This window comes from Bubalus bubalis, chromosome 14 (genome assembly GCF_019923935.1).
Source record: "Bubalus bubalis isolate 160015118507 breed Murrah chromosome 14, NDDB_SH_1, whole genome shotgun sequence".
Taxonomy (NCBI): domain Eukaryota; kingdom Metazoa; phylum Chordata; class Mammalia; order Artiodactyla; family Bovidae; genus Bubalus; species Bubalus bubalis.
This window is the reverse complement of record NC_059170.1, coordinates 79263932-79336020: the sequence shown is the minus strand read 5'-3', so window position 1 is coordinate 79336020 and position 72089 is coordinate 79263932. Positions and strand designations below refer to the sequence as shown.

General features: G+C 39.7%; 2 long non-coding RNA genes across 3 annotated transcripts; one reads left to right on the top strand and one right to left on the bottom strand.

Annotated features, from left to right (window-relative positions):
• Positions 1–20092: 20092 nt before the first annotated feature.
• LOC123329296 lies at positions 20093–21788 on the bottom strand. The gene is made up of 3 exons (XR_006544714.1): positions 21673–21788; positions 21182–21361; positions 20093–20233 (listed from the first exon to the last, which is right to left on the bottom strand). It is a non-coding gene; the product is annotated as an uncharacterized LOC123329296 (long non-coding RNA).
• Positions 21789–23405: 1617 nt separating this feature from the next.
• On the top strand, positions 23406–42433 carry LOC112578876. 2 transcript variants are annotated; one of them, XR_003103334.3, is made up of 4 exons: positions 23406–24279; positions 41263–41368; positions 41740–41903; positions 42094–42433. It is a non-coding gene; the product is annotated as an uncharacterized LOC112578876 (long non-coding RNA). The 2 variants fall into 2 exon arrangements; XR_006544713.2 differs by lacking the exon at positions 41740–41903.
• The last annotated feature ends 29656 nt before the right edge of the window (positions 42434–72089 follow it).

Here is a 72089-nt window from a genome sequence, read left to right as displayed (position 1 = left end):
ATTATTAGACATACTAGTGGGTGTAAAGACATATCACAGTTTGGTTTAAATATCTTTATATGTACCTACTATCATTTGTGTATCTTCTTTGGAGAAATGTCTATTCAAGTCCTCTGCTCATATTTAAGTTGGGTTCTGTTTTTATTGTTGCATTATATGAGCTCTTTATTCTTTACTCTGGATGTTCATCCCTTATCAGATATATGACTTGCAAGTATTTTCTATCATTCTGTGAATTGTCTTTTCATTTTCTTGATAATGTCCTTTGAAGTACAAAAGTTTTAAATTTTCATGAAGTTCAATTTGTTTGTATATTTTTGGTTGCTTATGCTTTTGGGGTCATGTGTATGAAACTGCTGTCTAATACAAGGGCATGAGGATTTACACTATTTCCTTCTAAGAGTTTTCTAGCTTTAAATCTTCTATTTACATCTTTGATTCATTTTGAGGACATTTTTTACTTATGGTGTGAGATTGGAGTATAATTTTATTCTTGTTCATTGGATATTCAGTTGATCCAGCATCATTTGTTAAAAAGACTATTATTTTCACCCATTGAATTGTCTTGGCACTCTTTTTGGAATCAACTGATCATCAATATATGGGTGGTAGACAAGAAAAGGACAGCTGCTGCTGCTAAGTCACTTCAGTCATATCTGACTCTTGACTCCTCTGTCCATGGACTTCTCTAGAATACTGGTAGCCGTTTCCTCCTCCAGGGGATCTTCCTGACCCAGAGATCAAACTGTGTCTCCTGCATTGGCAGGCAGATTCTTTACTGCTGAGCCAGTAGCTGTTTTTCTCGGCCGGTGTTCATTCTCCAGGAGCTGTGTACCAGCTGTCTGCCTCACACAGTGACCCTGGCTGTTGTTTCTGGGTGGGCACAGGCCACATTTCCCTGAAGAGACTGAATTCAGACTGAATTCTGTCTGTCCAGACCAGAGCTCAAAAGCTAGCCCTGTCAGCCCTTACTCTGTTCTCTCTGTTTTCACTTACCTTCTCTTTTGATCTTCATGCATAGTTTGTTAGCTGGTATTTGTTTTGACTGATGAAAAAGATTATCTATCTGTGTATCTATCTGTCTACCATTTTATGAATGCATGAGGGGTGTTTTCCTTTGTGTGCTTCTTTTTGTGTTTTGACCAGAAATACATAATGTTTATAAATATTCCATAGGTTCTGTCAGGTATTTATTGTCAAAATAATGCTGTGAAACATCTACAAATCTGCAGTTACATGTAATAATAGCATATATTGCTCATAGTCCAGGGATGGTTGGCTAGAACATTCTTATGATTTTGGCGAGGATTATTTGATGATCTGGAAGTTGGCTGGCTGTTGGCTAATTTAGGCTAGCCTCAGCTAGGGTAACTGGGACTTTCAACCTCCAGTCAGCTAGCCCAGGCATTTTCTCATGGGGATGGCAGAAACAGAGAAGGCAGAAACACGATTTCAGTCCTCTGCTATTTCTGTTAAGATACTTTTGGCTAAAATAAATTGCATGTCTATGCCTGTGCTGTCCATGTTGGGAGGGCACTGATGGTCACATGGAAAAGGGCAAATGTATGGATGGGTATGTGAAGAATTGGGGCTGTCTTTGCAATACATTTACTACAGGAGTTTCAAAAGAGTGTGTTTTATGACTCCATAAAGTATAGAGTGAATGGAATAGGAGAAGTTAGGGTGAGAAATAGAGAAAATAAGACTGGTAGAGTCTTAACCTGTCAAAGCCGCTTACTCTATGTACTGCTCTCTTTGTACATTTGGAAATTTTCCATGACAAAATTTAAAATATGCATGGCCTGTATTTCTAAGTATAAAGGTCTCTGTCTGCATCCATTATACCAAAGCTATTGTTACAGTCACATTTGTATATTCCTAAACAAATTGTTTCTCAATTTGTTCTGTCATTTTTTAATATAGTTGTACCAAACTCTTTCACTCTAATTGTGGTCTCATCTTGGGCAGACACATTTCTGGAGCATTTTTGTGAAGCCTAGAGGTAAGTAACATCCAGCCCTGGTGCCCCTTGCCCCGGACTTCTCCTGGAAGGGTATGTGTTGAACAGGTTTGTCCTGAGATTTGTGGGTGTATCTGGAAATTGCATGTTATTAGTCATTTTTGTTTGGATATGTTGAAGACAATAAGCTTGTCCAGCTTCCCTGAATGAAGATTAGGGGTCTGTGTGGTGGGATTAGGAATAAGATACCCGTGTCCATTTCTATGATTTTAGCTTATAGAAGGAAAAGAAACTGAAAGTAATAGTTGCTCAGTGGTGTCCGACTCTTTGTGACCCATGGATATAGCCCGCCAGGTTCCTCTGTCCATGGGGTTCTCCAGAAAAGAATACTGGACTGGGTTGCCATTTCCTTCTCCAGAGGATCTTTGCGACCCAGGGATCAAACCCAGGTCTCCTGCATTGCAGGCAGATTCTTTACCATCTGAGATACCAAATAAGCTTGTGGAAGGACGTCCTGTTAATTCCTGTGCCCTCGGGTATGCTGATGTTGGGGGTAGCCACTGGGCTGTCTTGATGTAATTGGCTAAATAATTATATACATTTCCAGAGGGAATAAGTAGTTTATGGCTTACATGGATGCTATGAAAGGTGGATGCCCCTCAGTGGGTCCAGTGTGCCCAGGAGCAAAAAGGGGCCTAACTCATATTCTGGGTAATATTTAACTCCTTTTTATTTATTTTCTATTTTGTTGTTCAGTCACTCAGTCATGTCCAATTGTTTGAGACCTCATGGACAGCAGCATGCCAGGCATCCCTGTCCTTCACCATTTCCCAGAGCTTGCTCAATCTCTTGTCCATTGAGTCGATGATGCCATCCAACCATCTCAGCCTCTATTGCCCCGTTCTTCTCCTACCTTCAATCTTTCCCAGTATCAGGGTCTTTTCTAATGAATCAGCTCTATGCATCAAGTGCCCAAAGTATTGGAGCTTCAGCTTCAGCATCAGTCCTTCCAATGAATATTCAGGATTGATTTCCTTTAGGATTGACTGGTTTGATCTCCTTGCTGTTCAAGGGACTCTCAAGAGTCTCGCCCAACACCACAGTTCAAAATCCTCAGTTCTTCATTACTCAGCCTTCTCTATGATCTGACTCTCACCCCTTACATGACTACTGAAAAAAACCATAGCTTTGACTATATGGAACTTTGTCAGAAAGTAATAAATCTGCTTTTTAATAGGTTATCTAGGTTTGTCATAGCTTTTCTTCCAAGGAGCAAGTGTCTTTTAATTTCATGGCTGCAGTCACCATCTGCAGTGATTTTGGAGCCTAAGAAAATAAAATCTGTCACTGTTTCCACCATTTTCCTATCTGTTTTTGATATATAGTTATTTTCTATGTATAGTTTAAAATAGTTTTAAAAATTAAATATATTTTTAATAACTTAAAAACACTGAAAGGTGTAATAATATTTTGTTTGAGGCAATCTTGTGATAAGGATCTCAAGTCAGGTGATGACATATGAATTTATCAGAATATGTTGAAAGTAGCATATCCATTACCATTATTGGTAAAGTATAAGTGATAATATAGCACAGATAGGTGACAATTACCTGTTGCCATGCTCTGACACTGGCCATTCCTATTCATTACTGCCACTTTTTAATACACAACTTACTTAACAGATTGACCTCTGGCTCTTGAAGAGCTCTTTGTTTTCCCTTCTAATATTGTGTTGGAATTTGAAAGAACAGTGGTTCTTTTGGTTCACTGCATTCCACTGGGACCCTTCCAACTCCAGCTCATTAGAAACACCCTGGACTCTGAGGACTAACTATGATGTCATATGTCATAGCAATGAAGTAATGGTGGCAGGCCAAGGCAAGGACCAATTTTATTTTTGCTGCTTTAAGAAATTTCTCATATTGTTGAAAATGTAACTTCTACCTTTCAAGTCAAAATTATTACATGTAGATTCCCAGGATCAAAGGAACAAGTGAAAACTTGTTAGATGGGGTCAACTCAGAATGAGTTGAGGAGACTTTTTAATAGATGACCAGCTTCTCTTTGTTAAGTTCCATCCTTCTGACCTTTTCGGGTGTGTCTCATATCAAACATCTAATTCTGGAAAGATGTGAGAAGACTTCAAGGAATTCTGTGAGAGGCTGTATCATCTTCTTATTAGTTTAAAAAGACAAGTCTTCATGTATTTTATACTGCCTACAGCTCTTCCTTTTAAAGATAGGCTCAGACAGAAAACTGCTAATTTGAAATAGTTATACTGTTGTAAGTTTATATCAAATAAGAATTTTCTATTAACTCTTTCTCTGTATTCCAATTTTTGAGGAAAGCAACTTAAGCAATTTTTTATTCTCAAGCTTCCTTTATTCTCCAATGTACTTTTCAGTGAATAGATTGAAAATTAATGAATGCCATTATCTACAAACTAAATTACCACACAATTGCACTCGTCTCACATGCTAGCAAAGTAATGCTCAAAATTCTCCAAGCCAAACTTCAGCAATACATGAACTGTGGACTTCCAGATGTTCAAGCTGGATTTAGAAAAGGCAGAGGAACCAGAGATCAAATTGCTAACATCCGTTGGATCATTGAAAAAGCAAAAAAGTTATAGAAAAACATCTATTTATGCTTTATTGACTATGCCAAAGCCTTTGATTTGTGTGGATCACAATAAACTCTGGAAAATTCTGAAAGAGATGGGAATACCAGACCACCTGACCTGCCTTCTGAGAAATCTGTATGCAGGTCAGGAAGCAACAGTTAGAACCGGACATGGAACAACAGACTGGTTCCGAATAGGAAAAGGAGTACGTCAAGGCTGTATATCGTCACCTGTTTATTTAACTTATATGCAGAATACATCATGAGAAATGCTGGGCTGGAAGAAGCACAAGCTGGAATCAAGATTGCTGAGAGAAATATCAATAACCTCAGATATGCAGATGACACTACCCTTATGGCAGAAAGTGAAGAACTAAAGAGCCTCTTGATGAAAGTGAAAGAGGAGAGTGAAAAAGTTGGCTTAAAGCTCAAAATTCAGAAAACTAAGATCATGGCATCTGGTCCCATCACTTCATATCAAATAGATGGGGAAATAGTGGAAAAAGTGGCAGACTTTATTTTTTTTGTGCTCCAAAATCACTGCAAATGGTGACTGCAGCCATGAAATTAAAAGATGTTTACTCTTTGGAAGAAAAGTTATGACCAACCTAGATAGCATATTAAAAAGCAGAGATATTACCTTGCCAACAAAGGTCTGTCTAGTCAGGGCTATGATTTTTCCAGTGGTCATGTATGGATGTGAGAGTTGGAATACAAAGAAAGCTGAGCACTGAATAATTGAAGCTTTTGAACTGTGGTGTTGGAGAAGACTCTTGAGAGTCCCTTGGACTGCAAGAAGATTCAACCAGTCCATCCTAAAAGAAATCAGTCCTGAATATTCATTGGAAGAACTGATGCTGAAGCTGAAACTCCAATACTTTGGCCACGTGATGTGAAGAACTGACTCATTTGCAAAGACCCTGATGCTGGGAACGATTGACGGTTGGATGGCATCACTGACTCAATGGACATGAGTTTGAGTAAACTCTGGGAGTTGGTGATGGACAGAGAGGCCTGGCATGGTGCAGTCCATGGGGTCGCAAAGAGTCAGACACAACTGAGTGACTGAACTGAACTGAACTGAACTCATTCTCCCAAACAATGATCTTTACTGGTTCTTTCAAACAGCAAAGAGACACATTTTATAGCTCTCTTCTGAATCAGGAGACCCAGTCTTCTCTGTTCACAATCTAAATGCTACAGTCAGATAGCAGAGGTAAAGGAAGTTCTAACATCCAGTAGGGAGAAAATCAACAAAAGCCTTTTATTTTCTTTTTAATGCTCTTCTCAGTTTAGGGATTGTGAGAATATGATTTATGGAATGTTATTTGCTGTTTTTTTTTTTCAAGGAAGCATCCATAGTTTTCATAACATTCTTATCAGGGTATGAAACCCACAGTATATTTGGAACTCTTCCAAGAGTATAATGTTATTTACTATTACAAATGCATAAAATTAAAAAAATACTATACATAAGGAATAAATGAAAAGAAAGATATAAATGTTTATTTAGTACATGAGTACATTATGGAAGTGACACATTCTTTAATCACCTGGTTTCTAAACTTCAAGGTAATCTGATTCTCTTTTTCTCATACATTTACTCAATCAGCTATTAATTCCTTCTGAGAAGCAGTGTATTAGTCACATTTTGCTGCTGTTAATACCATACCACAAACAGCCTCAGATTCTCATGGCTTACACTAACAAACATATATTTCTTGCTCATAGATTTGGATTTGGGATATGAACAAAAATTAAGTGAAAAAAACAAAATTGTCCTTTCATTCAGCAGTTAATAATGTTGAAGAAGAAATGCAGAATTATGCCACAAGATAAACAAAATCAGATGAAGTCCATGTGGTGCTCCATCTTAGCTATGTTAATCTCTCTGGAGTTTCTCCATCAATTCTTCTCAAAAACTGTTCTCTTCATCCACTTGTTTATCAAATATTAGGCTTATGTTTTGTTTGTTCAGTCACTAAGTCCTGTCCGACTCTTAGTGGCCCCATGGGCTGCAACATGCCAGGCTTCTCTGTCCTTCACTGTCTTCTGCAGTTTGCTCAAACTCATGTCCATTGAGTCAGTGATGCCATCCAACCATCTCATCCTCTGTTGCCCTCTTCTTATCCTGCCCTCAATCTTTCCCAGCATCAGGATTTTTTTCAATAGGTTGGCTCTTTGTATCAGGTGGCCAAAGTATTAGAGCTTCAGCATCAGTCATTCCAATGAATATTCCAGGTTGATTTCCTTTAGGATCGACTGGTTGGTCTTCTTGATTCTCTTAGGCTTATGCCCTGGCACAAAAATCTCATCTAAAATAAAAGCCAGCATCTTCACCATTGACCTTTTTAACACTTTGATATCTACCACATCTGTTCTTCCTCGTAACCTTATTAATAAATTTATATCACAACTAAAATTTCAGAATTATCTTCAACTCCTTATTTTTCAGTCTTCTAACTCAACAATATATAGGATTACCTTCACCATCTTTCACACATGATTGATTCCCTCTCCTGACCCTTTTAAAATATTATCAACACTCAGTTTTCCTCTGCTGCCTCGTTCAATTCAGTTCAGGTAATTTTTACCTCTTTTTCATTTACCTCTCATTTTAGTCTCTTTCCTAGAATACTGGAGTTGTTTCCTGACTGGTCCTTTTGTTTCCAATCTCCCTTAATGTTTAGTCTATTATACTCATGATATAAGAATTTCCACAGAAATCAAATTCCTTGTTTTTTTCTTTCAAGTTTCTTAAAACTCTGGATCCACCTGAAGTTCAAAACTATTTAATGACTAATTGGATATCAAGTTAAAGGTGACCTCTGTTATACACTGGGTCACAGTCTACATAAGAATTCAAGACACATGAAAAAAATAAGTCTGAGAGAAGTATAATACCTATCATGTTCTAGTGAATATACTGCATAGGACTTGGAAGAACATCATTTTATCTTAATGTGTATATATTCATTTTAAAAATTATGAATTATTTTAATATGCTCTAAAAATGGGACTAGTCCATTAAAGTTATAGTTGCTTCATGTTAGAGAGCTTAAGTAAGAATAATGTCAGATATAAACCAACTTACAGAAAAATAATAATAACAAGGATAAACAAATATGCAAAAATTGGGAAAGTGATGTGAAAACTGACAAGTTTTGCATCTGATCTAGTAGTGATGGCTTGTAGAAAAGATGGAAAAAATAGGAGATAAAACTTGAAAGGCAAATCTATCAGGCCGATTTTAGTCTGTTTCTTCCACAATGGAGAAGCTCAAAACAGATAAAAATTAGTCTTAAAACAACCACCAATTATTGTTTAGCTGCTGATTCTGAGAGTCAGTAGTTTGGGCTTTTTCTCTGCTGGTGGTTCTTCTGGCCTTGGCTGAGTTTGTTCGCCTACCTATGACCATCACCTGGGCTGGCTGGGTCGGGGTGGTCTAGGAAGGCATTCCCTGGAGAAGCTCATCTCTGTCCTTGTCTCCATCTTCCTGCAGAGCAGGAAGTGGGCTTATTTAAGTGTGGGCTTATTCACTTGGAGAATAAAGGATCTCAGTGGAGAAGCAGCAGAAGCAAGGCCTTCAGGCTTAGAATTCATGCTTGGATGCTTTTGTGATGTCTTATATGTAAAATACTGTCTTTATCTACACATCCTAGACAAATACTTAGGGTGTTTCCATATCTTGGCTATTGTAAATAATGCAGCAACAAACATGGGAATGTAGCTCATTTCCTTCAGATATATATTTAGTTGTAAGATTGCTAGATCACATGGTAGTTGTGTTTTTAATTTTCAAAGAAATTACATATTGTTTTCCATAATGTCTGTGCCAGTTTACATCCCCAACAACAGTGTAGAAGGATTCTTTTTTCACCATCACCATCCCTATCTTCACTTGTTTTTTTATTTATAAAAGTCACTCTAATGCATGTCATTTTGGCTTTGACTTGCATTTCTCTAATGATTAATGATGTTAAACACCTTTTCATGTACCTGTTGGACATTTGTATGCCTTCTTTGGGAAAATGTTTATTTAGTTTGTCCTGAAAAAGTTTTTGCTGTTGAGTTGTGAGAGGTTTTTTACATATTTTATGTATTAACTCCTTATCAGATACATGATTTACCAATACATTCTTTTTTTTTTGTAGGTTGACTTTTCATATAGTTGATGGTTTCATTTGCTGTGCAGAGCTTTTTAGTTTGATGTAGTCCCATATGCTTATTTTTGCTAGGTTTTCCTTTTTGATGGAGGAGGTACAAAGTCACATTTTAAAGGTTGTGGTCATAAGAAGAATGAAAGATTGTGTTCAAACACAACATGCATATTTTAGGATGACTCATTCATTATAAACCATTAAATGAGAAATATACTATAGAATTAATGGGGATCAGGAGGGATCCAAGGCACGCTCACCATTGAGAAGATTAATATAATAATAGGCCAGGGAGAAATAATGTGAGACAGGAGCCGGGACAGTGGGTGTGTAAAGGATGTTTGAGGTTTTGTAAAGGAGAATCCCAGGATTTGCCAGGGTAGTATGATGAAGAGGCTTGTGGTGTGGTGCAGGGTGAGGATACATTGGATGATGATGCCAATTAGTTCAGATGAGAGATGGGAGCAAAGGCGCCTTGTTTGGGGTGGCTGGTAGGTGGAAGAGTTGAGATACTCATGTGTTATACATGTGGCTGTGTCCAGAAAGAAGTTTGAATTTCGGATCTGGAGCTCAGGATACAAGCAATAATAGAGACATTAAATTTGGGAGTTCTTAACATTTTGGTAAGAACTTGCATGCCTAGGAGTGAATATGGTGTGGAAAGAGCATGTGTTTTGTACCCCCAACCACCCTGTACTTTGTGCACAGTGGTTACCAGATTGATCATTGTCCAGCTATCAGCCGAAGGGAGTGCAGTCTCCTTATCTTCAACACTCAAGGTCAGGCCATTCCATTTCTTTTTCTTTCTTTTTTTTTTAATATTTATTCGGCTGCACCGGGTCTTAGTTGCACCACGCAGCATCTTTGATCTGCGGCATGTGGGATCTAGTTCCCTGACCAGAGGTCAAACCTGGGCCTCCTGCATTGGGGGAGTGGCATCCATTGGACCACCAGGGAAGTCCTAGGCCATTCCATTTCTTGATCAGCTGATTGTAATGTAAGAATTATAAGAAAAGTCAATGAGGTGCAGAGCCTAATATATTGAATTTGGGGGGAACATCAACACTGTGTGTTCGTGAGCTATGCTCTTTTCTTCATGAATCTTACTAGTAGCCTTCTCAGTGGGGTACTCCTGTCTACCTCATAGATGAAGGGCCTGAGGATTATAGATTATTGGTGCTTCTGAATATTTTCCAGGTCCTGACCCACATGGAATGTGATACCAGTCATCCTGACCATGAGCGGAAGTGAGGGAGGCTTAAGGTTATGGGTCCCCAGACCAATCAACTGTCCCTATGGCTGAGGACATCAATATCTTAGCACGTGTGTTGTAGTCATATGCCACCACAGCCTACCAGCTGGGAAATCTGGGTTAAATAAATGGCCAGAGTAGCAGAGCTAATAAGTAACAAAACTATCAGAAGAATTCAGTTTTGCTTGACTCTGAAGTTGAGATTCTTTCCTCTATTTCATGCAATGATTCTGCTTGGGTTTTAAGATTGGTAGACTATAGAAATAGTTTATCATTTGAGAGATAACTCGAGACTCTAAGCTAAGATGCATGATGTCTTTTGTTTTTTAATCCCTGAAGTTAGTTAAATATTATGGGATAGGCAAACAATGATAATATTTCCTTTTCTTGCAATTTATATGGATAATTATTAAAACAACATCATATTGAGGAAATAAGCCATTCATTTTCCTTATACAGTAGATGGACTTGTAGATACATCTTAGTGGCCAACATATGTGTTTTTATGTTTTATTTTGTTTTATTTCTGAAATAATGCTTTCCGTTTCAAAATATCCATTAATTTCATTGAAATAAATCTTGGTTTAAAGAGATGAGGTGAATTACATGAACTATTATCAAACCACAGATTTTTGATAGTTTTGAATCTCTGAGTGACAGATTTGTGTCTTCTCTAGGACCAAGCCTGACTTAGGCATCAGCTGAGTCTGGACTAAGTGCTGGAAGGGGATGGCCCCTGAGTTACATCCTTACTTCTCTGCCCTTAATACTTACTGCACTCTGTTGTGCTTTTGCAGATATGTGGAGAAAGTATAGTTATTCTGTTTATAGTGACTTTCTTCTTTTTATAGAATGATCATGATTCAGTAGAACGGGAAACATGGCCACAGACACATTTGGAGTAGAAATTTGCTTTCTTTGCATCTGTTTTATTTGGAGCAAGTGACAGAACTTTTCTGACTTTCATCTGTAAAATGGGAAGTGGAATGCTCCCCTCACAGACTCTCTGTGGGAATTAAATAAAGGTAATAGTTATAAAATGCTTCCACTAGCTCCTGGCTTACAGATACACTAGTGCAGCAGCAAAGAGGATGTAGCGATGGAGGTGGTGATGGTGCAGGTAGTGACGGTAGTGGTGGAGGCAATGTGCTGCGCGGTAGGGTTAGTCGGGGCAGTGATGAGGGCGGCGGTAGGGTTAGTCGGGGCAGTGATGAGGGCGGCGGTAGGGTTAGTCGGGGCAGTGATGAGGGCGGCGGTTAGTCGGGGCAGTGATGAGGGCGGCGGTAGGGTTAGTCGGGGCAGTGATGAGGGCGGCGGTAGGGTTAGTCGGGGCAGTGATGAGGGCGGCGGTTAGTCGGGGCAGTGATGACGGCGGAGGTGCTGACAGCAGGGGAGGTGGCCTGATGGTGAAGGTGGAGGTGGTGACAGAGGAGGTATGGAGGACGTCGTGCTGGAGGTGGTCGTATTGGTAGTGGAAGTGGAGGTGTTGCTGGAGTTAGTGGAGGTTGTAATGGAGATGGGGGGAGGTGGTGACGGAGGAGGCAGAGATCGAGATGGTGGTGGCAAAGGAAGTGGATGAGGTTTGGGGGAAAATGGTGAACGTGGAGAAGGTGACAATAGTGGTGGAATTTGTGGAAGTAGAGGTGGTGGCGGTGAAAGTGGAGGTAAGCACGTTAACGGCGGAAGTGAGGGGAGGTGGAGGGTGGTGAGGTAATAGACGTGATGGTGGTGGTGTTGATAAGGGGTATTGATGGAGTAGGGGGAGGTGGCAAACGGTGCCGGTGGTGGTGGTGGTTGCAGGGTGGTGAGAGGGGAGGTGGTGGTGACCGTGCGGAGGTGATGATGGAAATGGAAGTGGGGATGGTAGTGGTCGAAGAGTCGTTGGAGCTGCTACTGGTGATAGTGGAGGTGGAAGTGAAGATGGTGGTGGGTTGAAGACGAGGAAGATGGAGGTGGTGGCAGAAGTGAAAGTGAGAGTGGGAGACAGGATGATGGTGAAGGTGACGGTCCTGCAGGAGGTATTGTTGGGAGTAGAGAGGGCAGAGATGGCAAGGCAGCGTGGTGATGCTTACAAGGAAACTGGCAGCTGGCATGTGGCTAATATTCTTTAAGAAACTGAGAACAAAAGATGGACATTGTCCATCCTCGGGACAGCTTTGGTTTAATCAGGCGAGGTTCAGTTGACACTGGATGAACAAATGGTATCATTTCCCAGTGAATCATGACAACTGGCATCATCTGAGAGTCAAGTCGACATTCCTTTTACTTTTGTGTCCTGCCACTAGCCTCTCTATTTAATTCCCTTCCATTAAATTTATTGTTGGTTAGATAGTGAACTCTTGCGTGTAGGTCATGGTAAACTCAAATCCTTCTTGTAAGCACTTGTCTGCTTACCTGGCTCTCAATGCATGAATTCCTATGGTAAGATGATTGATTAACTGAGCTAATGTGGTCCTTTGTTGAACCTTTCATCATCACTAGGGTGTGCTAGCTTGACCCTCTGTGGATGTGGACCATCCAGTGTGTCTGATCTTTGTCCTACCTGTATCTAAACCCACAGAAGACCCAGCCTGACAACTCTGAGTCCTGGCTTCTCGGTCCTTATGTTTAGTTGTTCTCTTTTGCTCTTAAAACTGTTGCTTCTTGGGCTGCCTGAGGCACTGACATCTAGGTCAGTGATAAATCCCACTCAGGGAAGCCACATATATCATTTCCTCCACCACTTTGCAAAAACCATTTCTTGGACTGTGCCAGCCAGCCATGGGCTCTGTCCCTGGCATCAGCAGAGCCCGCTCCTTTCTGGCAATCCGCTGCCTTTGCCAGTTCAGAAGGCCATGGCCCCAAAGCTGTAGCACCGCAATCTTGCATGAGTCCTGGGGACCTGCCAGGCTGCCCGGCATTTTGTCTGAGCAGAGTTTGTGCTTGCCTTTCACATTGGCAGGCCTGAGAATTTCCACTGCTGTTGATCCACCTCACACAGCCACAAAACAGACCAGAACTTGTGTGTCTCTCCAGGCTGGGGGTGGCACGGCAAAACATTTCTGGTCCCAAACTGTGACATGTGTGCCCTGCCAGGACCCAGGACGTTTTGGGAAGTGTCTTCCTTGTCCCAATTAAAAGTGTTTTATTGTTCAAGCCGGGCTGCTCGCTGTAGCTCTTCTTTCATCAGCCTCACTTTGTTAAGCATTATTGCACTCACTAATCTTCTCTCTCTGACAGCTCCTGGCCAACAGAATTACAAGTTCAAGCTATGGAAACAAAATGCATTTTATTTATTATACTCCTAAGATGTTTTCAATAATGTAGACAGTGCCTATTTTGCCAAGTGGGTGTTGCGACTTTCCAGAGGTTTGGCTAGTTAGCAGCCTGCCGGTGAGCACACATGCTGTCCTCCAGCCCTTTGCTGGGTGTCCTTCACCCCAGATCGAGCCTCCCCCATTATGATGTTTGGCCTCCAGTGTAGACAGACAGAAATGCTTTGGACCAAGGCAACCAGCTCTGTATAGTGATGCCATCTAAGGTAATTCGTCTGGTCTGCGCTTTGACTACTTCTGTCCTTCCCTTGGGAATAATCATAGCAGCTAATGTTTATTGAGCATTTACTATGTGCCAGCACTGGTCTGATGCTTTATGTAGGTTATCACATTTAGCCCTCCAGCTATGGCAGGAGGCAGGCACTGGTCTTATTTTTGTTTTATAAGTGAGGAAGTAAGGCACAGAGAAGTTAAATGACTTCCCCGAGTCACACAGCTGGTAAGGGATGCCTTTGGGATTTGAATCTACTTAACCACTCCATCAGACTGTCTCCTGGGTTTGGTGACAGAACGAGAGAAAACAGGCAAACACAATACAAGTTAAATGATCAGTGAAGATCCTGTTATATGAGTAGAAGCATATCTCTTGGCTTTTCAGTCAAGGAAATGCATTTTTTTTTTTTTTTTTAGAAATGATAAAGGAGATTCTCTCTGCCACCAACCTTATTTGCAGGGAAAGGAATAGAGATGCAGATGTAGGAAATGAGCTTGTGGCCACAGGCGGGGTGGGGAGGAAAGGATGGGGCGAGTTGGAAGAGTCGCATTGGCATCCATATATACACACTACCATGGGTAAAATAGATGGCCAATGGGAAGCTGCTGTGTAGCACAGGGGGCTCAGCTGGGTTCTCTGTGATGACCTAGGGGGTGGAGGGGAGAGGTGGGAGGGAGGCTCAAGAGGGAGGGGATATATGTATACATGTAGCTGATTCATGTTGTTGTACAGCAGAAACCCACACAATACTATAAAGCAGTTATACTCCAATTAAAACATAAATTTAAAAATAAAAAAGAAGACTAGTGACAGTCTCTGTACCCTTCCAGGCACAGTGCATGCCGTGGCCACAGCTCTGGGCCTGCAGGCTGCCCAGGTGATGCTCTTTGCAGAGGCAGTATCTCTTTGGTTGCCTGATTCTGCTCTGCTTGTTCCCCCCTGAAAGACTGACAGTCTGTTTCCATGACGCTTTCCTCCTTTTCCCCTTTCATGGCTTGTATGTTTTGACTTACCCAGTTTGGGGTAGAGGGGTGGGGCGGGCGTCAGATAAATTCACTTCTTGAATCACCTTAAAGATGCCTCTTGATAAGTTCCAAGGGGGGGGGGGAGTTTACTTCTGAAATCCTTAGGTAGGGGCAGCTGTGCACAAATTGATTTATTCACAAGCCCAAACAGGTGTCTTGACCTCAGGCGGTCAAGGCAAGAAGTTGCCTCTCGTGGAGGTTTCAGCCAGGTGAAGGGAAGGGAAAGCTGGTGTAGAACAGGCCTCCCCACAGTTAACTTCTTGTTGGATGGATTTGAACAGAAAATTTCCACTGCTATCCAGGGAATGTATGTGAAATTGATTAACATTTCTAGAACAAGCTGGCGAACTGTATTCAGTTCTGAGACACTTTAGATCTTGCAACAGGATACCTGGGAAGCATCTCAGAGAACACTGTTGCCTTTCAGAGACATTATCGGGGTGCTTGTGATGCCAAATCACCATTGGTATTCACGGCAAAGAGAGTGCAGCATTGTCGCTAGTCCAGATCGCCTTACAGAAGGGTATTATTCCTCCGTCCTAGCGTCCCCTAGACACTCACACACAGCAGAACGTCACCATTTGAGTCACAGAGAGGAACTTTGAAGTTGGGTGACCTCAATAAAACTTGCAGGAACAAGGAAAAGGTGGAGCTATTCTCAGGTTAAGAGAAAACATCAAAAGTTTGCAAAAAAACCTTAGACACAAAGAAGACAGCTAAGAACTAGATTTTATAATCTTGGAAAAAATAGAGTGTATGTCTCTCTACATGGTGGCTAGCCAGTGTGTGAAACAGTCTCTCTGCTGTTTTTTGTTTTTTTCCCGAAAACAGGTAAAAAAAAAAAAAAGAAAAGAAAAAAAGAAGGAAGAAATATCCAACAGTAGCAGATTTGGGTCCACCTGAATCAGATGCTTGTTTGTGGGATTTGAGTCACAGGAAGCCATCATGGGGAGGTGACTGTTTGATATAAATGTGGCTGCCTTTCCATAGCTTCAGTCCTCAGAATGTTGGCTTTCTTTATTTTGTCCCCGCTGAGGACCAAGGAGAGGAAGGAGGTGGCCCCCATGCTGTTTCCAAGGTCTTAGGACTGTTCTGGTTAGTGCTCTCATTAGCGAAATGTATATCTCTGACTGACAAGGACATTAGAGTGGTTTGACTCCATCTTCTGCACTGCACGGGGACACTGGTGCCTTGAATGAGAATTATAGAGGAATTCAAATTGAAGGCCTCATCTCCTGACATTCCTAAATCTGTGCCATGTGGGTAAGGAAAGCAATTTTGCATGAAGTGTTTTTCCCTGAATATTCCAATCACACCTCTTAAATGACACCTTTGTTTATTGCCAGCCTGAGGCCGATACTGTAAGAAAATAATAAAACCCTAGCCTTTTGCTTTATGCCTCTCAGTAGTGTCTAATATTATCATTGCTTTTCCCAGGACCCTGCACATGGCATGTACTCTGTAGTTTGGCTTGGTGTGACATGAATTAGAGAGCACATCATACTTGGTCTCATAGATTTCTGGTCATACTTTCAGGGAGTTTTGTGACATTCTTACCACCTATAAATTCAAAAGGTCTGCTAGATTGTAAGATAATGTACTGGAAAAGTACACGTTACTGTAGAGAAAAAAATATTCCTGGAAGAGTCCTTTTCGGCTTTTGGAGTTGGAAGAAGAGAGCATGGCTTTATGAAACTAACATGTGGGACTCAAATGCAAATCTGAATTTCCTCTGTATGTGACTTTGCTAAAAAAATATTCATGTGAGAAAATAGAGTATCAAATATAATGCCTATTATAGATTAGGGAGGAGGCATTAGATGGTGTATGTCATCAATTCTTACTGTGGGTGAGATGCCATGCTTTGGTTGTGTGAGTAGACAAAACTGTGACATCTGCCCAGACCCTTGCCACTATGATGTCAGAGGGTAAAATGGAAATATATTTGGTGAAAATCAAACTTGTTATCACTTACTATTCTGACAGAGAGTAATGAAGGAGGGAGATGATTAGATCTGACGGTCAAGAGGGAAAGGGAACCTAATGAACGCCTTTAGGGTTATTTTTTTTCCTTCCCTCCAGAGATTAGTGTCACCAGTACTTATTCTTCACACACGGGAGACTGAGCAAATGACAGAGTGCAAGGAGGGTGCAGCCTTACACGTGAGGCTGGACTCACCCCTCGGAGGCTGACTATATGTGTGGAGAGGGTTTGGCAAAAAGAAAGCGCTTTTGAGCTTACTGTTTTTGTTTTTTACCAGAGAGGTTCATTCTGTGTCACCCATAACTGAGATATTAATTCCAGTGATAAGTAGTTTTTCAGCTTAAATAGAAATATGGGTTGTCACATTAGAATAGAATGCATTCTAGAGCCTCTGACATTCTGAAAAAGAATTTCAAGTAAACTAATCATCATTACTGCTGACTATTCCAACAAGAAGCTAAAAGGAGCTCCCAAACAAGGATGAAAATGTTATCCTTCAGCAAACCCATTGTTAGCAAATTTTCTTTAAATCCACAGTCTCTCAAGCTTTATTAGCTGTCTTTAGCAGTGTTATTTTCAAATAATTTATTCAATTGGCTTTGAGTAGAAATAAGCATTTATTCCTTTGGATTAAGATGATCATTCATCCTGTATTCCCTTGGCAGTTCCAAATGTAACTATTGTGTTATAATTTTCCCATCGACCATAAGAATGTCCCAGTTAGTCTAGTATTTTTTATTCTCGTTGTTTCACACATGTGGAAGGGTGTGAATCTCACATCTGGAAGCAGCAGGGGAATCATTTCCCGGACCACACATTTCATTGGGATTGGGGGGGTGGAGTGGTGTTCAAAGACATGGGTACCCTTCTTAGACCAGTTGTCTGGGGAGCTGGGGAGCAGGTGAGTGTGTAGCAAAGGATCGGCATGTCCGTGCTGAGCTGGGCTAGAGATTTCTAAGAGCCGTGGAGCTGAAGTGTTCTTCAGTTGCCCTGCCATCCTTACTGCACAGAGTGGGATGCTGTGTGTACACAGCGGAACTGCTCCAGTTCAAGACTCATTCGCAGATGTCCTAGATCCGATTGGTAAACATAATTTATTATTTGTAGCGGCTTCCCAGGTGGTGTTAGTGGTAAAGAATCAGCCTGCCAATGCAGGAGACACAGAGACGTGGGTTTGATCCCTGGGTCAGAAAGATTTTCTGGAGAATCTAATTTAGCAAGTATTTGTTGAATATCTATTCTATGCCAGCCATTGTTCAAGGCCTGTGGAGGTAAGAGAACAAAGCCCTCCTTGTTGTGGAGTCTGTATTTTGGTTGGGTGAAACATAAAGTCAATAAACAATTCATAAAGTCAATAAACAATTAATGTAATATATGATGATGAGTATTCATGTAGGTCCAGTTGAATCACTCAGTCGTGTCCGACTCTTTGCGACCCCATGGACTGCAGCACGCCAGGCTTCCCTGTCCATCACCAACTTCCAGAGCTCGCTCAAACTCATGTCCATCGAGTCGGTGCTGCCATCCAGCCATCTCATCCTCTGTCATCCCCTTCTCCCACCTTCAAACTTTCCCAGCATCAGGGTCTTTTCAAATGAGTCGGTTCTTCACATCATGTGGCCAAAGTGTTGGAGTTTCAGCTTCAACATCAGTCCTTCCAATGAATATTCAGGACTGATTTCCTTTAGGATGGACTGACTGGATCTCCCTGCAGTCCAAGGGACTCTCAAGAGTTTTCTCCAACACCACAGTTCAAAACCATCAATTCTTTGGGCCTCAGCTTTCTTTATAGTCCAACTGTCACATCCATACAAGACCACTGGGAAAACCATAGCTTTGACTAGACGGAACTTTTCAGCAAAGTAATGTTTTGGCTTCTAAATATGCTGTCTAGGTTGGTCATAGATTTTCTTCCAAGGAGCAAGTGTCTACATTTCATGGATGCAGTCACCATCTATAGTGCTTTTGGAGCCCAAGAAAATAAAGTCACTGTTTCCCTTGTTTCCCCGTCTATTTGCCATGAAGTGATGGGACCAGATGCCATGATCTTAGTCTTCTGAATGTTGAGTTTTAAGCCAGTTTTTTCACTTTCTTCTTTCACTTTCATCAAGAGGCTCTTTAGTTCCTCTTCACTTTCTGCCATAAGGGCGATGTCATCTGCATATCTGAGGTTACTGATATTTCTCTCAGCAATCTTGATTCCAGCTTGTGTTTCATCCAACCTGGCATTTCTCATGATGTACTCTGCATATAAGTTAAATAAGCAGGTTGACAATATACAGTCTTGATGTACTCCTTTTCCTATTTGGAACCAGTCTGTTGTTCCATGTCCAGTTCTAACTGTTGCTTCCTGACCTGCATACAGATTTCTCAAGAGGCAGATCAGGTGGTCTGGTATTCCCATCTCTTTCTGAATAATCCACAGCTTGTTGTGATCCATACAGTCAAAGGCTTTGGCATAGTCAATAAAGCAGAAATAGATGTTTTTCTGGAATTCTCTTGCTTTTTCGATGATCCAGCAGATGTTGGCAATTTGATCTCTGGTTCCTCTGCCTTTTCTAAAACCAGCTTGAACATCTGGAATTTCATAGTTCACATACTGTTGAAGCATGGCTTGGAGAATTTTGAACATTACTTTGCTAGCGTGTGAGATGAGTGCAATTGTGCAGTAGTTTGAGCATTCTTTGGCATTGCCTTTCTTTGAGATTGGAATGAAAACTGACCTTTTCCAGTCCTATGGCCACTGCTGAGTTTTCAAAATTTGCTGGCATATTGAGTGCAGCACTTTCACAGCATCATCTTTCAGGATTTGAAATCGCTCAACTGGAATTCCATTACCTCCACTAGCTTTGTTTATAGTGATGCTTCCTAAGGCCCACTTGACTTCGCTCTAGGATGTCTGGCTCTAGGTGAGTCATCACACCATTGTGGTTATCTGGTGAGTCTAATGCTGATGAGTCTAATAAAAGAAAAAAGCTCAGTCAGAATACAGGGCTGATATTAAGGGAAGAGCTCATTTAGACAGGATGGTTAGGAAAGACTTTTTCTATTTAGATGGCATTTGAGCTGAGACCTAACATGGTGAAAAAGGAATCCACATGGATCTATGAGAGAAGGTGTGAAAAGGATGAACTACTATAAAGTAGGGAAATTGACATCTTCCAGAAGCAGCAGAGATGTTACCCTGTCTGGGCTAGACTAAGCAAGGAAAAGACTGGGGGAGATTAAGATCAGTGAGGCTGTGGGATTAAGCTCATTTAGGGCCTTGTAGGGTTCAATGGTAAGTGTTCTAGAAACTACTGCAGTAACTGGATGACAGAGCTGCCATTTACCAAGGAGTAGGCTCCAGGTGGAGGGACCCCAAGCTCTAGACCGGGTGAGCTTGAAGTGCCTCTATGCTTCCAACTGAAGTCTTAAAGAGGCTATGTATTCTGTGAGTTTGGAGTTCAGAGAAGTATGGATCGAAATGGCTATTTATAAGTCACCAATATGAAAATGGTAATTAAAACCAAGAGGTTGGATGAAATCAAATAAATAATGAAATAATTAAATAAAGGATACTTATTTGTGAGTTCTTGGTTAAGAACCTATGTATGGATTTATACAGGTTTATATCATGGGCTGGATTCTTTAGATTGTGAGGAGGATCACCACACTCATCCCTTGTGTAAAATCCAGTTCCCCTTGTCCACTTACTATGGCCTAAGGAAGAAAAAAGAGGAAAGGTGATGTTTATACTCTCATATGCTGATCAGAATGCTTTTCACTGTAGGGCAGGGTTCCTGTGCTTTAAAAGGCATGTACTCATAATTCAATTTTCTCTTTCACTACCTCTTTTCTGAATGGTTCATTCTGAAAGATTGGTCTTATTCTTTGAGGGCAGCTAACTATATTTCCACTTTCTGCATGTTCTCCCATGTGGTAGCCTTGTCTTTGCAAAGGGGTTGGCTTAACCTTCAGCAAGGTAGTCTAGGTCAGTCTAGTAAAGTTTTCTTTGCTAGTGTTCCATCTTGGGTAGTGGAGGCATTCCCACAACTGATTGGCTAATTTGAATTGTACTGTCTTTGGGAAATCAGTATTTCTGGATTTAAGGAAGTGGAATAGAATCACTCATCTTGGCCAAGAATCTGGGTCCTTGATTGCATTTTTTCACCAGAAAACCGTGCATTGAGCGTCCTTGGCTGTATGCCCATGGCTCTTTTTTCCTGTTTTATCCATTGTTCCTTGTGTTTAGCTCCTTTGGGGCATCTCAGAGGGGAAGATGGATGAGGGGTAGGGTTTACCTACCTAAATCTGAACAGAGTGCCTTTTTAAAGACCCTGCTAGCAAAGTGTGGTTTCCTGGGAATGAAGAAACACCTTGAAATAATATGCATTTTGTGGGTTCCTTTGACTCTTCCTCTCTGCCTAGACAGGGATTGCGTTTTGTTTCCAGATATATTCCCAATGACTAACATGATCCCTGGCATATGGGAAGCACTCTGTGAAGCTTGTTGAATGAGGAAAGGAAACAGGGCCCCTGGCATTATCTATTTTCTCTGAAAGGGGGCAGGATCATGTTTTCACAATGAGCCATTCCTTCCTCCTTTCTTCCATAGCAGGAGAATTCACCTCTCTGCCACTGATTTTGTTTCCAACTTCCTGAAGGTACCTGGGATTCTGAAGGTCATTTGTTGCTTTGGCTTGGATATTGGAACAACCATATCATGCAGCTTTCCATCTCTTCTTGAAATTCTGAAACGGGCTGTGATCCAATGTGGGATTATTTCCCTCTACTTCTTTGGGGGTCCCTGACCTCCGGGATCTAAATGCCTGGAGATCTGAGGTGGAGCTGTATAATAATAATAGAAATAAAGTGCACAATTAAAGTAATATGCTTGAATCAACCCCAAACCATCCCCCTGCTCCCTGGCTCATTGAAAAATTGCCTTCCACAACACTGATCCCTGGTGCCAAAAAGGCTGGGAACCACTCACTCTGCTACTTCACCATCTAAACTGCTTGCACCTGCAGTGTGGTCGGCGTATTGTCCCGGGACCACCTGGGGATTCTGACCCATCACCCCCAAGCACACATGGTCACATACTTCTTTTGGCAAGGGGAACTGGAGGCCTATCTTCTTCCTGTTCACTCGGATCTTACCTCTCCTTAGTGGCCCAAATCCAGTGAACTCCTATACGGATGGGGCTTGGAAGCCGCATGTCACTCACTTGGCACTAACTGTTTCCTTTCTTTGTTACTATACACTAATACACAGGCTCTCAAACATTAGCATTTACCAGAATCACCTGAAGGGCTTGTTATAACATTCCTGGGCCCCACCCCCCAGGTTTCTGATTCAGTAGGTCTGGGGTGGAGCCTGAAAGTTTGCATTTTTAGCATGTTCTCAGGTGAGGTTGATGATGCTGATCCCAGGACAAGGTATAGGAAATGACGAGGCTGGTAGCTCTTCATCATGGTAGCACATTGGAATCACTTGGGACAAATTCTAATCTCTGCAACGCTCAGGTCCCAGTTTAATCAGAATCACTGAATGTGGAACCCACACATTGATAGTTGTAGGGGAAACCATCCTTTCCTCTCCTGGAATTACTACAGGTCTATAAAATAGACTCTTCTGCCTTCTTGGCAGTATTGGGGACAAATATGTCTCTGAGATGTTGTACTTTTAAGAGGCCAATAGACCACATTCCTTTATAACAGTGGTTCTCAAGGTGTGGTTCCTGGAACAGTTCTTTTTCAGCATCACCTGGACCCCATTCCGGACAGATCTGATAACTCAGAAACTTGGATTGTGGAGCCCAGCAGTCTATTTCACAGCTCTCTAGGTGATTCTGATGTGCCCTCAATATTGAGAACCACAGTTCTGTTAGATGGATAGGGGGGTTGATAGTTCAATCAGTCATTCTCAACCACAGCTGTGTAGTAGAGTAACCTGTGGAGCTCTGATATTTGTACATGCTCCAACCTCAGATATTCTTATTGAATTGTCCCTGGTGGGCATCCATTATTTTTAAAATACCACATTTGATTCTCTTGTGCAGCCAGGGTTGTGTAATGACTAATATAAATATTACTTTGTAACCAATTAACCTACTGTTTGCAGTGGCTCTGGTTCTATTCCTACATGAGCCAGTAGATCTTCTGGCTGACCAGATTCGTCATAAATGGATATGATGGTCAAAGTAACTACTATAGACTGAACGTTTGTGTCCTCTCAAAATTGAAATTGAAATCTCAGTCCCTGAGATGATGGGGCTGTGGGGCGTTTGGTAGTTGATTAAGTCAGGAGCTCAGAACCCACATGAATAGAGTTAGTGCCCTTATGAAACAGATCCCAAGAGTCCCTCCTCCTCTTCTATGATATGAGATCAGAGAGAGATGATAGCCTCCATAAACCAAGCTCTCACCAGACACCGAATCTGCTCCCACCTTGATCTTGGACTTTCCAGTATCCAGAAGTATGAGAAATAAATTTAGGTTGTTTATTAGACACTTAGTCTATGGTATTGTGTTATAGCAGCCTGAATGGACTAAGACAATCACCAGCACCTTGCCCTGTGGGGACTTGGGGTGAGGTTGTATGGGAAGTGTCCTGTAGGGGATGCACACTGATAAACACTGAGAGTACGAGAAATGTGACCGAGTCTTTGAGGAATTACAATACAGAAAGGGACAGAGGTTGTGATAAGTTAACTGCAAAAATGGTCATGCTGCTGCTGCTGCTAAGTCGCTTCAGTCGTGTCCGACTCTGTGAGACCCCATATACAGCAGCCAACCAGGCTCCCCCGTCCCTGGGATTCTCCAGGCAAGAACACTGGAGTGGGGTGCCATTTCCTTCTCCAATGCATGAAAATGAAAAGTGAAAGTGAAGTCACTCAGTCGTGTCTGACTCTTTGTGACCCCATGGACTGCTACCAGGCTCCTCCACCCGTGGGATTTTCCAGGCAAGAGTACTGGAGTGGGGTGCCATTGCCTTCTCCAAAAAATGGTCATTCACCTATGCAATGTGTCTCTGCTGCTCTGAACACCGAGGTTGCTTTATTTCCTGATCCTTGAACCTGTACAGACATGTGCCTTGAATGGATCAACAGAATGTGGCAGAAGTGATGTGGTGCCTGTCTTCTGATTAAACCTCCAAATGCCTTGATTGCATATGTGTCTCTCTTGAATGCTGTATGGTCAGGACCTTCAAGGTGGCTGTTCTCTTGCTCTCTGTATACTCCCTGCTTGAGCAGTCCCTGCTGTACTCACATGACTCTCTAGTCCTCTTAATTATAGGGCTTAGTCCCCTGATAAATGAAGAGTCCACCTGATGTCAATTCCTCTATACAGAGTAGCATCCTACCCCCAAGGAGCTAAGACTTCTGCCTTGTCCTGCCCACTGTCTGCCACACACAGCAAGAGGCTGCTCTCAGACCCTCTGTTCAGTAAATCGTGGATGTCTCTGTCACTGTCTCTGGGCTCTTTCTTTGGTCTTGAGACTGGGCACCTACAAGGCTTGCAGGCCTGTGGAGCGCTGCCCAATAGAGCCCCCCCCCCCCCCCATTATGAGATAAAGTTCAGTGTAGGCTGCTGGACAATGAAGGACCACCTGGGACAGAGCTGATCGCAGCTGAGGCCATCCTAGGCCAGCAACCTTCATCACTCCAACAGCTGATGTGGACACATGAGAGAGCCCAGATGAAAACAAGAGAACCAACCAGCTGAACTTAGCCTAAATTGCTGACCAGCAGAACTGTGAGCCATGTAAGTGAGTATTGTTTTAAGTCACTAAATTTGGGGTAGTTTGTAAACCACTAATGCCTAAATGATACAGATAGTCTAAAAATAATCTGTGTTGTGCTCAGTTGTGTCTGACTGTTTGTGACCGCATGGTCTGTAGCTCGCCAGGGGAATCCCTCTTTGCATGGGATTCTCCTGGCAACAATACTGGAGTAGGTTGCCGTGCCCTTCTCCAGGGGATCTTCCTGACCCAGAAATCGAACCCATATCTCCTGTATTAGCAGGCAGGTTCTTTACCCATTGAACCACCTGGAAAGCTCCATCTAAGTGTTCTTAATCTGAACCTGTGAGCTTTAACATAAGGCTTAGCGGTTTACAAACAATTACATTTAGGGGAAGAGAGAGAATGTGTACAGTGCCTGGAATTAGCATTCATTCCTTTGACAGCTTAGGATATCAAAATCAAAACCTTTACATATTCAACTAAGAATACAAAATTATTTTTATTAGGAAGGGAGGGGATCTTTTGATTCAGAGGAGATGGGAGAACAGTGTTTCTTAGGTAGCAGAAAACCTGTGACACTGAGCAGGAGAGAAGAGTTATAAAATTAGGTTAGTGAACTTTAGAGCTATATAAAGATGGCCTATAACTTATTCAAAGAGGTCACAAAATTTGTTGGGGATGGATATTAAATGAAAGAGTTTCATTAGTCTGCCTAGTCTCTTAATCTTCTCTTTAACTTTAGGATACCCCTCTTTGTGTATTACAACAGTTTTCTTCATCAATGCAGATTGATTGTTTGATTTTTCTGATAGCTCTCTTTTGGTTCTGAAAGGAATTATCAATGGCCAAGCTCTACCCCAAGCTCAAAATCCATAATCCTAAAATTAAAAACACACTTTAAAGTGCCTATGAAGAATGATAAATATGCAGAGTGCAACCAAGTCCTTTACGGATGTTGAGAAGTGATTTGGGCCATTAATAGAAAAGGCCTGTACTGTGCTGCTGCTGCTACTGCTGCTAAGTTGCTTCAGTCGTGTCCGACTCTGTGCAACCCCATAGACGGCAGCCCACCAGGCTCCCCGTCCCTGGGATTCTCCAGGCAAGGACACTGGAGTGGGTTGCCATTTCCCTCTCCAATGCATGAAAGTGAAAAGTGAAAGTGAAGTTGCTCATTCGTGCCCGACTCTAAGTCGCTTCAATTGTGTCTGATGCTTTGTGATCTCATGGATTGTAGCCTGCATGGCTCCTCTGTCCATGGGATTCTCCAGGCAAGAATGCTGGAGTGGATTCAGTGCCCTCCTCTGGGGCATCTTTCCAACTCAGGGATAGAACCCACATCTCTTATGTCTCCTGCTTGGCAGGCAGGTTCCTTACCACTAGCACAACCTGGGAAACTCCAGAAAAGGGCTGCTAAGTGTACTAAGTGCCAAATATTTTATGTATGTCATTTTATTTACTTTTCAAAAGTGCACTACAAAGTAGTCACTGTTACCTTAATTTTTTAGATGAGGACACTAAAACGGAAGACTAGGAAGACAGTGAATCAGAGTACTTTGATTTCAAGAAACAAAACCAAATTCCAATGTCTTAAACAATATTAATAGTAGATCATGTTGTTGAAAAGTGGTGAGATAATACAAGCTTCAGGTTTAATCAGGGCTTTGACTCCTTTGATTTGAGATTCTTTAAGTTTAGCATTCTTCCTGTGTTGGCTTTGTCTTTCAGGTGTCTCATTTTATGGTAGTTTTTGGAGCTTCAAGTTTCTGAACTGCATACCACACCACCCTTAAGAAAAGAAAACAATCACCATATGAGAAGTTTAAGCTCTACTGGGCTGGAACAAACTTAGGTCACATGTCCACCTTTAATCAATCACTATGGCTATAAGAAAATCATATGCTAATTGGCTTAGGTTGGGCTGCCTCCATGCCTAAAAGACACAGTGACAACAGGCTTATATTGACTGGTTTAAATGATCATGAATCACCTCGTGAACCATGGTCAAGGCCATTCACATCCAAAACCCTTAGCTCCCATGCAAATGGCAAAGGAACAGATACTGATATTACCCACCTTGACTAGTAAGTGGTAGGGAAAGCATTTGAACCCCTTTTTACTCTAAGTCCAACCCCATGTTCTTTCCTGAATGCCTACCCTGTCTTTAGGCAGGAAGTAAGACTTGAACTAACTGGGCCTTCAGGGTTGGACCTAGGGAGGTGATCTGCTTTTGAGGTCTGGAAATGAAAAGCATGATTGTGTGTGAACTCAGAATTAACAGTATGGGCTGTGCCTCCCTCCATTGGTAGGGTTATTAGAAGACTAGTGGTCGTTTGTTCTACTATCCTGACAATTTAGGGAATTTTCATAAGCAGCGATTTTTGTAAGGGAGGGGTTAAAATGACTTCTTAGACATTGAGGATCCATCTATAATAATGCATGTTGGCAGAAAGGAGACAAAGCTACGATTCAGCTGCTAGGTCTTGGTGATGTCATAAACACTTATTCCAGCAGTAGAACTTTGAGATTGAATTACCTTCTTTGTACCCACTGAAGGAGTGAGCCTTGCTGTGTATAACACATTGTGTAAGCTAAACAGTGTTTTTCTGGTTTTCACATGGTGCTTGGGAAGAAGGGAACTTGATCTGTGAACCCAGAAGATCATGAATCTGATATGCGGAAAGACAGTTTAACCTCTCAAATTGCTTTGGTCTCTGATATGTATTTTTAAAATTAAATAAATTAATAAGTGCTGACATTTCCCTAACTTAATCTTAAGGCATCACAGTTTGATTAATCTAATGAGGAGTTCCAAATTGAGCACTTCATTGTATAATAATGCTATAGTTCAAGATCATAGACTCAGTTAATGATTCAAATCCATTAAAAAGTATTGGTTGAAGTGCTCATAGTAGGCAAGGGGATTGAATCAACTGTTTGTTTCTTTTTTCCTCTCTCTCTCTTAGCAATGGAACATTTTGTAGAAATATTACCAATTGAGTATTCCAGGTATACTCATGGCCAGTTTATATAGGATTTGACTTTACAAGCCAAACATACCAGATTTGCAAATCAGAAAGACTGTGGACAATAGATAATGGATAATCCCTCCAAAACCAAAGAGAAAATGGGTTAACAGAGTTGATTACTGGAAAATATTAAATAAGCTTTTAAAAATCTTTTTACATTTTTTACACTCTTATTTTTAGTCGATATGGAAATTTTACTTTAAAAGTAAGATTTATTTGTTTCTCCTTACGTGTCTTTTTCCAGACAATTCAGGGTGACTAAGAAATTGAGTCACATTTTGCCTTAATTCATATACAGTTATGAGAAGACACTTACTTCAATCATCAAAAAAAGATCAAAACTAGTTTCAGTTACAGTTTTATAAATGGGTACTGAAAAAAAATTTTAAACCTGTAAAAGCCCTTTGGCATATCTGTGGTTGCTTACAATAGAGCTGAATGTGAAATTAAACCTGAGTTAAGGACAATCCAAAGATTCACCAAGAGAACACCTGAATCACTGCTGGCAAAATGCTCTTAGGTGTTAACTACTCTTAGGTTAATGCTCAAGACTGAAAAATGCTCAGTCAGTTCAGTTGCTCAGTCTGTCCGACTCTTTGCAACCCCATGAATCGCAGCACACCAGGCCTCCCTGTCCATCACCAGCTCCTGGAGTTCACTCAGACTCACGTCCATCGAGTCAGTGATGCCATCCAGCCATCTCATCCTCTGTCATCCCCTTCTCCTCCTGCCCCCAATCCCTCCCAGCATCAGAGTCTTTTCCAATGAGTCAACTCTTCGCATGAGGTGGCCAAAGATCTGGAGTTTCAGCTTTAGCATCATTCCTTCCAAAGAAATCCCAGGGCTGATCTCCTTCAGAATGGACTGGTTGGATCACCTTGCAGTCCAGGGACTCTCAAGAGTCTTCTAAACACCACAGTTCAAAAGCATCAATTCTTCAGTGCTCAGCTTTCTTCACAGTCCAACTCTCACATCCATACATGACCACTGGAAAAACCATAGCCTTGACTAGAAGGACCTTTGTTGGCAAAGTAATGTCTCTGCTTTTCAATATGCTATCTAGATTGGTCATAAATTTCCTTCCAAGTAGTAAGCGTCTTTTAACTTCATGGCTGCAATCACCATCTGCAGTGATTTTGGAGCCCCCCAAAATAAAGTGTGACACTGTTTCCACTGTTTCCCCATCTATTTCCCATGAAGTGATGGGACTGGATGCCATGATCTTCGTTTTCTGAATGTTGAGCTTTAAGCCAACTTTTTCACTCTCCTCTTTCACTTTCATCAAGAGGCTTTTTGGTTCCTCTTCACTTTCTGCCATAAGGGTGGTGTCATCTGCATATCTGAGGTTATTGATATTTCTCCTGGCAATCTTGATCCCAGCTTGTGTTTCTTCCAGCTCAGCATTTCTCATGATGTACTCTGCATATAAGTTAAATAAACAGGGTGACAATATGCAGCCTTGACGTACTCCTTTTCCTATTTGGAACCAGTCTGTTGTTCCATGTCCAGTTCTAACTGTTGCTTCCTGACCTGCATACAGATTTCTCAAGAGGCAGATCAGGTGGTCTGGTATTCCCATCTCTTTCAGAATTTTCCACAGTTGATTGTGATCCACACAGTCAAAGGCTTTGGCATAGTCAATAAAGCAGAAATAGCTGTTTTTCTGGAATTCTCTTGCTTTTTCGATAATCCAGCAGATGTTGGCAATTTGATCTCTGGTTCCTCTGCCTTTTCTAAAACCAGCTTGAACATCTGGAAGTTCACGGTTCATGTACTGCTAATGCCTGGCTTGGAAAATTTTGAACATTACTTTACTAGCGTGTGAGATGAGTGCAATTGTGCGATAGTTTGAGCATTCTTTGGCATCGCCTTTCTTTGAGATTGGAATGCAAACTGACCTTTTCCAGTCCTGTGGCCACTGCTGAGTTTTCCAAATTTGCTGGTGTATTGAGTGCAGCACTTTCACAGCATCATCTTTCAAGTTTTGAAATAGCTCAACTGTAATTCCATCACCTCTGAGCTGACTGTGGCTCAGATCATGAACTCCTTATTGCCAAATTCAGACTTAAATTGAAAAAAGGAGGGAAAACCACTAGACCATTCAGGTATGACCTAAATCAAATCCCTTATGATTATACAGTGGAAGTGAGAAATATATTTAAGGGTCTAGATCTGATAGATAGAGTGCCTGATGAACTATGGAATGAGGTTTGTGACATTGTACAGAAGACAGGGATCAAGACCATCCCCATGAAAAAGAAATGTAAAAAAGCAAAATGGCTGTCTGAGGAGGCCTTACAAATAGCTATGAAAAGAAGAGAAGCGAAAAGCAAAGGAGAAAAGGAAAGATATAAGCATCTGAATGCAGAGTTCCAAAAAATAGCAAGAAGAGATAAGAAAGCCCTCCTCAGCGATCAATGCAAACAAATAGAGGAAAACAGCACAATGGGAAAGACTAGAGATCTCTTCAAGAAAATTAGAGATACTAAGGGAACATTTCATGCAAAGATGGGCTCGATAAAGGACAGAAATGGTATGAAAAATGCTATGTGCTTCATTAATTTAAATCACATACACAGAAGAAAATCATATAAGTAAAAGATTATCTACCTTTCAAGATTGCTATACTGAGTATTTAATGTTAGTAGATTGAGTACTCCAGGGCTTGATGCTATCAAAAATAATTAAGACCTTTCCTTATATAAACTATTCTTTTTTTTTTTATAATTTTTGCCTGATTAATTCTTACATAATATAAATAAAAAACATTTAACCCACTCAGATGTGCACAGGGGTTTTGTTCCCCTAGTAACTTAGACATTAAAAGAAAAACATGTTTGATCAATTCTTGAACCACTTTTGAGTAATGAAATTCTAACATATTCATTCCAGAGATGTTTCAAAATAGCAAATATGAAAATATGAAATGCTTGCACCAAATATGAAATATGCCCCAAATATGAAAACAAGGAAAGTCTTTTTTTTTTAAACAATCATTTATTGTTGGACATTTAGATTGTTTCTGATTTTCACTGTTGCAATCAATACTCCTAAATAAATATTTGATACTTATTTTTATAAAAAAAAAAAAAAAGGTAAGGCTTTTTAATGACAAGCTCTTGTTGTATTGACTTTCACCTTTTCAAGACTTGCAGCTTCTTCATATGTGACAACTCCCTTTCTGTTTACTTCCCCACAGTTTCATTTTTTTTTTTTTTTCCACCAAAGGTAGACTCTTGGCTTGGGGTGAACCGAACTGGCTAGCCTAAGCTTGGCTGCACAGTGGTGCCAACCCAAATAGATAAAACCTGTGAATTTTTCCCCTGCCCACAAGTCCTTATCTAGTGTGAATGGAATGCAGAGATTATTAATGATGTACTTTGAAGCCTCTTGCCCTGAGGGCACTGATTCAAATCCTGCCTATACCTAAGATGTAAGTCCTGAAAAAATGTTATTGCAGACTGAGGACTGAGCAGTCAATTATGTGAAATGAGTTGATGGTTTGAGTCAAGAACTCAGTTGACCAGAGTCCAATTCACAAAAACCACCAATACAATTTATACCCTTTTTGGCAGTGTCTTCAAGAGTGACTTAATGCCAAGTGGCTCAGTGGTCAGCTTCTCCTCTGATATTGCTTGTGCAGCTCACAAAAAAAAAACTTGCTTTTTGGCTAATTCTGATGTTCCTGCTTAGAAGAAATGAAAATGCTCACTTTCATGAAGTCGATTTTCAGAAGAGTTTTATTAAAATAAAGATGTGTTTTATAAAGAAACTCCTTGGCCTAGAGAGATTGCCTATAGGCTTTAAACAGAGCTCAGGTTTACACAACCATATAACAGATTTTGTTAGATGATCAGATACTGGGTGTGGGGTGGAGAAAATGAAGCTACAGGTTTCTAGCTCAGCCGAAATCCAGTCTTCAAGCAACAATGAGAAATAATTATCTGTCTTTTAAAAGGTAATTTTGAATTTAGAATCTGATGGATGCCTGAAATTAAAAGGAAGAAATCAATATTTAATACAGCACAGCTGTGAGGGAGTTATTTTATTTTACAAAGTGTAAGTACATCTGACTACCATCACATAAGAAACAGAACCACGTGTAGAATTCAGTTTCTAAAATACTCCTGTTAAGTGTGCTTCTTTCCTCTCAACCACCTTCTTTTCTTCTATTTTACCTTCCTCATTTAAAAATTAAAACAATTTTCTTTGTTTAAAAATAAGTTTTATTGCCATACATCAACATGAATCCGCCACGGGTGTACACATGTTCCCCATCCTGAACCCCCTTCCCACCTCCCTCCCCATACCATCCCTCTGGGTCATCCCAGTGCACCAACCCCAAGCTTCCTGTATCCTGCATCGAACCTGGACTGGCGATTCGTTTCTTATATGATATTATACATGTTTCAATGCCATTCTCCCAAATCATCCCCCCACCCCACCCTGAGATCAGACCACATCTGATGCTTGGAAGAGAGATCGAGGAAACACTTTCTATTTAAACTGCTGATTCAGGCCAAAGGAAACTGAGGTTCTACCATCTGTAGTTCTACAGTTTTTTTTTTTGTTTGTTTGTTTGTTTTTAGAATTTGAGTTTATTCTTCATTTAATTTTTAAAACACTGCTGTAGTCTAATACTAAAAACAATAGCAAGCAGTGAATATATTAGGATTAGAGGCCTTTGCTCAATCACTACTGCAAATAAAATGCCAGTAGTGTTATTCACTGACCATTAAAAACTCTGACACTGAGCACCTCAAGGCTGTCCCTGGGAGGCAGATGAGCCACCTGAGCTGTGTGGGGTGACACAGGGGCAGAGAGAGCAGTGCCTGCTGGAGCCGGGGACGGGGTGGCTGGGACAGGGTAGACACAGTGGTGCTGACAGGCGCAGGGTGGTAACTGCTCTGCACAAACCTTTACTAAAAAATCTTTTCTTTCAGATAACAGCATCACACACACGCACACACACACACACACACACGCCCAAGTAACTCCTTTTGGTTTGTTCACCTCTCACCTCAACCCCCTTCCGTTCTAAACTCCTAGCATCTCTCTGCAGCACCTTGACTCCCAGGTACCTTACACCCAAGACAAGAGCAGTCTGTGTGCTTCCTTCATTTTTGTCAAGAATCCCATTTTCCCCAAAATTTAACACAGCTATTCATCCAATCAATGACTCCTACAAAACAAGGTCTACTGGAGAAGGAAATGGCAACCCACTGTAGTAGTTTTTCCTGGAGAACCTCCATGGACAGTATGACAAGGCAAAAAGATAATGACACTGGAAGATGAGGCCCCCAGGTCAGAAGGTGTCCAATGTGCTACTGGGAAAAGTGGAGAGCAATAACTAACAGCTCCAGAAAGAATAATGCCGCTGGGCCAAAGCAGAAACGATGCTGAGCTGCAGATTTGTCTGGTGGTGAAGGTGAAGTCCAGTGCTGGAAAGAACAGTATTGCATAGGAACTTGTGGTGTTGGAGAAGACTCGTGAGAGTCCCTTGGAGCAAGATGAAACCAGTCAATCCTAAATGAAATCAACCCTGAATATTCATTGGAAGGACTGATGCTGAGCTCCTTGGCAGGCAGATTCTTTTCCTCTGTATTACTGCATCGTAACTGCCCTGCTCTTGAAAAGAGGAGGGCAGACAACAGCCACCACAGCCACGAGGAGTGTCCATCCAGAGGAGGTTGCCCTGATGGGGGCAAGGACCTTCGGTCCAGGAACAGCCCTTTAGATGACCTTGAGGAGAGGGAGTCAGAAGGCTCAGTCCCTTGCTCTCTTCCCCCTTCACCCCTTTTCCTCCAGGGCTCGTTGGGTGAACTCAACTGGTGGGTGAGAGCCTGTATATAGAGCAGAATATGGTGTGGAGGGGCAAATGTAAGACAGTTGCTAACAGATAGGAAATTTGACAGAACACTTCTACAGGTGTGGTTGTAGGCTCTTGTCTACTTCCATCTTCCGACTCTTCCAACCTGGAAGCCTAGTGCAGTGTTTCCTTTTGCAATTCTCTTTCACCCAAAGTAGAAAGATTTCCAATTGCCTTTGTAAGAAGTGTGGATAAGAGGCCAAGAGATGTGGTGGAGAAAAATGCAGATTGTACCTACTTGGCAAATGAGACCAGAAATGAAATGAAAGTCTAGAATATAACATTACCTTAAGATTTTAGAAATTAGGAAAATGTTCTAATAAGCAAATGCATAAATACAGGATGAATAATTGGGTTTCTTTTAAGTGGGCAACAAAATAATCTTAGCCATCATGGATCAAATATTGACTATGAGTCAGCACAAATGAGCAGTTGTTACCAGAGAGAGCAGAAGGCAGAAAGTAAATTTTGGAATCTGTGTTGAGAAATACAAGTCATGGTTAAAAGGCATGTTTAAGTACTGGGTAAAGTTGAGAGAACTTGGAGAGCATCCAAGTGTGAAACGAGTTGCTTTAGAAAATGTGTTATGCCGTTTGAGGTTGAGTTTTGAATTTCATATTATATCAGCTAACACCTGCCGCTGATTCTAGTTACCTACTTAGTAGACTGCGTGTGAAATAAACTAGTTTTAGAAACTTGGTCATTGAAGCAGATCGAGCTTTACAGGATAAATTTATATCTCTTCCCATATAGTTCCACTGCGCTTTTAATTCTAGGTACCTTGCATTTATGAACTTTTTTGACTTATTTTAATACGTATTTTGAGATAATGGGAGATCAACTTGGCATCAGGCTGACATTAATAATTAAGGATGTATTGGATTTAAGTCATCTAATACAAATTCTTACTTAAAAAAATAGCTGCTTTTAATTTGCAAATATCCTTCACCTTCACTCAGTAGACCAGGTAGGCTTTGAGAGTCATCATAATCTATTGCACAAATTGTCTATTTTTATTTTGGAAGGCTTTACAATTCACACTTTTCATCTAAGAGGCTATACTGAAATAACTTTATAGTCTCATCAACATCTTTATATAGTAAAATGTTTAATTTACTTTCAGCTAAACGCCAGAAGTTTGTAGGCAGGCCGATTGGAAAGCATCGCTCTTTACGAACACTGCTAACAAGGTGAGGGTGGCAGAGCCTCTCCAAGGTTCCTGATGCTAACTGAGCAAAGCATGATGGGCATCTCCTGCGTTCTATCTTATTTTATTTTTTTATGGGCAATACTATCACTAGGGTTGTCCATATCTGCAAACTACTTTCAAGAATTATTAGTTATAAAATAAAAATAAAAGATTGAATCCACCCTCCATTTGATGTTAAATAGTTGGTTTAATGGATTTTAAATGAATTGTTTTGGAAGCATATTTAAAACACAATACCTAAAAAATATATGTGGTATATCCACATCAAGCGTTCACATTTTTCAAAGAAATGTCCACACGTTTTCATTCTATTGAAGCTAAGTCCTATCAAATGTTGCCAGGCTGAGATTTAAAACCCATGTGTTACAGAGATTTCCATTGGGATGACATTCACATATTTCACTTATTTTTAACAATTCTTATTGAAAAGAAATTATGCACTAGCATGATTTACTATAGCCCTGAGCCAGACTACCAAGTATATAATGCTGTGGTGATAATGAGTTTAGTGCCAAGAAAATAGAGATATGAAAAATTCTAAAAAAGAAAATGCCTCAGTATGGGAGAAGACAAATGGCATAAAAGATCATCCAGGTACATGACAAAGTAGAACAGACTCATTTTTCCCCTGCAAACCTTACCTCATTTGTTGGCAGCTGAAATTTTGTAAATATGATGTGTTTCAAACTGCCATTCTAAAGATCTTTAAAATTTATCTTTCTGTAAGTGTGTTGGTTATAGAAAAACACTTCTCTATCCTAAAGAACCTTAATAGTATTATATGGTAACTAGTGATGAGGAACTTTGATTTCTGAAGATGATTGCTATTGATTTATAAACTTCTATACAAGTTTCAAAGGTACATCTGGTGGATCTGTTCATGATATCACAGGGATTGGTTCTGCCCTTTCGGTACCCTTTCTTTTTCCAAAAGTTACCTGGCTCTTTCTCTCAAATTTTACCCGCCCCCCCCACCCCGCCCTTTCTGTCTCCCTATCAGTTATTACTATCACTAGTTTTTCTTTGGCAAGATTTGTCCCAAATCTTCATCTATGTTTAAGAATAAAACAAATAATGACCCATGGGAAACAATCGGAGGGAAAGGTATATATGTCTTGATTGTTGCTGTTGTTTAGTCGCCCAGCCATGTCCAACTCTTTTGTGACACCATGGACTGTAGCCCGCCAGGCTCCTCTGTCCATGGGGTTTTCCAGGCAAGAATACTGGAGTGGGTTGCCATTTCCTTCTCCAGGGGATTGAACCCACTTCTCCTGCTTGGCAGGTGGATTCTTTACCATTGAGCCACTGGGGAAGTCCAGGTCTTGATTGTGTAGATGCTAAATAATGCCAGTTATTTATTGCTGTTTTTTTCTGAATGCAGGATTATAGCTAACCATTGAGGTTGATGGGACTTGGGCCAATGTATGCACAGACTGCTACGACTTTGTTCCCTGAGGTCCCTGAACTGTCTCCTCAAGATCTAGGCCTCTCAGGAGATGTCTGTCTGTTTCCTCTGGAGCCATTGATTCAGGTCCAGTCAGACACCTACTTGCTTGTACACAGGGGGAAATGAAGAGCTGCCTATTTGGGTAAGCCCCTCAAGGCAGACTCATGAAGGGAAACAACAGCCCACGACCATAAGGAGCAATTACCATAAAGTGGCATAATTGGCAAAACACTTTTAGTTTGGTGATCCTTGTCCCAGATTTTTGAAGTGATTATTATTAGCTTCATTTTATAAATGAGTGAGAATGAGTCTCTGAGTTATTATGTGACCTCACCAAGGTCACTCAGTTGCATAAATTTCAGCCACTAATTCATAATCAATATTGCCATGGACATTTTTAAAATTAATTTTTATTGGATTATAATTGCTTTACAATGTTGGGTTAGTTTCTGCTGTTCAGCAAAGTGAATCAACTAAACATGTACAGAGATCCCGTCTTTTTTGGATTTCCTTCCCATTTCGGGCACTACAGCAGTGAGTAGAGTTCCCTGAGCTGCACACTAGATTCTCATAGTTAACTATTTTATACGTAGTATCAATAGTGTATCAGTTCAGTTCAGTCGCTCAGTTGTGTCCGATTCTTTGCAACCCCATGAACCGCAGCACGCCAGGCCTCCCTGTCCATTACCAACTCCTGGAGTCCACCCAAACCCATGTCCATTGAGTCAGTGATGCCATCCAACCATCTCATCCTCTGTCGTTCCCTTCTCCTCCTGCCCTCAATCTTTCCCAGCATCCGGGTCTTTTCAAATGAGTCAGCTCTTCACATCAGGTGGCCAAAGTATTGGAGTTTCAGCTTCAACATCAGTCCTTCCAGTGAGCACCCAGGACTGATCGCCTTTAGGATGGACTGGTTGGATCTCCTTGCAGTCCAAGGAACTCTCAAGAGTCTTCTCCAACACCACAGTTCAAAAGCATCAATTCTTTGGCGCTCAGCTTTCTTTATAGTCCAACTCTCACATCCATACATGACCACTGGAAAAACTGTTGCCTTGACTAGACTGACCTTTGTTGGCAAAGTAATGTCTCTGCTTTTGAATATGCTATCTAGGTTGGTCATAACTTTCCTTCCAAGGAGCAAGCGTCTTTTAATTTCATGGCTGCAGTCACCATCTGCAGTGATTTTGGAGCTCCAAAAATAAAGTCAGCCACTGTTTCCACTATTTCCCCATCTATTTGCCATGAAGTGATGGGACTGGATGCCATGATCTTAGTTTTCTGAATGTTGAGCTTTAAGCCAACTTTTTCACTCTCCACTTTTACTTTCCTTAAGAGGCTCAGTAGTATATATGTCAATCCTAATCTCTCAGTTCCTCCCGCCTCCCCTTTACCCCTTGGTGTCCTCATGTTTATTCTCTATGTCTGCATCTATATTTTTTATGCAAATAAGTTCAGTGACACCATTTTTCTAGACTCCACATATATGCATTTTTTTTTTACTCTTTTGAAAAAAAAAAATTGAAGGATAATTGCTTTACAGAATTTTGCAGTTTTCTGTCATACATCAACAAGAATCAGCCATGGGTGCACCATGCCTCCTCCCTCCCGAGTCTCCCTCCCATCTCCCTCCCCGTCCCACCCTTCAGCCTGTCCCAGAGACCCTGTTTGAGAGACTCCACATATATGCTTTAATGTACACTATTTGTTTTTCTTATCTATGAATTTTTAAAGAAATAAAAACTTGCTCTAAAGTGAAAACTACTTTTATCAGAATTTAGATCAAAGAAGAAACAACAGCATTTAATTTAAAAGCAAAGCAAAGCAACCTTAGCATCTGCTTGGAGCATCAATTGGCTAAACTCAAAGGAAAGTGGCCACACAAAAGCTGTCATATTCACGGGCAGCCTGATCCCAGACGGCATCATTGCTTCCCTGTAAGTCCCCTCCTAATGAAGTTTTAATGAGTGATTTTTCATTCCACATTTACTCTATGTGTATAATCTTTTGGAATAATGTTAGGCATATGCTGGCACCCACTGTAGTGTTTTTGATATCTTCAGCTTGTTTAATTAATTTCCTTTCTATGAATGTTCACATAACATCAGAAACATCCAAGTGGAAAATTAAAAATTAAGCCAGACACTTGGATATGCCTAAATATGTAGAAGTTTGAAATGGTAAACACATTTGGAATGATAAACACATATGTGTTGAGCACATATCCATGTAGATAATATTCGTAGCCTGTGTGACTACTTGTGGTCCAATTTCATGTTATGGAATTAAAATATGATTATTTTTTAAAATAGACTCAAATATTAATGCTATCATAAAGGTAAAGCAGTGTGAGTTTCCTGAGCAACATTTTTTTATTCAGTAGATAATTCAACTGAATGAACATATGTGTGTGTGTATGTGTGTGTGTGTGTGTATATGTGTGTGTGTATATATATATATATATATACACACACATACACATTTTCCCATGAGACTGTGTAAATGTGTTTTAACTTAAACTGGAAAACAAAATCCCCAGTTTTAAATATTTTTGCATTTTGTAAATTGGTCTTTGTAAAAAAAGATATCAATGAAACAGTATGAGTGATGGGATTTTTGCTCTACATTTAAATATCTTATTAATACCCAGACATAAAACATCCTTGTTTGTTTCACATAGAAACTGTAAGTTTACTTTGTTTGAAAAATGGGGAAATAAACTCCAGTTTCAGACTTCTCTTTGTTGTTCTAGCTGTGTGTCATTGACACTGGCGTGACTTGTCATGGGAAGGGGTAATGAGGCAAGACTGGGATTGTAACAATTATTAACCTGCAAATCTGCTGTGGCAAAGTCAATTCCAGCTAGAGTGACATTTCTAAGTATCTCAGGAAATAGTACTCTTGTTTGAACTACTCACTTTATTAATTTGATTTGATGAATATGGGAGAGATGAATAACTTTTAAATATAAAGAGTGGCCAAGTGTCATTAATTGTGCATTCCACATGGATCCATAGATCGGACGCTGTGCCTCCCTCCCGGCCCCCCTGTCTCTTTGGTGGTAATTTATTTAGCTGGGAAAGCTTGGGTTTGGTGTAGCATCTGGTTTTCAGTGATATCCTGCTGGTCTTATCCAATTTTCCAGCTGGGAGCATGAGGCATAGGGAGGTCGAATGACTCGCCTAAAGGTCACCTGGTAGCTCAACTGGGATTATAACTCAGAATCTTTCTGATTTTCCCATCCTTTGCTCACTGGACCACAAAACTCCCTTGATCCCATCTTCTCAAGCTTGCCTGAGCAGGAAGTAATGGTTAGGCCTGGAAAAAACAATCCCAAATTAAATACTGGCCACTATCATCTTCTTTAAAACGTGTTTCAGACTTGCACTGATGTGACTCTAAGGGAATCTCTCTTTTACATTCTAACACTGGAGGAGATTTCTATTCATGGGAATGTTGTTTTTCCCAGTGGTAACCTTGTGAAGGTTCATAGTTACTACTCAGATGCTGATTGTGGTTGAAACGTTTTGAGAATGCCAATGACTTGAGGCTTATGGCAGGAGAATACAGTTACTTGTGTGTATAATCAGCCTTGTTCATTATACTCCCAACACATGGTACTTGCCTATTAATTTAACAAAAATCCACCTGGCTTGTCCTATCTTAGAACTTCTAGACTTACCATTCTCTCACCTGGAAATCCTCCTCATGATTTTCTATGGCACTTTTTTTTTTTTTTTTAAATCATTTAGATCTTAGCAGAAGTGGTACCTTCTCAGAGAGAAGCTTCTTTAATCTATCCTCTTAATGTAACGGCTTTTTAAAAAAATCTGATGTCTCCATATTTTTCTTCATTTCATTTATTGCTATTTACAACATTTATTGATTTTGTTTCCTTAAGTATCAGAGTCTAATCTGTCTTGGTTATGTATTGGACAATGTTGGATGTATGGAAAAAACTCAATAAACATTTGTTGAAAGAATGAGAAGCCATTCCTGATGAAAGAAGTGCTCTCTTCTCTTTTTTTAAAAATTATCATTCAAGGAGTTTCCAAAGAGAAAGCGCGAGTGGAGATGACCCTTACTCATCCACCCAGATCAGGTGAATTAACCCTGAAGGTCAACAGGATGACAGATGACAGCTGTCCCTGTCAGATCACCCTCTCATCCATAGCTTCAACCTTGGAATTGCCCTCGGGCTTGGCTTGTGATCAACAGAGGAAAATAGGTTGTGTTATACTTATAGTCACAGTTCATTTTTGATCTAAATTTGTACTTTTGCCCACTTTAATCATTCACCTTATTTACCCAATTGATACTTAATGATGTGTGTTCACTTCCAAAAACCCCATTCATATTGAAAGGCTGACCCATATACAGAATATTGAAAAAAACTATCTGACCCCTGAAAAGGAATTTCCAAATTTTTGTATCAATAGATAGACTGTGCTGGAATCTCTGAGGGTGATGAGTTTATATAAATAAGGCTTGAAAAAACGTTGCAGGTCAGTATTTTTAAGAATGCAGCCAGATAACTTTCCAGACTTGCTTGATGTATACTTATTCATGACTTGTGAGAGGCAATGAAATTTTATGGTACCCAAATTCTGCTGCAGGTGACTTTACATGTATGCTACTCTGCATTTATAACTGAGTATTTATACCTCGGTATCTATAACCTAGATCATCAGTTTATGGGAGAGGAAACAGGACCACAGAGTGACTTTCTCAAAAAGGACCCTGAGTTACTCTGGCTTTCCAGTGTGTGCCTAGCTGTAGGTGTTATGAAGAAGGGTTCAGGCACTTGTTTGCCCTGAGCTCTCTTAGGAAGTCATTTCTGGAGCATCTGGCCATTTTGCCAGCCACCACTATAACTCTGGATAGTAATTGCATGGTATTCTGGGTGGTTGGGTTGAAGACCTGGATGACAGGGGTCTCAGGCAGTGAGAAGTTTCCTTCTCACTTGACAAGGAGTACCCTGGGGACATTTTGAGGTTAATATGGGGGAGTTTGGGGCTTCCCTTGTAGCTCATCTGGTAAAGAATTTGCCTGCAATGCACAAGACCTTGGTTTGATTCTTGGGTTGAGAAGATCTCCTGGAGAAGGGATAGGCTACCCACTCCAGTATTCTTGGGCTACTCTGGTGGCTTAGGCGGTAAAGAATCTGACTGCAATGTGGGAGACCTGGGTTCGATCCTTGGGTTGGGAAGATTCCCTGGAGGAGAGAGTGGCAACCTACTCCAATATTCTTGCCTGGAGAATCCCCATGAACAGAGGAGCCTGGCAGTGGCAATCCATTGGATCACAGAGAATCTGACAAGACTGAGCGACTAAACACAGAGCAGCACCTGGGGGAAATTTCAAGGTAACATAAGGTATCTGTGTGACCATTATTTAGTGTCTTTTGTTATACTTATAAAAACCTGCCGCATTCCTTCACTGATTCGATTTCAGCCTTCTGGTCATCTTGGCTGAGAGATGCCTGGTTTAGAGAGATGGACAAGCCACAGTTACCATCACATCAACTCTTCAACTCCTGTGATAATCTGTAACTACCTGGGTGAGTAAGCTTGAGTCCCTCATTCATGGTACTATTAAAAAGAAACATTAACAAACTACTAGAACTGAGACAAATATTGAAAATGAACTTTTCCCTTGATCTGCACATTTTGGGACAGATGTTCAGATTATTTCACGTGGTTTCTCAGATAGACTGTATGCTTTTGTTCTAAAAAATATGGTGAAGAATTCACTGGGTTCTTGAATGGCCCAGTAATCATCTTGGCTTCCAGCATTCATTTTCTTTTTATCACTGGAAAATAATTAGATTATATTCTAACTTTTTTCTAGAAAAGTCAAAAGTTGTTCATTAATATTGAGAAAATGGGGCATTTCTCTGTTTTGAGTGGACAGAAATGTGATCTTTTCCAGAACTGATATTAAAGACCCTCCAAGTGTTCCAGGCCCCCAGAAAGTCATATGTTGGGATCATTAAACCGATGATGGGGAAACCTATCAGGGGATTGTTTCAAAACAGACGCGAAAGCCTATATCTAGAAAATAAACTCCATACACAATTCAAACAGAACACACTGGTAAGTGTAATATAGCCGCAAAAAGTCTTGAAACTTTTCCCAGTATCATTACTTGGACTTTATACTTTGTAATTTCATTCTGAGAGATGAGTTTGCGTGATACGTCAATCTTTTCATAACAAATTGCCTTTTGGAAAAGGAATTGATAACTACTTATGGAGGTGACAAGTATCTTTCCTTTTCCATTCAGATCAATAATTCTGTGGACCAGTTTCCTATTATTAATCATGCTGACATTAGAAGGAAACTCAGATGAAAGAGAGTTTGTGAACAGGGTACTGAATGGCAGCCAAGTTGAACCATCAAGCACGCATTTGGTCAGCTCCTAATGGATGATCTTTTGAAGCACAGTGTCTGCCTGACATCATGGGAAAAATCTTCTTTTTTTTTACTTTTTGAGTAAACAGTCTGATTCCCTGGGACATATTTTATACCACTTTCTCTTCTAAAGGAACTTAAAGAAAGAATGTTTTAGAGCCATTTAAATTTATAAGAAATGATCATGAGGTGCAACTGAAAAATAAAAAAACTCCTGCTGGTCTGATGCCTTTTTACCTATTCATTCATTCAGTAGTATTTTGGATTATCTACTATGTGTAATTGTGCAACATAGAATATTGTGTTACTTAAATAGCAAATGATGATGTGTTTGGGGAATTTGGCAGGACATCATTCTATTTTGAATACTTTTTCAAAATGATTGTTACTTATTATTTGTGGCTGTGCTGGGTCTTTGTTGCTGCGAGAGGGGCTCCTCTTCCTTGCGCTGTGTGGGCCTCTCATTGCGGTGGCTTCTCGTGTTGCGGAGCGCAGGCTCTAGGGCAGGCAGGCTTCAGTAGCTGCACGTGGGCTCAGTAGTTGTGGCTCGTGGGCTCCAAAGTACAAGCTCAGTAGCTGTGCCCCACAGCAAGTGGAATCTTCCCAGACCAGGGATAGAGCTGGTATCCCCTACATTACAAGGTGGATTCTTAACCACTGGACCACCAGAGAAGCCCCATCATTCTTTCTTGAAAGCAGTAAAAAATGAAAATGAAAGTGAAGTCGCTCAATCGTGTCCAACTGTTTGTGACCCCATCGGCTGTAGCCTACGAGGCTCCTTCGTCCATGGGATTTTCCAGGAAAGAGTACTGGAGTGGTTGCCATTTCCTTCTCCAGGGAATCTTCCCAACCCAGGGATCGAAGCCGGGTCTCCTGCATTGCAGGCAGACGCTCTACCGGCTGAGCTACCAAGAAAGCCCATTCTTGAAAGCAAAACTAGCAGCAATTATGGTGTAGTTATGTCTAGAATTTTGACTTGTAATGATGCTCCAAACTTGGCGTCTCATGAAATGGAGTGGCCCTGAACTCTTCCAGGGAGGAAGAAGGTACAGATTTTTAAATGTCAAGATGACTATGATAACTGATACTCCTTTTTACCTCAGATTCCCATAGAGAGAGGGCAGGGGAAAATGAATTGGCCACACAATGTTATCCATTTCCATAGGCCAAAAAAAAAAAAAAAAAAAATTAGGACAGAGGTCCTTCACTTTTTTGCTATCTTGAAATGTCAAGAGAGAGAGACATCTGAAGGGGGTAGGAAAAGGGGGTGAGTAGGACAGAAACTCAAACACTAATGGGGAATAGAATTTCTCTTGCACTGGCCACAATACATATGTTTGTTATAAAGCAAGAGGCGGGGAAGACATGCATGCCTGATGTTGAAGAAAAGCCTGTTTGTGCCTCATACACTGGAGAAATTGTTCGAGAACAGTTCATCCATGTGAAAATATGACCCATGTCATTTTGCCAGGGTCGTTAAGACACTGAGCTGCTGAGTAAGGCCTGACTGGGTAAATTCAAGATCCTGGGGGTATACATACTTCCTAGTGCCCAGTTTTTCTAAGATGAAAAAAAAAAATGTCAGTGGAAATAAGGTTATGGAGTGCCACTTGCGTGGGCGAGACAGGGTCTACATAGGGTGGGAACCAGCCGCTCTCAGACATGGCCCATTCTTTTAGATTCTGCCCCATTTTCTTAGTGGGCAAAATGAGAAAAAGAGGATAAATCCCCAGCACTGGTAGCCAGAAGAAAACAGTGGTATTTAGAGATGGGGAAAGGGAAAGGTTACGCATCATTTTGAAATGAATTCCCATTCTCTTTTGACTATTGTGATATTCATGTTTTACAAACTCCTAGAATGTCTGGAGATAAAATTGAGATCATTTGTTGTGAAAAGAAATGGCCTCATAGAAGAGCTCAGAAGACATGAAAGCTATATTTGAATGAACAAATATTCAAAAGTAGGCAGGAAATCTGGAATAATGGAGAATATTTTTTCCCTTGGTAGAATTGTATGAAGTTTGAGGGCATCCTACATGAAGCAAAATAGCTCACTGGAAAATAAAAATGAAAACAAACAAACAAACATCCTTTAACTGTTTCAGTTTTAACTAGGCTAGGACAAATAACCAATTTAATCTCAGTGTTAAGTTTTTAAAAAATTGTTGACAATTCTGATTTTTCTGGTTTATTTACAGTGTCCCACTTTCTCTTATTCAAGAGAGTGACAGAGCAATCATATAATTCATTCAACAAATAGCAAATTCTTAGTAATTTACAGTGGATCAGAACTTTAAATTCTCTGGCCTTAGTTGCTTTACCTATAATTTGATGGATTATAACTAGTTAATTTCCAAATTTTGTTTTGTTGACTGTATTAGTGTTTCCTAGCTTTAATATTTCAGTAAGTGTGTATGAGTGTGAAAGTCATTCAGTCGTGTCTGACTCTTTGCGACCCCGTGGACTCTACAGTCCATGGAATTCTCCAGGCCAGAATACTGGAGTGGGTAACCTTTCCCTTCTCCAGGGGATCTTCCCAACCCAGGGATCGAACCCAGGTCTCCCACATTGCAGGTGGATTCTTTAGCAGCTGAGCCACAGGAAAGCCCAAACAGAACTATTGTAGTAAAAGGGTTTATGATTTGGATATGGGTCTTGAAACTACTCATATTTCTAGAAAAACAAAATATAACAACCCCATTATGTACTTTTTGCAGTGCTACCTGAATATGTGAGAGAAAAAAAATTCCTGGATTTCTTCTTATATTCTAGAAGTTGTTTCCTTTGGTGGGGATTGGGGGGGAGGGGAGTGGTTAATTTAATAGACACTTACTTTTTTTAAAGTCAGTAATAGAGCTGAGAATTGGGCAGGGTAGAGCTTACATTGAACCTATGTGGGCTATTCTGTTTTAGTGTGATAAGTTTCAAAATCTTCCCAAAATTAAAGGCAGAGAATTTATTTTAAAGGACTTCTTTGAAAGATATATATATATATATATATATATATATATATATATATATAAAGCAAAGCCTCTTTGCTCTAAGCTTCTTCAAGCCTGTTTCAAGTGCCTTAGATTAAGCAGCTTGAGATCTGCTAGTTATAAAAGTTTTTTTTTTTTTTTTTTTCCCAAGAAAGAAGATGTGCTTTTCAAATTGGCAGGTACTTACAGAACTGTTACTCTGAGCAAAAGAGTGGAAACATGAGACCCTTGTACAGATTTCACCACCATTAGAAAGTTTCTTTGAGACACTCATATCAGCCCACTGATAAAATATCATAAAATAACTGCCATCTCCACCTTTCATAGGAGCAGCCCTTGAATTAGTCAGAGCTGCTGGATTGTAATAAGGAAACGCGTGTTTAAAAAATGAATGAAAGGAAAAGATGACCTTCAGGTTACTCTGGTCTGTTGATGGGGTCAGGGGAAGGAATTCATAACCTGAGAAGGACAGGGTGAGTCTGACTCTGGATGCGAAAGTTCACAAGTCTGCATTATAAATAATATATGTAGGAAATGAGTGTTTACTCCTCTCTAATATTGGCAAACTGGAAGGATAAGATGGCTTCCTTTTGACGCGAAAAAAGATCTAAATGTAAGATGCTATTTTAAACACCAAACAGCTGTTTCATCTTGAACTGAAAAGAACAAAGAAAACACCCTCAAGTCCACATAGGATATTTTGTGCTTTCCCTTGCATGTGTGTGTGTGTTTTCCCTCCTTTTTTTCACTTAGGATAATTGAAATGTCATTTTATCTGGGGATGTTTTCTTTACCGACCAGGGACTTGAAAAGTTAAAATATTGGAGAATTTCCTTTTCATCATTTTCAACATAAACAACTTTTCGTTGCTTCAATATGAAATGTTTTCTTTGTTAATCCAACAGAGATTAATGCCTGGAATGCTAAACTGTATACTTAAAGGAAAAATTATGATGGTCCATGGATAATATATTTTAGGCAAGACCAAGCAATAGGCTGGCATTATATCACAGTCTAAGAGGTTTTTCTTGCTCTGGAGAACAGTTGGAAACAGAAAGGGTAGCCTGAGTCACCGATTTAAAAGATTTTATTTATCCATTTAATGCCTGGAAATCCTTGAATCACATTCACAAAAGAGTTTAAGCATTTATGTTTGGATGATTCAGAAAATGAATTTCTGATTTGCAGAGCAAGCTTCTTGGGAATTTAACTCAAACCACCTCTTTGATTGATATGAAAAGATATATGTCTTTAAAAGTTTGAATCAATATGTAAAGTCATTTGCCTTGGTCTGGATTTTATGCTGAAAATTGCTCAGGCTGAACGCATAGAACAAACTTTTACATATTCAGTAAATAGCAGGTTTATTTACCTCTTAATTCTTCATAGATATTTATATTTGCCCTCCAACTTTAATTTTTGGGAAAATAAAGAGTCATTAGAATATATTCTATTCTCCCAGATAAGAAACACACACATATACTTAGTTCATTTTACCTGGAAACTTGTTCCATTAAGCAGGCAAACACACATTGAAAAGTTTAATTATTTACTTATCTATCTCTAAAAGTCTGGCCCATAAGTTTGTGGCTTTTTTTATTTTATTTTTTAATTGGAAGGAACAACATTAGCTTTTTTGGTTTTGTGGTTGCAAAACGTATGTCTGCTTCTTTATACTATTTCTAGCTCTCCTTCTTTTTAACTCATGAGACAATTTTAGTTAACTTTTCCTGAGGCTTAATTCCTTCTAATTTTGTTTTTAAAATAAAAGATGAGTTTCTTTAACTTAAGAACAGGAAATTCTAGGCCAGAAACTGCTATTTCTCTTCCTTTAGATAGAGATCTCAAAGGTACTAACATCTTGTAAAAGTTTTAAAAAAAAGGAAGAAGAAAAAAAAATCTGTACCAGACCTTTTTTAATCCAGACTTGGTTATATAGCACATTAATAAATTGTCCTGTCAACCTTTAGGACATGGGTTCAACTCCAATTGGTTTAATGGTCACAAATGTTTCCTTAGAAGGATTCCGGATTTCTGGATGGAGGCAGAAATGCCAGGGATTCTCAGAGCAGGCTTGAGATCCCCCCACCCCCCTCAGAAGGTGGTCCTGGGAGGTAATCACACCCTGCTGATAGGATTTGGCAGTTAAAATAGATGGAGGTCAGCCTGTCATTTTGTCTATTTAAATAAGTCACTTGTGATTAAGGATAAGCAGTATTTTTTTTTTTTTTTTTTCTTTTTCTCTCTTTCTCTCTCACTTTTGGGTCCTTACAGGCTCTCATGTGTTTCTCTGATGTTTCTTTACCTCTGGAGGACTTCTCTCTCTTATTCTCTCCTGTCTTTTACATGGAAAAATGCTTATGTCACCTCTGTCTTTCCCCCTTGGAGACACAGACTGGGGAACATGATAAATCACTATTTATCATTTTATTCCATTTAAATTTCAAAAATTGGTAGTCCAATCAAAACTCTTATTCTCTACCAGATGTTCCATGACATCTGGAGAGAAATGAAATGTAAGACAGTTGTCTCTGCTATTTCCCTCTTTGCTAAGAGAAGTCAGTAGCATCTGTGTTATGTAATTGAGTTCATGGTTATTTCTCCATCTGCTTGGGTACTTTGGTACATAAGATAATTTTTCTGCCTTTTGAAAAAATTAACTAATGTGTATCATTTTATGCAATCCATGAGGACTGTCTTTGTTGTTAAGACTTTTTGTGACTATGAAATAGCAGGACCTTATAAAAATTATGCACTTTTTCATAAAAGTATTTGGCTGTTAACACAAAATGTAATCAGAGATACAGAAGTATTTGCATTCGCCAACTCATTTACTGAAATTGTTTGCCAAATGTCATTCTGAAATACTGCTTCTCTTTCTCAGAGAATTTCATCCAGTGTTCTTCCACTGCTGCGAGCCCTGTGTAAGATTCTTCCTGCTGCCCAGGCCATTCACCAGGCATGGTGTGTGACGGGGGAAGGCTCTGCTGAGTGAGAGCAGATGTGACCCAAACCCCGCCATCTCTCGGGCACTCTCTCACACCCTCAGTCCACTTTCATCTCTAATCATCTCTGACACATCTGGCTTTGTGAAGGTTTAATTTGATGGTATCCACTTCAGCTACATCACATAGCTTTTGCTTCATGCCCTGGGGCAAAAACCTCAAAGGACTCAAAGCCTGCCTTGCCTGGAAGGGCCAGAGGATGACCCCCCAGGGGGCAGCCCTTAGCCAGTGGTGGACAGGAGCTAGTGCGTCCTGTGAGCAGGCCATTCTGAGATCCTTTCTATCGTCTCTTCAACCTTTGCCAGTGGGCTTGGGCCCCAGGTAGTCAGAGCAGTGATCAGTACACTGTGGAACAAAATTTCCCAGTTTTCTGCTCCCATTCTTGCTATCATTTCCCCAAGTAAACTATTTGTATACAGGTTCTTGTCTGAGGTTTTGCTTTCTAGGGAAACCCAGGCTCCCATAAAATAACACAACAGATGTGGATGAACCTAGAATCTGTTACACAGAGTGAAGTCAGAAAGAGAAAAATAAATACAGTAAATTAACACATGTATGTGGAATCTAGATAAATGGTTCTAATGAACCTGTTTACAGACAAACAGAATGGACTTGTGGACCCAGGGGAAAGAGAGGGTGGGAGGAATTGAGAGAGCAGCAGTGACGTGTAAATTAGGTAGCTAGTGGGAAGCTGCTCTATAGCACAGGGAACGCAGCTCTGTTCTCTGTGATGACCTAGATGGGCAGGATGGGTGCGGGGCAGGGAGGCTCACAAGTGAAGGGATCTATGTAATACATAGAGCTGATTCACACGCAGCAGAAACTAGCATCACATCGTAAAGCAATTATACTCCAATTAAAAACAACACAACACAATACCATGCAAAGCAAAACAAAATCCCAAGAGATCATCCCTTTAGCATGACTTGCTGCCTCATATCATGGTTATGTAGGTATGCTTGCTGCTGCTAAGTCGCTTCAGTCATGTCCAACTCTGTGTGACCCCAGAGAAGGCAGCCCACCAGGCTCCCCTGCCCCTGCGATTCTCCAGGCAAGAACACTGGAGTGGGTTGCCATTTCCTTCTCCAATGCATGAAAGTGAAAAGTGAAAGTGAAGTCGCTCAGTCGTGTCCGACTCCTAGAGACCCCATGAACTGCAGCCTACCAGGCTCCGCCATCCATGGGATTTTCCAGGCAAGAGTACTGGAGTGGGGTGCCATTGCCTGCTCCCATAGTTCTTTGAAAAGTGGAAGTGTTAGTTGCTCATTCCTGTCTGACTCTTTGTGACCCGTGGACAGTAGACCACCAGGCTTCTCTGTGGGATTCTCCAGGCAAGAACACTAGAGTGGGTTGCCATTCCCTTCTCCAGGGAAGTCATCCCAACATAGGGATGGAACCCATCTCCTGCATTGGTAGATGGGTTCTTTACCACTAGCGCCACCTCTCCTAAGAAAAACATTTGCCTTTGAAAGTTGGGACAAATGTGATAAATCTCTCTTTGATAGCAAGCTCTCTTCCATGAGGGTACAGCATGGAAAAAGAAGACACTGCTCCTGGGAACGAATCTGTAGTCTAGTGCTTACCTTCTTTGGATATTTCACTATAGAGGCACAGCAAATCATTTTTAAAAGTAGCCAAATGATGCTTCTCAAATTCATATAGAACTCCTCTGGTTAAAAAATGCTATACACCTGCGTTATAGGACATTGTAAATAACTTCTTGCAGAAAAAAATCCAGATGCTGTGAGAATCAAACAGGAAACCAGGAGGTGAAGTGAATTGGGGAACGTTTTCTCCAAGAGAGCTCTTGAGAGAGGTTTAACAAGAGGTGAAAGTCCCGGGTTGACAGAGGCAAAATACAATGGCATTTCATGGACAGAGGATGGGCAGAGAGACAGAGCTCAGGATTCAAGAACATAACTAGGTAAATGTGGACACACAAACTTTTACTTTCCTGTGATCTTGCAGAATTTAACATTCTGTGATAGGTAGATACAGTTTGGTGATTAAATAAACTGGAAAAATATTCATGTTACATTCAGACTTCAGGAGTTCATAGCATACATTAAAGGTCCCTAGGAAGTACTGCTATTTATAAAAATTAAACAACCCCTCAAAACAGCAAACTTGTGGAACTGAGCATTTCCTAAACTTCTGTGACTATGAAGTCTTCTGTAGGACACTATTCAGTCATCTTGAGGCACGCTGATGTTCCACAGAATGGATCTTGGGAAGTTCTGGAAGGCAGCAGTGCTGAGAAATAAAGTTGATGGGGTCTGGGGTGGGTTGGGTATGGCAGTGAACCTCACATAATACCTATATGTGTTTGGATTTAATATGTCGACCAGGTGCTACAATCTCTGTCCTGAAGAAAAGAAATATGGCTCACTGCAAAATAATTTAGCACACCAAAGTCACACTTTCAACTTCATACTGACATTACTGACACGCTGTTACCTTTACCATGCCCATTGTTGGGGAAGGAGTATAACAGAGGATTTTGTAGCCATATGTACGTCTGCTTCAGAGAAGGCAATGGCACCCCACTCCAGTACTCTTGCCTGGAAAATCCCATGGGCGGAGGAGCCTGGTAGGCTGCAGTCCATGGGGTCGCAGAGAGTCGGACACGACTGAGCGACTTCACTTTCACTTTTCACTTTCATGCATTGGAGAAGGAAATGGCAACCCACTCCAGTGTTCTTGCCTGGAGAATCGCAGGGACGGGGGAGCCTGGTTGGCTGCTGTCTATGGGGTCGCACAGAGTCGGACACGACTGAAGTGACTTAGCAGCAGCAGCAGTACGTCTGCTTGCCAAGTCACTTCAATCGTGTCTGACTCTTTGCAACCCCATGGACTGTAGCCCCCTAGGCTCCTCCTCCTGTGGAATTCTTCAGGCAAGAACACTGGAGTGGGTTGCCATACCTTCCTCCGAGGGCTCTTCCAACCTAGGGACTGAACCCACATCTCCTGTGTCTCCTGCATTGCCTCGCAGGTTCTTTACCACTAGCGCCACCTGGGAAGCACTCAAATCCAATTTCTCTTCTTGCCATGTGACCCTGGCCCTGTGTCTCCATGCTTCTGTTTCATTACCTATAATGAATATGGACATAGTGATAATGGTGCCTAATTCACAGGGTTGTTGGAAGGATTAGATGAGATAAAACAATTAAAGCACTTATAGAGTGTCTAATATGTGACCAGTAAGATATAGCACATTTATTAATAGTATTGTGTAGTGGAAAATGTATAGGCTTGAGGACAGGCCTAAGTTCAAAGCCTGCCTTTATCACTGTCACAAAACACCTCTGGGTTTACCAAATCCTATGCATTGGTTTTTAGTTAGCACTGTAAAGAAGGGAATGATAATACACATCTTACCAAGTTACTGTGAGTAATACTAATAAAGTATAAAGGACATAGAATCTTCTGCTGCTGGGATAGTTATTATATTTCTATGGTATTCCTCTATTTCTTCTTAGGAGCAGAATACTGCTCCAGAAGGATCCTCAATCTTTCTATGAAATTGCCTGACTTTCTCCAGTGATGCCTTATGCTGATTATTGGAATAAAGAGAATTACTAAATATTTGCTAAATAAATGAATGCATAAATTAGTATTCCTATAATTGGAGATTTCACCCAGTGGAACACTGATAGAAAATATGTGATAGCAAAGCTGAATGGCATGATAAATCATACTCTGTGAAGTCAAAATGAAAATAGTTCTATTTTATCCTTGCTTAATGGAGAAGGAAATGGCAACCCACTCCAGTGTTTTTGCCTGGAGAATCCCATGGACAAGAGGAGGTTGATGAGCTACAGTCCATGGGGTCATAAAGAGTCAGACATGACTGAGTGACTCAACACACATCCTTGCTTAATAAACAAAGAAGCTAAAATCTAAGAAAGTTATTAGTCATTCATTTTGTTCTTATGGATTAAATTTAGACCTAGACTCACTGTTGTTGTTTTTGTTTATGTTTACTATGTTTTTTAATGGAAAGATAGGATGGGAATAAAATACTAAAATTTTTTCTCTGGTGTCTGCATTGTCTCCTTGGGATTTTGTCAAGAGGCAGATTTAAATTTTCATTTAAAAGAAGATCCTGTGAGGGAAACCTGGCGTGCTGCAGTCCAGGGGGTAGCAAAGAGTCAGACATGACTTAGAAACTGGACAACAACAACCTTGTAATAAAATATTTTATTCTGAGACATTTCCTAGTATAAATCTTAAATTTACAAAATGACTGTTTTCCCCATAGTGATGTCAAGCAAAGATAGAATTCCCAACTTCCCTTTTATTTTCCTACTATTTTTTTGGATGAATGCCTTATCAGATTTTAATTCAGATCAATCCTAGAAGGATTAGTTGGTCAGATGACATGTAGCTTTTGATAGAGTTGTGTGTAATATGCTCTTTCATATGAAGTCTTTTGTGGGAATCTTTTTTAAAGGAAATACTTAAGATTTCTTTTATAGTCCATTTGAACGTGCCACATAAGGCACATGACTATCAATACCTTTCTTAAAGGAGTATCCTCCCATGGGATGAATATTTTATAAAAATGGAGGCAGAATATATGGTTATTTTGTTCCACCGAAGCACATTTCTCTAAAAGACCAAGCAAGGATGAATTAGCCAACTGCAGAAGCAAAACATATCTTAGTTTTAAAATTTGGTCATGAGTAGGTCCTCATCTCAAAATGCTTTTTGTCAGTGTATTGAGATTTTTAATTATAGCCCTAAAGGGACTAAAAGTAATTCCCCCTATCTGTGAGTTTTTTTAGAGTTTATGAAGCATTTTCATGCACTTCATCCTTGTTGAAGAGTTCCTTCACATTTCAGGGGATATGGGTATTTAACTAAAAACATCAAATGTGTGTGTTTTCCCAAGCTCCTGATTTATCCCTCCCTGCCACGTTTCCCCTTTGCTAACCATAAGCTTGCTTTAGACATCAATAAGTCTACTTCTGCTTTGTAAATCAGCTCACTTGCATTTTTTCTAAAAAATTAGATTCTACATATGAGTGATGTCATATGATATTTGTCTTTCTCTGACTTATTTCACTCTAGGTCCAAGACAGATAACCAACAAGGACCTACTGTATAGCACAGGGAGCTCTCCTCAATATTCTGTGATAATTCATATGAGAAAAGAATTTAAAAAGCCATGAATATATGTATATGTATAACTGAATCACTTAGCTATATACCTGAAACTAACACAACATTGTAAATCAACTATGTGCCAATAAAGTTAAGATAAAAAATCATCAAATGCAATGGCAAAACAGTCAACACGTGTTTTATGAACCATGCTGCTGCTGCTGCTGCTAAGTCGCTTCAGTCGTGTCCGACTCTGTGCGACCCCATAGATGGCAGCCCACCAGGCTTCCCCGTCCCTGGGATTCTCCAGGCAAGAACACTGGAGTGGGTTGCCATTTCTTCCTCCAATGCATGAAAGTGAAAAGTGAAAGTGAAGTCATAGGGGTGCCTAATTTCCCACTTTCTCTGTTGTTTCTAATGCACACTCCCAACTTCTATCCCCCGTAAACCAGGCAAATGGACACTACTGTGGGTAGTTGGAACCTGCTTGGACAAGAGAGATTTAAGGTTGCAAAGTAACACAGGGTGGATTTAAAGTAGAGTCCATTCCTTACTGTTTTCCTATTTGCTTATAGACTAATTTCTAAAAATCACTTGATTACTATATAGAATGATTCTTAGAACATTTGATGTCTTTTAATTTACTATATGTAATAAGCACATGAAAGAAGAAATTCTGGATTTCAGCCTTAGAAATTTGCCAAAATTCCAAGTGTTTTTAGTCTATGTTGTTTTTTAAAATACACACACACACACACAGACATACACACACACACACACATATATATATGTAGAGAGAGAGAGAGAGAGATACATACAAACACTCACACAAGCAGAAAGGAAAGGAAAAAAAAATATCTGGCAATTTCCTGTGATGAAGGACAGATTAAAAACTAACCAATTTGGGATGTTACTATATTTGGGAATTTTCAAAAGTAGGAGCCAGAGTCTCTAAAGATGGAAATTGGACCATCTTATTGATCTCTAAGACAACTTTTGCTGCATATTTATATTCTAAAATAAGAAAAATCTGTCTAGGGCAAGGAATTAGAATTCAAAATAGGTTGTTTTACTGTGCAAAAAATTTTGCACAGTAAAATTTTTCAACCCTGATTTTACAAAGTTTTGTAATGGGCAGTATTACTATTTTCCCACTTAATGGTAGCAGACATGGGCATAATCTCTTTGAAAATGTGTATCTTGTTTGATGTTTATCTAAGATACTACATAACTTAGAGCTCTTTGACAAATACATTGAATCATATTGACTTATTTGCTGGGAGAAAAATAAAAGTGGAGGAGCTTGGTACTGGGAAGGGATAAAACAGTCTTCAGTGACAGAACTGGCTTTTACTCTGGCAGAAAAACAATATCATTAAAATCTGAGAAGGCACTTTTAAGTCTTCTAATAATCAGCAACCAAAAGAAAGAAGAGATCTAAAAATAGAGATGGATAATTAACGGTCTAAAAATAGACATGGCTAGCCATATGGAAGTCATTACACTTTGGAGGTTAAATGCTCTGAGGAAAATAAAAATCCAATCAAATATTATTGCATATTAAACTCACTACCTATAAACATAGTCTGTAAATGCTTTATAGGTTCAGCTTCATCTAAGACAATTTGGTACAAGAAAAATACAAAGGCACAAATTATCATTTCCTAATTCATCAAAGAGTTTTTCTTGGGAAGATGCTTTTGGCTCTAATTCAAAACGTCCCTTCTGGCTTAAGATGTGCCTGTCATGCTATTGACATCATGGGGATTCTGTCTTTCACAACAGGAAAAATAGTGATTTTCAGATCACTTCTTATATTTATAATAAACAGTAATATTTCCAATATAAATAGTATTACCCTAAGAACAAGTAATTATGCAAAAAACAGAGACTATCAACAGAGATGGATCTAGTATGGACCAGCATAGGCTAAAGGCTTCTATTTTTTTTTTAAGATTAAAGCCATCAGTGTGTAATTTTCTCTGTTTTTATTGTTATTTTGGAAAGATTCAGGAACTCTATATGTTAAGGGGATGCTACAACCTCCTATCAAGGTTGTAGAGTGTCTAGATCTTTTACACCTTTAATGGCTCCTATCCTTCTTGTTGCCTGGAAGGCTGTGGAGGAATCTAAAATCTGCTTGTTGTAGTTTTGAACTGGGTTTTTAAAAAATGGATGTGTGAAGGAGGGGTTGGAGATGACTAAAATAGAAAGCAGCATACTAAATGGCAAGAACATAGGTGTGCTGTGTGAGGCAGAGACCCAAACTGGAGATCAGTCTCTGCCTTCTATCCTTTGTATGACCTTGGCCAGGAGATTTATTTGTCTGAACCTCGTGTAACTTATTTGCAAAATGAGAATGATAATTTCTTGGTATTTATGTTGGGTATTCTAAGTATCTTATATGTAAAAATCTCTAGGCACCCAAGGCCTTGGTCCACAGCAATGTTTTAATAAATGATAGTAGCTTTCAATAATGGTATCCATCAGTTCAGTCATAGTTAATAAGCTCTTAAGATGTTGACAAGACAGAGATGGCAAAATTCACCAAAACAAGAAACTTAATGGTTAAGAAAGATTGTGTTCTAATTTGCAGCCCTGCAATTCAAATTTCAGGAATGTCTCTTGATTCTCTCTATTGATTTTAAATGATTTTTGCTTTCTTAAATATGGCCATTCATTCAAGATCTATTTTTTTATTCTTTTGATATCAGAATACTCTCTTTGTTGTAGTTCAGTTGCTCAGTCTTGCCCAACCATTGCAACTGCATGGACTGCAGCACGCCAGGCTTCCCTGTCCTTTGCTATGTCTTGGAGTTTGCTCAAACTCATGTCCATTGAGTCGGTGATGCCATCCAGCCATCTCATCCTCTGGTGCCCCCTTCTCCTCTTGCCCTCAATCTTTCTCAATAATCTTCTCCAGTACCACAGAGCACTCTATACACTCATGTAATAATTCTTATCTGTGTTTTGATTCTATTTTTGATCTTCATATGAACATGACTGCTTCTGATTTATAAATAAATGATAAAGCCTAAATAATTATAAAAATGGATGCAAAAATAAAATCTTCATAAAAGATCTTGCACGTTTCTTCTTTCTCAGATAATTTATATTTTCTGTTGCTATTGTTCATAGGATTTTTCCAATAAACTTTCTAAATGGTTGCTATTTATGAATATGAAGGTGTTAACTTCCATGAAATGATACTACTTTACTCAATAACCTTTTCAATTATATCTTTGAGTTTCATCTGTTGTTTAGTAAATTCATCTGAAAATTGTGATGATTTCTCCCCTTTTTTCAATTTGTATTCTATTTTTTCCTTATCTAACCATATATAAAATGATTATAAAATAATAATTATAAATAATATAATAATAATTATAATATAATAATTATATTAATAATACAATAATTATAATTAATGACATAATTATATTAATAATATAATAATTATAATAATTATTATAAAATAATAATATATAAAAAACATTAGCAGTAATAATGGACATCTTTGTATTTTCCTGACATTTTTGGGAATGTTTCTAGAGATTCCCTGTTAAGTATTGTGCCAGCTTTTGGACTGAAATAGTGCATTTTATTACATTTGGAAATTGTCCCATCTGTTGGTATTTTGCTGAGTTTTTTTATCAGAAGGGATTTTGAATTCTGGTAAATTTTTAGTAGCTTTTTTTTTTTTCATTTTTAACAATTACTATCACAATTTAATTTTAATTTATTAAAATTAGTCACTTAAAAAAATCTAAACTTGATATATGAACACATTTATTTTCTCATAGTTTCAACTTTTTAAAGTTTGTGTTTGAGAAATCTATACAAAGTTATTTTGGATTATGTTTGAAAAATCTGTACCAAGTTATTCTGGATGACATTTTTATTAAGTTGTAACAAAGTCTTTTTTATTGACTATTTTATGAAGAGAAACACTAAATAGATTATTTACTATATGAAATATATGTAGCTTGATAAAATGTATTATTGTCCCATTGTATTTTTCTCTTTCTGTGCTATTTTTTTGGCTCAGTAATACATTTGTTGTTTTTATTGTTTAGTCGCTAAGTTGTGTCTGACTCTTTGCAACCCCATGGACTATAGCCTGCAAGGCTCCTCTGTCCTTGGGATTTCCCAGGCAAGAATACTGAAGTGGGTTGCCATTTCCTGCTTCAGGGGATCTTCTCCACCCATGGATTGAATGCTTGTTGCCTGCATCAGCAGGTATATTCTTTACTGCTGAGCTACCAGGGAAGCCCCGTTAGTACATTTATAAAATTCAAAAAGAAAAATACTGAAGATATATAGGGAAAATCTCATTTCTACTTCTACAACCATCTTCATAGCTCTTACCTTTCTCCTTTCCACAGGTAACCACGAAAACACTCTTAGTTTTTGCATGTCCTTGCAGAGTGTACATAACAGGTACAGATAACTGTTAAAAAGGCACTATTCTTGCATCATTGTTTTTACAATAAATAGAATAAGACACATATTGTACTTTAGTTATCAGCAATATATCTTAAAGATATTCTATCTCAATAGAGTAAAATTTCTCATTCTTTTTATCGTGCATTATATGCTGCTAAGTCGCTTCAGTCGTGTCCAACTCTGTACGACGCCATAGACAGCAGCCCACCAGGCTCACCCATCCCTGGGATTCTCCAGGCAAGAACACAAGTGGGTTGCCATTTCCTTCTCCAATGCATGAAAGTGAAAGTGAAGTCGCTCAGTCGTGTCTGACTCTTTGTGACCCCATGGACTGTAGCCTACCAGGCTCCTCCATCCATGGGATTTTCCAGGCAAGAGTACTGGAGTGGGTTGCCATTTCCTTCTCTGTGCATTATATGGTATATCATAATTTTTATAATTATTCTATTAGTGGATATTTAGAATGTCTCCAATATTTCTCGGAGGCAAACAATATTGAAATGAATAAATTCCAAAGAATCAAAATCTGTATTAGTAAGACTGATAAACAAGCATTTTTTTAACCTTGTTAGAGGGATTATAAGTTGATGTAGTCATTCAGACAGTAATTTGAAGTATAGGATTTATTTGGCAAAAACAGAACTATGTTCAACAACATGGACCTGAACATTATTTTTCATACAAAGTTAAAAGCACATTGTATTTCCATCCTGACCACATGCTCAGATGGTAGAAAATCTGCCTGCAATGCAGGAGACCTGTGTTCAATCCCTGGGTTGGGAAGATCCCCTGGAGAAGGAAATGGCAACCCACTTGAGTATTCTTGCCTGGAGAATCCCATGGACAAAAGAGCCTGGCAGGCTACAATCTGTTGGGTTGCAGAGTTGGACATGACTGAGTAACTCTCACTCACTATGGAAGGCATTTAGTGACTGCTAACAAAATTACAAATGTCTGTTCTCCTTAAAGCAACAAATTCACTTCTGGGAAGAGATTCTCTTTTCTGTTTAGATTTCCATAGTGGTTGGTTTAAAAACAGGGAAGAGATTCCTGATTTAAAAGGCCTGTACTCTATTTGCAGCATAATATGTTCTGAAGACTTTAGAATAGGGGTTACTAGGAGAGCTATATAGCCATCTACCAACCCTCTGCGACTCCTTCAAGCATCACTTTTTGTTTTTATTCATGTGCTATCATCAGAAATAGATTTCTGTCTTAGACTAAATAATTTTAGACCTATATACCTTGTGATTTCGAGTGCTTTCTCTCTGGTTCGTACCAGAACATTTCCATTATGCTTTTCCCTTCCACCAACTCATTACCTGGCCTTACTTTTATTTCTTTTCCTGCAGTAGAAAAAGTAATTGAATTGGTAGAAAATTATCTAATCTTTTTGTATTTCCTTCCTCTATTCCTTTCTCAAAAGATCCCCTGTGAAAAGCTGAATAGACATTTTCCTGTCTTGGCATTCCCCTCCTTCAGCCCTCTCCATTCTGTAATTTTAAAATGTTATTTGTATACTAATGCATAATGCATAATTAATTTTGTCATATCACATGCTAACACTCAAATAGAATAGAATGGTTATCCTGAAAAGAATCTGATCCTCCCCTACAATTAACCCCTCTCCTAGTTTAATTTCCCAGGAGTAATCTCTCTTAAAAATTTCTGTTCAAGTGTTACCCAGTGTTTACTTTCATAACTTCAAATAATGTGGTCATACCACCAGCCCTGAATTATTAACTTTAAACTTTCTATTCCTTTTCTTGAATGAAAGATAAGGGTTTATCTCTTACATATCCCCTTACTCTCCCCATTCCCTTCTTTTTGATAGCTATTTAACTTTTATCTAATTCTATTGGCTAAGTATGTATACCTTAATTAATGTATTTGAATCTTTTTGCTTTTCCCATAGCTATGCATATTTCTTTGATTCCATGTAAGAATTTTGGCTTTACTCTGCCTACCACCTTCCCTACCACTACTGTTTCCTACTTCCTGAGAGGCAGTTGTCAAGTTTGATAACATTTATATTATATTCTGAAACAATAGTCAAGTTTTCTTTAATTTTTATGTATGTTGAGTCTCACAGGTGAAAACCAACAACACTTAATTATGAAGTTATTCTTGTTCATGATAGAACCAAGTAATGAATTATAATTAAATTGCTCCTCTATTAGTACAAGGTCTTAAACTCATTTGGAATTGCTATTTGGAGAATGTTTGTAATGCCAAGAGGCAAAAGAGTTCCCTGCCTTTTATGCTAAATTGGGTGCTCTAATCTATGCTTCTTCATGAAAAAAAAAAGTGTTTAATTAATTTTTTTATTTTATTTGGAGGATAATTACTTTACAATATTGTGATGGTTTTTTGCCATACATCAACCTGAATTGGCACAGGTATACATTTGTCCTCCCCATCCTGAAGCCCCCTCCCACCTCCCTCCCCACCTCATCCCTCCGGGATGTTTCAGAGCACCAGCTTTGGTTGCCCTGCTTCATGCATTGAACTTGCACTGGTCATCTGTTTTACATATGGTAATGTCCATATTTCAACACTATTCTCTCAAATCATCCCACCCTTGCTTTCTCCCACTGAGCCCAAAAGTCTGTTCTTTGTGTCTCCTTTGCTGCTCTGCATGTAGGAACATCAGTGCCATCTTTCTAAATTCCATATTTATGCATTAATATACAGTATTTGTCTTTCTCTTTCTGACTTACTTCACTCTGTATAATAGGCTCCAGGTTCATCCACCTCATTAGAACTGACTCAAATGTGTTCCTTTTTTATGGCTGAGTAATATTCCATTGTGTGTATGTACCACAATTTCCTTATCCATTCATCTGTTGAAGGACATCTAGGTTGCTTCCGTGTCCTAGCTATTGTAAATAGTGCTGCAATGAGCATTGGGGTACATGTGTCTCTTTCAGTTATGGTTTCCTCAGGGTATATGCCCAGCAGCGGGATTTCTGGGTCGTATGGCAGTTCTGTTTTTATTTGTTTAAGGAAATCTTCACACTGTTCTCCATAGCAGCTGTAGCAGTTTGCATTCCTGCCAACAGTGTAAGAGGGTTCCCTTTTCTCTACATCCTCTCCAGTGCTTATTGCCTGTAGACTTTTTGATGGTGGCCGTTCTAACTGGTGTGAGATGAAACCTCATTGTGGTTTTCATTTGCATTTCTCTAATAATGAGTGATGTTGAGCATCTTTTCATGTGTTTATTAGCCAAAGAATTGATGCTTTTAAACTGTGGTGTTGGAGAAGACTCTTGAGAGTCCCTTGGACTGCAAGGAGATCCAACCAGTCTGTCCTAAAGGAGATCAACCCTGAATATTCATTGGAAGGACTGATGCTGAAGCTGAAACTCTAATACTTTGGCCACCTGATGCGAAGAACAAATCACTGGAAAAGACCCTGATGCTGGGAAGATTGAAGGCAGGAGGAGAAGGGAACAGCAGAGGATGAGATGGTTGGATGGCATCATTGACTTGATGGACGTGAGTTTGAGTAAGCTCTGGGAGTTGGTGATGGACAGGGAAGCCTGGCATGCTGTAGTCCATGGGGTTGCAAAGAGTTGAATGTGGCTGAGTGACTGTACTGAACTGAGCCACCAAAGACTTACTATACAGCACAGGGAGCTCTGCTTAATATTATGTAACAACATAAATGGGAAAATAATTTGAAAAATAGAAACATGTATATTTATAACTGAATCACTTTTTCTGTACACCTGAAATCATCACAACATTGTTAATCAACTATCCTCCAACATAAAATAAAAACTTTAAAAGAAATCTGTCTTCTTCATGAAGCATGTCCACTGTGATACCACTGAGGCCATCTATCATGGTACAAGATAAATGTCTTCATAGTTAATATGATAAATCTGTATATTGATTATGATTAACACTAGATGCTTTTACTTAGACATAGTGCTAGTTTTGATGATTATATTTTGTGTTTCCTCAGGTGGTCACTGTATCCACATGCTCTTGAATAACTGTTTTTTCACCTCTTGTGCTACCTATTCTTTACTCCACTCTAACACTTACAACAGTTTGAAGTTTCCTGTGGATTGCAATTTCCATTATTGAAAATCCAGCTTCTGAATGAGATCTACATCTTGGGTTATTCTATAGTCATCTTGATTCATTCTACAGGGAAATGGCCAACTTGAAGTATATTAATGGAATTACCGGCTCAGGGATTTCAACTGTATTTCCTGGGTCGATCACAGACACCTCCACCCCTCCCAACTCTATAGAATCTTAGTATCTTGCTCTTGTCCTAGGGCATCTCTTAGATTTCTTTCTCTTATACTTTATGTACCTTTCTGATATTTATTTCTTTATCTTCCCAATACCACCTTGGTTCAAGCCTTTATCTCCTCCTTAGGCTTAGGGTTAGCTCCTAACTGACCTCCTGCTTTCAGAGGTCTCACCCAAACCCACACTGGCAAAGCATTCCTTGGGTCCTAAGATATCCAATGATTCTTTATGATCTAGCAACTGCATTTCTAACTCTTAACTTTAAGAGCACTTAAATTCCTCTATGATCTAACTACATGCTCCCAAAAGCCCCTAAACAATAATAAACCTAATCTAATCCCCCAATGAGAGTTTAAACTTCTTTAATAGTTTTAAATTCTTTGAATACATATTGTCTCCTTGCCAACTTCGCTTATGCTGGTCTCTCTTTTTGGAATGCCCATTTCCAGTCTCTGCATGATTAATTTCTCCTCAATTTTGAAACCTTTTCCAAATTTAATTAGAGCCAATGAGTTTCTCTGATGCCTTAAAGCTGAAATGTATCTCTTTCCCCACGCCTTTTTCTAGAACTTCCTTAACATCAATTCTTCACTTTTAAGAGTCTCTTGCCTTGCATTGATCTTTTTATGTTATTCTACAAACTAGATGTGTCTTCTTTGAGAAAAGGCATGTGCTAAGCATATTTTTTGTTCCTCAATGAATCCATTATTGTGGGAACTCCAGAAATAGGTTGACTACAAAATTGAATCTGTAACATGAAATCAGTCATTCTCATGGACCTGCCTTATTTGGAGGAAGCATTGCACAAATATATGGAACTGTTCTAAGATGTAGTTTGGTTTTATTTTTTCATGAGCAGATAAGAGTCTATGCAGATGGTATTCAGGATGGATTTCAAATAAATAAATGGGGCTGAAGACTGATGGAGCTTCCCATTTTTAGTGGAACATGATGTAGGATGTTTCATTTTTGCCTGGGGAAATTAAGACAAATGAAAGAGCCAACTGAAAAAATGTCAAAATATATTTTATAGCCATGTGTAAATTCAGACATGAAAGCATTTAGTCATTCATATTACAGGCTGAAAAGTCCTCCTGGCCTGGCTTTAGAAGAAGAAATTGTATGTCTTAATTATCTTTGGGCCTTATTAAAACTGTAAGCTTGTTCGTCTCTGCTGTGTGTACTGAAAACCACTTCTCACAGCTCCATAAATAATAATGGCATAATGATCAAGAGATGTGCACTTAGAAGTTTTAGGAGAAAATAGCCCATGGAACAGGGGGTATTTATATATGGGAAAAGGAATTTTCCCTCACCTGCCAACATGACTTAACTATATAAGCAGGTAGCAATTCACATCTTTCAGGGAGTTTGGAAAGTTCACATGTTGGCATTGCAGTTATATTCGTGCAGTAATGAAAATGAGGTCAGGATTATCTGTAAAGATTTCATAAAATGTCAAGTTGTAGTCAAATATAAGGGAAACACTAACATGGTTAAATAAGTAGCCTGGGGGTAGAGGGAAGAAAGGAATGAGCAAATACCAATTTCAGACTAGGATAGATTAAAATTAGCATATCAGGTAAGGATCATCCATTCCAATTGTTTTGTTTTGTAGGTAAAGGGATAAGTGAAAGTTGCTCAGTCGTGTCCTACTCTCTGAGACCGCATGGATTATACAGTCCATGGAATTCTCTAGGCCAGAATACTGGAGTGGGTAGCCTTTCCCTTCTCCAGGGGATCTTCCCAACCCAGGGATCGAACCTAGGTCTCCTGCACTGCAGGCAGATTCTTTACCAGCCGAGCCACAAAGAAAGCAGGAAATAAAGTCACTGCCTCTACTGTTTTATCATCCTCTTTACAATATATATTTGTGAAAGGTAGACTTTATGTACTTGATCCCTCTTGCCTTGGAAACATTAAATATTTTTCTATTCCCAATAACTTTGTAAAACAAATAGTTCTGCTCTTTCTTTTAATCACAGGAATGGTGAGAACAAAAATATTGTCATTAAAACAGTTATGTGCTTCAGCTCTATCAGGAGCTGGTACAATGTCAAGTCCCTTCAACCTGGTGAGTATAGGACCTGAGAGGGTCTATACACAGAATTCAGGGGATCTGTGAATCCAAAATCACATTTCTATTCTCACTAAGTTCTATCCAGAGTAAAAAATTTCTTTCAGTAATGAATGTGAGCAACAATCACAGTACCAGGATATAATTATCTTTAAGTTTCATGACAGTGGTTGCAATATGTTAAAATCTCATATATTTTTTGTCACCACTTTGAAAATGTAGTAGCTAATAGATACATTTAACTTAATAGTGACATATTAATTCGTTAATTAAAAAAAAAAACTGTGTGTTTTACTCTATCACAAATCTTTGTGTTTAACCACATTCATACAATTGATTTCCTTTGTATTCTTGTGTATTTTTTCTGATGTTTTAAAAAATACTTTGAAAAGAGTCCATAGGCTTACTCAGATTTCCCAAACTCAGGACACAGAAAGAATTTTGAACTCCTATACTGAATAACAGCTTCATATGTTTAGGTTTTAATCTTTATTTCTTTTCAAGGGTGTCATTTTGAAACTAGTTTTAACAATGTTTTCATTCTCACTATTTTAGCCTCCATTAGAGAGATTAAGCTTGAGTTTCTTGTAGGAATTTTTACTGCCACTTTAAAAATGATTAGAATGGAAAGATCATATTTTTTAAGAATAAATTTAATGTCTTTTCAATAAATTTAATGTCTTTTCAAAATGGGCCTTATAATGAGATTCCAAAACTTCTAATTTAATACTGGAGTTATTCTCATACTTCACCAATTATTGAGACAAGAGCTGATAAAAAAAGACTTCAAACAACACCACTCTTAAACCTGGAATAAAACATGTGGAGACATATGCATTTCCCCCACTTTATCCCTAAGTAGATTAATTTGTGGCTGATTGTGAATTATGCAAAATGACTCATATATTGAAAAGTTCCCTAAAACGACATACTGTCGTTCGGACACAGAATGCTTTTTTTCTTTATTAAAAAAAAAAAAAGAGAGACTGAGGAATTGTTGCCAAAGGGAATTAGGATTTAATCTTAGCAAATAATATCCAGGATACTATGAATTAAACATGTAAAATGATTTAAAAGTTAAGAATTATCTCTCAAATAGCATTTCTCATTTAGGTTGAATTTTTAACAACTTGCCTGGTTTTATCTATACCTTTCTAGAGATCAAATGTCAGGGCCTGGAAATTGGGGCCAGATGGCACTAGCCAAGCTGAAATATGCAAATACAGCAACACTTATCACACTACTTGCTTTTTACCCTGTTGTGCATGCAGGTTGGGTGGGAGGTCTTACACAAATTTTCCCGAGGCAATCCTTCGTAAAGGCACGGTGTAGCTGTCAGGGCTTCAGTTCTTTACATTTCAGTTTCAAAAAAACTTTAAAGTGTTTTGTTTTTTTTTTCTCCTGAGGTCACTGCCGATCATCTAAATATGTGGTAGCGGTGGCACAGTAGTGGCAAAGTGATCACACATCATTACATGCTGCACACGTGATTATTTATGCCTTCTCAACCACAGTGTAAGTTACAAGCAATTATTTTTCCGTCTCCTCCATGTAATTACACTGTAATCTGCTGGGACATGTAATTGCATGGACGGCTTCTGCACTGAATTACGCAGCTCTCAGAGACCATGTGAGACCCCTGGAGCCTTTTACCAGCTAGAAGCTAGGCGGTCTCTTTGTGTAAACCTGGTGGCCTGAATATAAGGGCTATCCTGGAGAGAGATTTGCAACCCAGATGTAGTGTAGGGCCACCAGGTAAAGTGCCTATGGGAGGGAGAGCCTGTGTGTTTGACATCCAGCTTCAGCAGATGGCCTCTTGATTTCCTATCCTCAGATTTTGAAATGTCTCTGGGAGAAAAGGCAGCCTTTGTGGAAGCAAAATTTTTATTGGTGGGAAATTTCTTTAGGATTTAGGGATCTTTTATCAATACTTGCCATTGTTAGACTCTATGTGTTTAATGAATGTTCAGTGCTTTAAAATATACAGTTTTATGGAAATGTGTGTGCTCAAAGAAAGTGATAAATTGCTTGACAAAATGCAAAATAAATATACCATCATCCAAGAGAAAGAGGAAATGCTTTTTCTTTCTTTCTTCCCTCCTTCTTTCCTTTTTCCTTTTACCTTCCTTTCTCCCTCCATCACTCATTTTTTTCTTTTTTTTCTCTCATCCTTTCTATAAGGTACAAATGTAAAAGCAGCACATTAAGTAAATAATTGATTTTGTGATAATTTGCTACTATTTCTACCGTGTTTATCTGGAAAGAGCAATTTTAATCATTTACCTACTGATTTAACAGGGTGCCTTCTCAGACAGGCTCTGAGAAGCCATAGTTTGTCCAAGTGGGAATCAGGAAAATCCCCAAAGAGGCTGTACTAGAGCTTGGCTCCTCTGGGAAGAAAGCAGGCATTAGATGGGCGTGATCCTCTATCTTTGTCTCACTGGCCTCCCAGGAAAGGTCAGGCTTTCCTCCGCTTCACTGCTGGGCTTGGCGATTATCCAGGTTGGTGTGTGGCATGTGCAGATGCCTGTTGCGTGTCTCCTGTGGGTACATGTATTTCATTGCATGCTAGGATTCTTATAAGATGATGAAGTTGTTGGGGACAAGTGTATCTTCAGCTAAATGGAAATTTTCTGGCAGAAGTCTGCAGAATCAGAGCTAAAGCAACAATGTTGGATTGAATCTTGTGATCAAAAAGGCAAAATCCTTGCTTGATTAGCCTTTAACAAGAACTTTCAATTAAGTGTGTAGTTATGTTATTCGTCACTAGATCTTCCAAATGCATGTGAATTCTGGAGTCATTTTTCTTGAAGTGATTTGAATAAAAGAACTATTTGAAGAATTTTCAGAACAGTGTTGCTCAAAAGAAGGCTATTTTGAAAATGTGTCTCTCAAGTGGATCTTCCCCGACCCCTACGTTTATTGAGATAAATCGACAGTTTTTAAATGAGGAATAATCATCTATCATCTATCACATTTTTTCCTCCAGAAAATAAAGTTTTATTCAGCAAATATATTTTTTACTATTTTACTCATGTATATGTAGATTAATATTTTTCTAATCTATTCATATGCACTCTAGTGTAGTTTTATGATTTATATATTTGAGAATGAACATACATAGGTAGCTTAGGGCTTCCCAGGTGGATCAGTTAGTAAAGAATCTGCCTGCAATGCAGGAGACCTTCTGCAGGAGACCTGGGTTCGAGCCCTGGGTTGAGAAGATTCCCTGGAGGAGGACATGGCAACCCACTCCAGTATTCTTGCCTGGAAAATCCCATGGACAGAGTAACCTGGCAGGCTACAGCACATGGGGTGGTAAAGAGTCGGACACAACTGTGCAAGGTAATGCATACATAGGTAGATCCATATATAGGTGGATATATAGATATATAAATACAGTGGAATGATTGATTTTCATTACTGAACATTTATAGGTGCAACTCTTATAAACTGTATACCTCAAAAAATTCTCTGAAATAAAGGAACAATCAATGTGTATCCTCACATTTAGATACTTGGATGATTCAGTTCAGTTCAGTCATTCAGTTGTGTCCGACTCTCTGACACCCCATGGACTGCAGCACGCCAGGCATCCCTGTCCATTACCAGCTCCCGGAGTTTACTCAAACTCATGTCCATTGAGACTTGGATGATTAGTCATCACCAATAGTTCTAAACATGTGGTTGGCATACCTTACAAGCCTTTAATTTCTTGTCTAATGGTTTCCTTAGAGTCACTCACTAATACGTCATGTGTTTTAGATGATTGCAAATTTGATTTGTTTCACTTTTGGCTCTCCTTCACCACAGTGACACACACTTGTGGGGTAGAGGCTATAGTTAATTTTTTGTTGCCTATGAAAATGCTACTTTGGCTTCCTTTGACCTAGATGCTAAGTTTTCCTTAGGTTGTCATGGATGTTTGACTTTGCAAAATACTTTGAGATTTCAGACTTTTTTTTTATGTCACTACCACATTCAGGGACCTCCAGTGAAATAAATGAGAGATTCAGATGAATCTGCTTGTAGTTTTGTGTGGTATATAAAGGTCAGTGTTCAAAGGGCAACCCCTTACCATGGGGGATGCAAGTACACTCCAATTAGAAGAGGCAAAGCGCTCTCTGTCTGTATGAGTATCACTAAGGACGGAGCTAAATGGTTCCCCCCCCCCCAAATCATACTATTCAGTAACTATATCACTATTGTAATTTGTGGAATTTATTGAGTTGTCAACAGAAGAAAGATGTTTAAAACATTTGCCTATTAACTGATAGCTTCAAAAATCTTAGCTGCACAACTCTTCTACTACAGTGAACAATTTATTTGCTTGCCCATCACAGGTTCATTCCTAATTTTATTAAAGCTTTCAACTATAAGAACTTGAATTCAGTGTACAATAAATCCACTTTCAAAATTTGCGTGAGGTTTCTCATGTTTCCTCTTAGAGTTAGACTTCATGTTGCTATCACTTGGTTCTTGCCTGGGAAAATCCCATGGACAAAGGAGCCTGGAGAGCTACAGTCCTTGGGATCTCAAAGAATCGGACATGACTGAGTGACTGAGAACAGACATCATTTGGTTACATTAGCCCAAACCAAAGTGATAGTAAAGAAAAATTGAAGGGGCCCTAAACAGTCAACAAAAAGTTGGGCATGTCTTGGGGAAGCTGCCTAGTAGGAAGCCTTGTGAGAGAAGACCTGTGGGCCAAACCTCAGCTGTCCTGAGCAGGAGCTACCAGCCACCCCATGGTAACTGAATACTTGAAAGGCAGTGGGTCCAAATTGAGATGGACGCAAATTGAGAAGTTTTCACTGTTAAATGCACACCTATTTTGAAGATTTAGTACAAAAACAAGAACATATACTATTGCATTAATAATTTTTAAAACATAACTTGTTGGAATGATAATACTTTGGACATATCAGCTAAATCAACTATAATTTAAACATAATTTCATCTGATTATTGTTACTTTTTAAATGTGGCTACTGGAAAATATTAAACCACATACATGCCTTGCATTATATTTCTATTGAACAGTGCTGTCTAGAAGTTAAATCAATGGGCTTTATTGGAAGCCCTTGATTCTCTTGCCAGCACAGTTTGGCTTTGGATGATACATAGAATCATAAAAGCCCTCAGTTTCTTCATCTGTGAAATGGGGATAATAACATTTCCCACTTACTGACGTCATAGGGAAGTAACTATAATATTTAATGACCCAGAGCTTGTAAATGTTGAGTTCTTTGGATCTTCTAGAGTGAAACTAGTTTTTTTTTTCTTTTTTAAATTCCCTGAGGACTAGACTATGTGAATAAACAAATAGAGTGCATGGGAAAACACCCACACACTCACATAGCTCTGGCCCATTTTCCCTTTGGTGAATTTATAGTGGCTACAGACAGCAGGGGAAGAAAAAAAGAATTATGTTCTTAAAAATGCCAAATGGACTGCTGTCAGGCGTGTCTAAACTTCATATGGCATAAATATCTGTAACTCTAAAAGTGTCCATACTGGACTGGTAATGTTTGAAGCTGTGGGGACATGGGGCATGGGGCATTTTATTATATGTTTGTGTGTGTATGTGTATTTATGTGTGTGTGTATGCATTTGAAATGTTCACAATTAAAATGTTTTGAATAAATAACTAATGACCATTCTGCCCTATCTCATCTCTTGAAAATTTAAAAAATTTCCTTTATGCTTTCCATGACATTGTTGTAGGCAGATGCTCTCCTTCACAATAATTTTACATTTGCAACCATTCTGCCAAAGGAATATTTTTGCCCTGAGCTCAAGGTTAGATGAAACCTTTCTTTTCCTCATGACTTCAGAGAAAAATGATCCCAACATAAGCAGGAATAAATGAACCAGGATGAGTCAATGAAAAACTCATCCTTCTTTTCCTCCCTAACTTTGTGGTGTTTTAATAGTTAATAATTTAATTCTCTTGATGTCTCTTTCCCCCAGTGGAATCAGTCTTTTTTTCCCTACCCCCAATCTCAGAATTGATGCTGTGGATATGAGGGATGCTTGTTTTTAAGCACCACGGGGTTTTTTGTTGTCAAGATGGACCCGGGTTCTTCCTGAAACACAGGAAGCATGAAATATTTTCATCCTCTGAAGAAGCAGCCTCCTGACCTGCTGGAGCCGGTGCAGTCATGCTGAGTGTCTACGTTTTCCTGTTCCTTTGCTTTGTACAACGCGGAAGTCTTGTTTGATGTCTAAATATGAGGATGCTGGAAATTTGGCATGCCAAAGCTTGACTTTATATCCGTAATTTTCACATCCTTTATTGAGAACTACACACTTGCACATTGTGATAGGCTTTGTGGGGGGGCGATAAATAGATGTCAGCAATTATATTTATGTATCTACTTCAGGTGTATAGCAAAAATGTCCTTCAAAGGATGACTGCATTAGACTGGGGGAGGATATTGTGTGTGTGTGTGTGTATGTGTGTGTGTTTGATGGAAACTAGAACAATAACTTGAAATATCATTAGGTGCTGAAAATCATAAACCTTAGCCTAGGGCTCTGATAAAACCCAGGAGACAATCTTCTTGTTTCCTTTATCATTCTGTAGGCAAGTAACTTTTATCCCCGTTTTATCAATACAAATAAAAATTCTAAAGCCTGGGGAATTAAATAACATGATTAAGCCGCACAGGTCATTGGGGGTAGGAGTGAGTGGAGGGGAAGAATACCGAATGTACCTTGGAGAGAATTAGTCACTTAAGAGTAGTCATTTGAAGTGGAGAATGATAACTATTGATTGAAATCATCCTTTGCTTAATCTTTTGAAGGAATGATGATGTCTTAGAGAATTTAAACTGAACAAGTGTTTCACTGAGTGGGAAAACTCAGGGCCTTAACCAGTTTCCAATAGGCATCTTGGAACTGTAGCAGCCTGGAGATCCAAGGTTTGAGCAGGGGGCTTGAAAGGCCAACCATGGGTACCAGTCTAGCTGCTCTGCCTGGTGGGGCAACACGAAGGGGAGTTGAGCCTGATGAGGGAAGCTGTGCCTGGAGAAGTAGGCTTGGGTCAAGGGGAAACACATGCTCATGAAGCACAATAACACCAAGCCCCCCAGAATCCCGCAGCAGAGGAGCCAGTGTAGACACACGTGTGTGAGCACAGTGTGGTTGGATGACTGCTTTGCAGGGCCCTAGAGGAAAGGCTGTGGAATATGTGTGATAGCCAACCATTGTATCTGCTTGTGATAACTGAAACAGCTGAGATAATTACAAGGTTGGAAAGTAGCAAATATAATAGAAATACCTTAAGGGGTGGGAGGGAGTGCTCCAGACTTCCAGGGATGGTTTTACAGAAAAAGGTACATCAGTTTGTTGTCTCCTGAGAGCCGAACCTGAGGTAAGGATCTAGGTGCATTTTGGTTTAATTGGGAGCACGTCCCAGGAGGCATCAGGGAGTCAGGGATGAGGGAGAGCTACCACGAGGGTGTCTTATCAAGGATCCCCTGTGGGCAGTGGGACTTGGTTCCCCTGGGACTTCCTGAAAAACAAGCACAATGCCTTCCAAAACTGTCCACTTAAAAGACAGGAAACTGGAGTACTTAACCACTGGCTCCTGTCTGCACTGGTGGAGAGTTCCCTCCCGGGATTATGCTTGCACATGGGAGCTGCACAGGGAAGCTCGTGGGCCAGAGAACTGAAAGATGTCTGCTGGGTTTCTTGAGGTGGAGCTGCGTGGCGTGACTTAGATCCGGATGCACTTGGAAGTCTCCAGGGTAAGTTCAGCTGCTACTGGTGCTGAGCAGAGGGATACAGTCATGGAGGCATTTGCGAGTGGAAACTGTGACTCTAGGTTGATAAAAGATTAAAAAGCCAATGAGACATGGAGAAGAACATATGCTAAGCTCCATGGAGAAGGAAATGGCAACCCACTCCAGTGTTCCTGCCTGGAGAATCCCAGGGACGGGGGAGCCTGGTGGGCTGCCGTCTATGGGGTCGCACAGAGTT